Raw genomic sequence first — 72,089 nt, 5'->3', positions numbered from 1 at the left:
CACATATTTTTGCTGTTTATGCAAAAAAAGGCAAAAGGGGGCTGCAATTACAAATATTACATCAACTTTTACACATATTTATCATTTCTGGTACATATATTAACAAATCCACTTTTTGTTGCATTGATCAAATCTAGGGAGATCTTCCTAGGTTTCTAATGAAGGGTATGATTTCAAGGATTTCATTTCAAGGAAAGCCATGGTTCCGATATCTTCCAGTAAACATTACTTGTATTGCGTATAATATGAGTAATCTCCTCTATTTTGCTTATTTATTCTACTAGGTTTATCCATTTCACGTATCTTGGAGGATAGCTACAGTGATATCATACTGATGTGCCTTCCTAGGATATTCAAGCCATATCTGAATCTGCCATCATTAACTCCATCTGAATTGACATATATAGATGATTTCTGAAGCTAAGCTTGCACTATGGTGATATAATAGCAAGAGGTTTGGGCTCTGCTTTCTTTCTCCTGATTTTGCTAGTTCATATACAAGGAATTGGAGTAAAGAAAATATATTTGTATTTCTTTTGCTGCACGCCAATCTGTTTCTGTACAACAGTAAACATGGACTTGACCATGTTAGACTATGGCAGTAATTTCCAAACTATACTTGAATTTTAAAAAAATGAAACCTAGCTCTCCCAATTGGTGGTTTCTATTAATCTAAATAACAAGCAGTAAAGAGGTGCAGGTATGGGAACCCATTATCTGGGAACCCATTATTCAGAAAGCTTCACCCTATTTTTATCCATAAAGTATTGGCAAAAATGTATGATTTTTTTTTATAAATACCCCCTTGAGTATACCTTTCCCACAGAATTTAAAATTACAGATGTACTCCAGTATTTATTTTCATAATTGGTAAAATTATTTCTTTCAGGACTATAGCTTGCAAGTCCTTTTAGCATGGCCTATTCAATCACACCATTGTTACTCATACAGTTTCTTTTACATTCATCCCGACAAAGGATACAGAAAGCTATAGTTTGGCAACAGAAAAGTAATAAGTGAGAGCTGTCACAAATTGTCATAACATAGTAAATATAGAATTAGATTAAAAAAAGAGGCACACGTTGACACAAGCTGATCCAGAGGACAGCAAGTAAAACTTCAAACTACCAAGCATTCAATTCATTCCTGACCTCAAAATAGTAATCCTATTGCTCTATGGTTCAATTACTTCTGATTATTTAAGAGCTCTTTTATTGCTTTTCCTGCTAGAATGGCATCATCAATGAATCACTCAGTATTTCCATAACCTGACTGCCCTCATAGTAAAGAATCCCAAACTGTACAAGTTGTGAATCCTCCTGAGCTGTTCTGAACTGAAAAAATGTTTATAGCAAATTGTTATTTTGACATGAAAAGTGTATGTTATGGCAGTCTTAACCATAAAGAATATTTCTGATTAATTTAGTCTTAGAAAGCATAATTTATTTTTAGGGTCATGTTAATGACCTGCTTCCTCAAAACACTATATTATTCATAGTGGAAAAATGGGATTGTTATTGTGTTTATTATCATTGTGTGGACAAATGGGATTATTATAGTTTATATTTATGTTGCCCTTAAATATTATGCAGTGATTTACAGTTTTTTCTTCATTCACCTAGCCCCTGCTCCCTGTGGTTTCATGAGGAGCTAGTTAACTTTTCAGTATACAGGTATGGGATCCGTTATCCAGAAACCCAATATAAACTTTGAATTATGGAAAGCCTGTCTCCCACAGACTCCATTTTAATCAAATAATTAAGATTTTTAAAACTGATTTCCCTTTTCTCTCTAAATATAAAACAGTGCTTTGTATTTGATCTCAACTACGATATAATTAATCCTTACTGGATGTAAAATAATCCTATTGGGTTTAATTAATGTTTTATTGATTTCTTAGTAGACGATCCAAATTATGGAAAAAACCCTTATCCGGAATACCCTTGATCCCAAACATTCTGGATAACGGGTCTTATACCTGTATTTTTATATCTGTCATTAAATTAATATATTATTCATTATTTTCAAAATGATGAATGTAACATTTTGCAAACGTATTTTTAATCAAACTATATGAATAATGATTCAATTCCTACACTTTGCAGAAAAAACAGCTTTACGTCTTTAGGTGTAAAAGTATACCTACCATCTTTGTACAGTTTATTTCCAGCCAGATATTCTCCAGGCTGTTCAGGTTAAGGTGGCCATACACAGGCAGTATTCAGCTACTGATTCGGGTCCTTCAGGTAAATTCTGCAGCTAATCTGGCCTTGTATGGAAACCCTCAGAGGGCCTGCCCAACCAAAAACAAGGCTTTGACTGGGTCATTTGCTCAGTTGAGCCATCCATGTGCCTGGCCAAAGTGGTGTAATCTGATAATTTGGTCGCTTAGGGGATGTGGGCTACATCACTGTGCCGGTATAGTCCGAGTCCAGTTGCGTTTTTTTGTAGGTACGCACCGAATCCAGGATTCAGTTTGGTATTCTGCCAAGATTCAGCCTGTTTCAGCAGCATTCGACCGAATCCATGCATCTGGGTGAACCAAATCTGAATCCTTAATATCATGTGACTTTTTGTCACAAAAACATGGAAGTTGAAAAATTTTCAAAAGCTTATATTGCCCTCTGTATTGCAATCAACTGCCAAATGAACTTGTAAAAATCTGCCTGGAATAGGTAAATGAGTCCTATTTTGGTTTAAATGGAGATGTGAGTGGGCTGTCATCTTTTTCTCCTTCTGTTGCTTCTTGCTCACTTTTGAAGAACAGGTTCAGCTTTTGTCCACTAAAGGAGACATATCATGTAAAATTTAAGGGGCAGATTTATCAAAAGTTGTAACATTTAACAAAAAAATACAAATTTTTTGTATTCGGACCAGTTGCACTTTGATGAATGTGCCCCATAGTATGAATCAGTTAATTATACTCCTCTAAACATAGAAGGATTGTGCTTAAAAAAGTTGTGTTTTGGACTGATTTATTGAGAAATTTCCCCAACACCCTACTAGTCCTGTCCATCAGTTCCACTTCCTGCTGGCTGGATGTGCAGGGGTGCCGGCAGCACTCAGCATACTGCACTGTAGGATAGGAACCAATCAGCAGCTGTACAGAAAATACAGATGGCAAATTATGTGCCTGTTGTAGGTCCTTAAAGATTTGAAGTGGAGCTTTAAGAATCAGAAGTTTCTTTTATATAGCATATTTTGGAGAGAGTTTTTAACAAATATACAAGCTGCAGTGCACATTTCAGTTTTCTAAATGTTTCTTAATCAATACATACCCCTAGTGAAAACTATACAGCTAATGCTGTACTTTAACTTTCTTTCACTTACACGCCCTGTGGTACCTTGCTGGGTTGAACCTTTGGGTGTATTATGTACTGTGTTTTTTTACAGCTAACCTGTTATTTAATTGTCACTACTTGAAGATATTTTGGATGCAGTGGTATGTCACATAGGACTTGCTCTGGTGCACCAGCCCAGCCACAGAGGCCCCTTAGCAACGTGTGCCATGTGTCTTTGTTGTCCAACATGAGGCCTAAGGGCTGGAGGAGGCCTTCTAGAGATGTTTATATTCCCCACTGTGCTGAAACTTCCATAGACTATCTTACTTTACATATTGTCTTTCTCACAAACATGTATTATTGTTAACCACCTGAATACACTAGATGGCATCCAGACCATCAAGCTGGCCATACAGTTGGCAAACAAGTAGAATTTGCCTGTTTGCTATCTAGTCAAAATTGCACTGTTCTGATTATACTGTTCTTCCCCTCAAGATAAAAGTCAAAGTCATCTGGGCCCTGTTTGAAAGGAACACATCCATGACTCACTGTGGTCCTTGTCCAATGGGATTTTTTATCTGGAATGGTCAATATCAAGGCCCATTAAACTGTGCAAAAGTGTAACGTTGGCCCATGTATGACCAACATTATCTGTCCTGATCTATTACAGATGTACTGGTGTTTAATTATTATCTATAATTATGTTATGACTGTAAGATGGTCTTTGAAATTTAGAATAGGCCCTAACATTTCAGCTTCACTGAAGCTCAAACAACCCCTCACAAATGTGCCAGGTATGGCAGCCCCAGCAATCCATGACATCCATATTTCCAGGCCAGGCCCATGGCACACCCTAAACAGCATGGCAAAACATAGGGTAAGTACTCAGCACTGCATAGTAGTTGGGCAGTTGTGAAGTACAGCTCCTGAGAGCAACCTGGCAACTGCTGTGCGCTGGTTCAGAAAATCGTGAAAAACCATTAATCATCACGAGAGAAATACTGTCTACGATTAGCATTATTCTCCTTGTTGAAAAGATGGGGGGGTTTGTGGAGCACTTTACTGGAATCTATACTACAGCATCGGTGAGTTCATTTAATCCTCTTTAATTCACTGGATCATAAATGTGCCCCGTACTATTACTAAGCATTTCTAGGCTGTGCTACTACTGTTAGGTATCCTCCCCACCCCCCACTTAATATCCAGCGGCTTTAGGGACAGTCGGTGGCAAGCTTTTCTCGGTGGGGGGCCGGGCAGGTGCCGAGGCGGGGCCTCTCACAGTCTGGGAGGGAAAAGAGCTCTCTGGGACGGTATTAGCCGGGATAAGCACGGAGAGACCTCCCCTGTGGGCGTGGCCTCCCCGCCCCTTCCAATCCTCTTGTCCCGGGAGCTGCCTCCGATCTCAGGAGTCGCCAGAGACCGAATGGAGACAGAAGCGCCCCAGCCCGGACTGTCGCCCCCGGACTCCGCGCACGATCCCTGGTAATTGGCACCAAGCAGCTCCATTGGTATCAAACCCCTCTCCCTGGCAACAGCGGTTCCTATGGCCGAGGCAGGAGGGGGAGGTACCCGAGCATCCCAGGCTGCTCCAAGTGACTAAATCCTAAGTGTGAGGCTGATGGGGCAAGTTTAAAGACAGCCCTCATTGTTACATGGGCAGTGAGGAGAGAATTGAGCCAGCAGTGCATTGTTACCTGGGGGCATGAGGGGCGTACGTGTGGATGTGGGGGGAAGCTGATAGTGTACGTGTGTCTCCCTGAGAGGGAAGGGATTGCGGCTCCTGGAGTCACTACTCGTGGCAAACTTTGTGTGGTACTGTACATGGGGCTGCAGCCTGGCCCCTTTCAGCCACACGTTATGGCATCATCCCTGCTTTGCTTTCATGTTGCAAATAAACTTCACTGTTCTGGCTGCAATTCTCTTTATCTCTCTTAACCAAATATTACCTGTCAATGCCTACTTAGCAGATATTTGTATTGTATTCTCCTCTCATGTGATATTTAACAATTAACAGATTATGTGTCGCAAGTATTTATGGGTCGTTACTCACTAGGTGCACAAATGCCATGCATTAGGCGCGTTGCCATGTTATATGGTATGGAGATACAAATCTGATCACTTCTTGGTGCTGTTATTCAGGATGGTTTACACATTGTCTGTTTATCTAGTGGCCAGTATGCTGCTTCATTCATTGTGTTTTCAATATAGTATTTTGTTTTCCATTCTCTTTGCCATGTTAGTAATTGTTATCTAGTTCTACATTTTTGCTTACTTACAAAATTAGGCCTCATGCTGCTATTCAACTACAGCTCCCAGTATCCTTTGGCAACTCCGTGTGTGCTATTGCCTGTTGTTGACTTCCAGCATCTAGTGACTAGGGGAAATCTGTTAGGGAGGCTAAACTCTAAATTGCTGAAAGGTCACACACTGTACATCCCTTTTTTAGTTACTACATGTTGGGCAAACTTAGTTTAAACTGTTCCTTGTGGACATTAGGCAACATTTTCAGTGCAGCAGTATTTTAAAATCATCGTAGTCCTGAAGGACCTGGAAATTCATGCTGTTAAAAAAAATAAAAATGGGGTGCTTCCTTAGAAGTAACTTACAAAAACGAGCTGTGCTGTATGCACAGGCATTGTTTTAATCAGTCTAACCTCAGATATCAACTATTTGTCTAGAACTTTTTTCATCATTATTATTTTTTATGTTGATTTACATCAGGTGTTTCTTAATGCAATATGGGTCCCTTCTGTGTGTTGGGAGCTTATGTCTAGTGAACTCAGCACATCTGTCTGTCTTTTTTTCAGTGTATCAACTGTTTAGCCAAAGGTTCAGTCATATATGTTTGCTTATATAGTAGTATAAATGGGCTAATTTTGCATATAATCTACCTGTTTATCAAATCCTGACATCAAAGCCTATATTTCCTAATTCACAATTAGTACAGATAGCTGTACAAAATGGCAGCCTACATCTTGGAATAACCATATATATATACAAACACACACACACATATATATATATATATTTATGTTTAAAGAATCCAACATTTCTAATTAAATGCATTTACAGGAAATGCATTTGTAGCTAAAGGATAAGTAGTTAGGAAACGTGTCGCTCAAAGGACCAGTTTATTAGTATTATTACAAGGGTATTACTAACTTTTTTCAAGTGATGTGTATGGTTTTGAAACAGAGCAAGCAAACAATGATGTAGCACTTCCTGTATTGACATATTTTTTGTAAAATGTATTTAATACATAGTATATTTAGTACAAGTTGGCAGTGTGTCTGGTGATTACTAAAGGTTAACTGTGTATGTATTGTTCCATCTTTTCATTTCTTGCTATTGTTGCTTTTGCAGCAAAATGTTCATTGGGGGACTGAGCTGGCAGACGACACAAGGTGAGCAAACTCTTGTTATTCTATAACTCACCTCAAATTTATTCTTTAATATTTATAATGTATTAATTTTCTATTTTTGAGAATGATTTATAGATTTTGTATAAATTATTTGTGATTCACTACTTCCTTTTTTTTTGTAGAGGGCCTGCGGGAGTACTTCAGTCATTTTGGGGATGTAAAAGAGTGTCTTGTCATGAGAGATCCATTGACCAAAAGATCAAGGTGAGAACTACTTTTGATTCCGATCAAGTTTGAAAACACATGGCCCTTTCTGTACCACTCATCCTGTTCGTTTTTCTATAGGGGATTCGGATTTGTAACTTTCATGGACCAAGCGGGAGTGGACAAAGTTTTGGCTCAATCACGACATGAGCTGGACTCAAAGACGGTAAGAGATGAATTTATTTGTAATTAGTAGGCTATTCCATCAGGTACATAACTATGTTCTGTTGGGAACATGAAAATCATATTTGGCCTTGTTATTCTTGGGACAGAAGTCAAAAGTCGAAAATAGAGTAGTTTCCAAGCATGCATTTGTGAGTAAGTGGGCACGCTAGGTCCTAATGCTGCCTATCTAGACAAAAGCATTGCACATGTAGATTACTTTAAATTATTTGAAAAACAGAATATTTTACCATTTGTCATATAACATTGTCTTCAAACTAACTAACTGATAAATTTAGTCAATAAAAATATATAGTTGTAATTGGTAATTTACCCAAATTAATTATAAACGCTTTTGGGAAGATTCAATAGTTGTTGATTTGTATAAAATAGATTCAATAGTTGTAGATTTGTATAAAAATGCCTAAAGAAATGGGCTAGTGGAATAAATGATAGTGTTATTGGGCTGCTTTATTGGTTGTAAATAAGTTGTTGTGTCAGCCAAAATCTTAAATAAAATTAGGGAGTATGTATAGGATACTGGGTTGTATTGGCGTGGCTGTGGCATGGCTTCCAGTAGTGATGCCGATATTTTTATAACTTTATAAAGACCTCAAATGCATGCCATTTTACCCCATTTTAGTCTTATATTGTTTGATTTGTTTTAAGTAGGAATACATCTAAGATTAATATTTCACAACAGCAGGAAGGTTAGAAGAGAGTTTTAAATTCATCTAATTTTATCTTGATTTAACAGTGTAAATGATACACTGTATTTAATATCTGCCCAAATCTGTTTGTATTCAGAATTCCAGACTGTTACAAGGACTTTAAGCTCCTGATAAATGGTAAATCCCAGTATCCTCAGCCAGTCATGTCTAGCGATTATATACTGTAAGACCTTGTGGTTTTGCACATACATGTCTTCTCCCATTTAACTTAGCATATAATACATGTTTTTGGATACTATACAATAAAGTAACATTTCAAAACATATCAAATAACTCTGGTAAAATAATTATGAGATACATGTGAAAGCTGCTGGTGCCTCATCGTTGTAGGCAAATGTCATACTAAGCCTCAATTGTTAATATTGATGTATAAATGCAAATTTTTGTTAGAAATGTTGAGTTGTATATTTAAATAATGGTATGCTATGGAGAAAAAGGTAGTGGCTTTTTTAGCTGATGTAATGATTCCCTTGTCAGTTCCATGTAGCCTTAAGCAAATCAATGTCCCTCAGGATACACTCACCTAAACTGTATTGGAAGTTCTACAGAAAAGATAAGAACTGTTTGATGTACTCGGCACAACCTGCCTATATTTTGCAGTGCTTTATAAGAAAATATACACACACATTACAAAAAGGATGCAATGTACAGCGAAGGTTTATTTTCCTTTACATTTTCTTATAATTGATATTCGTATTTTTAGTTTTGAAAAGAATTCAAAACGTTTTTGGAATAGCTTCATAGTAGCAGAGGGCAAGTTCAGTAGATGTGATTAGATTGAAAATACTGCAGTTGTTACACTGTTACAGATATAAACAGTCAAATATAGAGATTGCGAAAGGTTAATCTGTTAATTCACCGAGCAACAGCCAGGCAGTAAATGGAAGTGGCAGTTCATGAACAGATGATGAGCTGGTGTATGGCAGTCCCTGGCATGGACCTGCAGTTAAAGGAGAGCCACAGATTGGATTTGGGCGCTCTTAAGATACTGGTGTTCAGTCTGTGGCCCTCAAGCTGTGTTTAAAATACATTTGTATTTGCAGCTGCACAGAAATGTTGGCCAGTTGTGGGTTACTATTTTGTTTTTTACATTTTTTTGTGTGTGTTTTTTTGTTTGAAAAGTGCAAACTGTGAGCATGGTTTTAGGTTAATCCATTAAGCGCCTCAGGCATGTGCATCACTAGCACCATCAGCACAGCATGGAATCCAGAGGGCTAGGAAAACTGGAATCAAATCCAGTTGTTTCCATCAGTTTTTTGTGTTATCCTGATTAGCCTTGGGGAATTATATATGTGTAAACTAACAAGCTAAAGCATGCAGTTGTGGAAGGCATTAAGAATAGTGGTGAATCTTAATAGGCTCCCATCATCATAGGCCACCAGAGTTACAGTTTAACAATAACCGAGGCCCACACCTTTGACATCCCCTGTGGTAGTTACCCAGTAAATCGCTCTTTGTAATCTCATTGTTTGCTGGGTCAGCACTCATTTTAAAACACTTAACTATGAGCTTATAAACCATCCGGTAAAACGCCAGACTTTTCTTTCATTTTATGGCTGTGTCCTGGTCGGTGGCCTTTTATTTGTCAGACTTAGCTCCGAGGCTCTTGAGACTGAGTCCCTGCAGGTGTGGGGGAGGGGAAGAGCGCTGAACAGGCTGCTCTCTCCTGGTCCTTGTGGATGCTAAGTTGCTTTTGTTGCCAGGGAGGGGAGAAGTGTGTTTTTCATACAAAGAGCATTTGAATGCTGTAGGGACCTACAGGCAGATTGAAAGAGCACTTTTTTTTTCTACTTTTGTTCATATTAATGGGAGGAGAGGGGGGGTTAAATACTCTCTGATGTGGAGCAATTGGTTGGTTGGGTTACAGAGATGTGGATGGAGCTCTCTCTTATGGGATGTACTAGATAGTCTGGGTGAGTTCTTCGTTGGTATGAAACATCGAAAGGTGGGTTGCTGCTTGGATGTGATTTTGCATGATTGGACAAATTTGCTGTCTGAACGCTGTTTGCTCGTGAGCCTGGCATTGCTTGCCCATTTATATGGGTCCGATTGGGTTTGTCTGCGCTGTTTATATCAGAGCTGTGGATGCTCAATCTTTTGACTGCTTGAGTTGTTGAGAGTGATTGTGGCATGCTTGCTTAGATTGTGGTATGCTTTTATCACTGTTTATATTTATCAAAGAGAACTGCCAAATTACATATTAGGATTATACAGTCTTTTCGTAACATCTCATCTGTGTCTGACAATCGTTATTCTTGCTTCGTGGCTTGGTCATTCGCTACCACAGGTGCTTGTGCTGCGTTTCTCTGTGCCATTTACTAGCAACAATAGTGACAGTGTTTCGTAATGTGAAATTGGTGCTTTTTCCCTGGCTCAAAGCTGAGCTGCAGGTTTCTGTGTTAATAGCATCTTCCTGGCCTTTGCTGACATAGCAGAGAGGAATGCATGACAAAGGGGTATTGTTGAGATAACCTATCTCCCGTTTTCATTTCTTTTCTCTGATGCCCAGAAGCACAAACCTTTCCTAGTTTCTTTCTGTTCAGGGCAGGTTCCAGAGTTAGACAGTGTATGAACCTTATATATTTCACCTGTGATACCTCCACTTAGCTTGAATTTTATTTGTGTAAACTTCTTTTTTCAGTGTGAGGTACATTTATTAAATACAGTAACATTATAATGAAGAACTTCTAAATAGGACTTAGGGTCTCTATTCAACATTAAGTTCACTGTCTAAACTAGTCAGCGGAAGGACTTTTCTGGCTTCCATACTAAGACTTTTTATAAAAATTGTCTTTATGTTCTTATACAGCTTATAGAAAATAGCCACACCCAGAAGTATTGCCTGATTATAAAATGCAGAACGATGGATGTTTCTTCATTGTAGTTTGATCCAAGGATGCACTCAAGTCAAACTGTTTTTTTTTGCTTCATATTTTTGTGGTTCTAAAAGATTTAATTTTGCCAACATAAGATAAATACATTTGGTCCTTTCAGCAGTTCTTAGCCTAAAATGCCTGAATTCTATAAACTGTGGTTCAGTAATAACTTGGGGGCAACAAGGCTTTAGGGTGCAGGGAGTTGCATTATTACAAGAGACAAAGGACTGCTGCATGAGAATGGTAAAAGTTTTAGTTCTAAAACAACTAAATGGCTAAAAAGTTAGCATATTATTGAAGTTGTAGTTCAGCACCTGGGCAGCTACAAGTTTGGCTGATAGTGGCAGTCTTGCAGCAGTTGTTGGGCTGCAGGTCTGAAGATTCTGGAAATTCTAGTTTAGGAATGAACAATCACTAGTTCTCTGGAAGATTTAGCTAGCAACATCACTTTCCTGGTTCTACAGCAGTAGAGGGTTGCAGTCTTAAGGTTGCACTACAAAAGTTGAAGTTACATGTTTTAGGAAGGATGGAAGCTGTAATTTAATAACTACTGCAGCTTCAAGGATGTTGCGAGTTGTATAAAACAGTGTGAACACTTTTTTATTGTTTGACTTGTGATTGATGCCCTTATATTGTGAGGCTTTCCATCTGCTTGAATTAATGTTGAGCAAGAAGATCATGGAGTATCTGCAAGCCAGCAGTTTGGACCTGTCTCTAGACACTCCGATTTCTTTATTTGTATTACCTTTTGGTAATCACACAATACAGATTTGGTTGTTCACCCTAGCTACTACAATCAAATTTGTATATAAATTGCACAGATCTAATCATCTGGGAGTTGGGCCAAACAATAAGACTACAGGGAGCCCCAAGCAGTAGGGTCAGCTGATGACTGCATACACATTCATATGTCATCATCAAGTGGTTGACTTAGATCAGTGATCCCCAACCAGTAGCTCGTGAGCAACACATTGCTCGCCAACCCCTTGGATGTTGCTCTCAGTGCCCCCAAACCAGGTAGTTATTTTTGAATTCCTGACTTGGGGGCAAGTTTTGGTTGAGTATAAACAAGAATTACTACCAATAAAGCCCCCTGTAAGCTGATAGTGGGCATAGAGGCTGCCTAATAGCCAATCTTAGCCCTTATTTGGCTCCTCCATGAACTGCTTGTGTTGCTCTCCAGGTCTTTTTACATTTGACTGTGGCTCACGAGTAAGAAAGGTTGGGGACCCCTGACTATAGTACACTATGCAGTCTGCCTGCACTCGGCCACCTTTATATTCCTGTATAATAATAAAATACTTCTAGAGGCCTTTATATTAAATTACAGATTGACGTAATTTTTAGGGACTACTTGTGCAACATGTGTGTTGTTGCGCAAGTTTTCATTTTCTGTAAGTCTGTACCCATATCACAATATTTTTTGTGTCAAAAAATGTTTAATTTCCCAAAATGTTCATTTGTATAAAACTTTCTGGATTTACACTCAGTTCCTTGCCTCAGCATTTGTAGCACTGACTTTGACATGTAGCTGATATTATGTCTTTCAGATTGACCCAAAAGTAGCATTTCCTCGGAGAGCTCAACCCAAGGTGAGAAAATGGTTCTAAACTTTTCAAATTTGTAGATTGAATAGAAAAAATGTTCTTAAAAGTAAGCAATATGTGCCCAAAAGACTTGGAAATATTATATAGCTGTTGAAAAAAAAGAAAACAGATTAAGACCAGCAGCTAATGGGTGAATCAGAAATTGGCCTTGAAGGCACCCACAAAACTGGGTTAATTCCTTTAAGTAGTTTGTTGACAGAAGGTGTCCCTGGTGCAAGGAAGATTAGTATCTTGGTAATCAGGGGCTGATTGTAGGAACCTTGTATAAGGCTTATTTTCATTAGCTAATATTAATGGCCCTGTTTCTTACTTGGTACCACTTTTTTTTTGTTAGTTATATATTCTGCTCTCCTGCTAGCTTCACTAAGAGTTAGAAATCTCACTAATATAATGCTGCAAATGTATTACAGATGGTAACACGGACAAAGAAGATTTTTGTAGGGGGCTTGTCAGTTAACACAACAGTTGAAGATGTGAAACAATATTTTGAGCAGTTTGGGAAGGTAAGTGTGATAACTGTATTAATAGGGCAAAATATATAATCTCACAGTGTACAGACAACATTAGGAATAAGGGAGAGGCAGCTCATTAGATTATGCTTTATAGTGAAGAAAAGAAGCAGTCTAGGCCTGTTGCTCTGTTGCTGAAGTCTCAGGGACACATCTCGCCATCAGGTTGGACACATTTTTACAGAACCTTAATTAGAAAAACATGTTTGAAGTGACCAGAATTACTAATGCTGCCACATAAGTCCAGTACTGGAGATTTTTTAGGAATGGCTCTTTTAGGGGATAAGAATATAACCAGAACTATAAGTCTGCCACATGAAGTTTACTGCTAATCAGATTAGTACAGGGTTTACCAACCTTCCCATGGCACCTGAGGGTGAACCTTTCTCAAATAAGACCCCTCATAAAGATTTCTCGTTATAAGGCGATTAGATCCCCATTTAATTAGGAGGTTGGACAGATCACTGGATGACTCGGATTTCTTTTCCAAGCGGCTGCAGATTATCTGCCACATTTAGGGGAGGGGGATTCAGACACTAAACCGAGATGACAGGAGCACACTATACTGCATATAAGCATGGTAGACAATGTGTCACCTGCACAGGCTCAGCAGATTCATTTCAGTAAATGGATTATCTGTTAAACCTATAAGAAAACCTTCTGTTTGTTTCAAATACTAAAAAAATATATATTTATGTATATATTTATATGTGTACTGTCTCTGTATATTCTTATTTATGCTGTCTCACGTTACTCTTTGTTACTCTCTCTCTTTCTCTCTTTCCCTCTCACTTTCCCCCTTGATATCTGGTGGGGCCTTCACCCCTCCCCCCAATCTTTTCAGTTGCACACAAAGGCTTTTGCCTCTGTCCCTCTCCCCTGCGGCTCAGGACATACTAAGCTGCAGTCATAGTAACAGGACAGGGCTCCCAGAGCTGCTGATTCTCCAGGGAACCAAACGGTTTTGTTTGAAAAGCAAAAAAAAACTCTTTGACCCAAAGAGCAAATATATATCTCAGAAAGCCTGCCGTGGAACTGTCAGGCACTGTAAAAATGCAGAACACAGATAACTGTGATTAGTGTGACACCCCTCACGCATCGTTTTAATTTTTATTTCCCCATTTTTTACCACTTTCTGGACTTTTACCCATTTGTACACACTATACATGCAGTATACATGCATTCTCCTAGATGCAAAAACAAAAAGAAAAAGAATCGCTCTAAGGGAAACCCTAAAGCGAAACAAAAATTCCTCAGAAACAATATAAATAAATAATAAACAAATAAATGAAAAAATGAAAACAATATAATAAACTAACAAACTATAAGTACCACGTGGTTCGATGAGGTCCGGGTGTTTAAACCCCGGGCCTGCCGCTCAAGTTTTAGAGTCTATCTCTTATGTAGTTTAAAGTCTGAGAAACAGCATGCTCACCAAAGTCCGGCAATGGTCCGGGTGCTCACAGCCCCGAACCCGCAGCTGAGGAGGAATAACTTCAAAGTGGAAGGAAGGACATCGAGCACACTTCGGACACAAGGAATCCGTTAAAATTCTGTACTTTATTTCATCATGTTTAAAAACAAAAGTGTGCCTTTTGTGCACACTTTTGTTTTTAAACATGATGAAATAAAGTACAGAATTTTAACGGATTCCTTGTGTCCGAAGTGTGCTCGATGTCCTTCCTTCCACATTCTCCTAGATGCTGCACAATAAATACTCCTATACGTGAACCTTAAAGTTTTCCCACACTATTTGGTCCTTTACCCCAACCCCCTCCTGAGTTCACTACTCAGCTCCCTGTAACCAAGGAACATATAGAAAGAGTGGAACTCCTTATGGCTTATCCTTTCCTTCCGACATTTTGAGAGCATTGAATTGAAGCAGTATAGAAAACATGTTTTAAGAACAAACAAAGTAAAATGCTAATGAATCTGCCTGAATAAGGTCCATCATCTTCAATTATTTTCTGTTAAACAGTACTTCTAAGTACGGCATGTGCTCGAGTGCCCATTAAACTTAGTAATGAAATACTCTTTCTTTTTCACTCTTCACTTTCACTCTACTATCATGGCAATGACCAGTAATATGTAAAAGCATTGACAGGTATTTTTCCCACAAAACCCTTCACACCTATCTTATCTTGTGTTTTGAACAGGTGGACGATGCCATGTTAATGTTTGATAAAACAACAAACAGGCACAGAGGTGGGTATATAAATCCAGAGAATACAGCAGAGAGAGAGAAATTAGAGAGCTTTACAGTCCCTATACTTATATATTGCTAAATTGGCAGCCTTCTTGGTATAAAATAACAGCCCATAACTCCCCCCTTGTTTCAGGTAACTTGGCCAGATTCCAGCTATATCTGGAAAATGTGATAATAAGCTTGATAATTAGGTTTCACCTTTCTATTCAATTGTATGTATTATGAATGTTTAAAACCCTTTTTTCAGCTTCCTCCTTAATCCACCATCCATTAATGCTCATGGTTCCAGCCTGAAAGTGGCAGTTCTGCATTCTTCTTTGTTCTTTTAGCACTTGCATTTGTACAAAACCCTGCAATGGCATTTAGACAAAATGTATGCTTTGCACCTCTGGATTCTCACAGCACTGATTTTCCATTACAGTGATGCTTGCTTGGCTTAACCTTCACCTCCTTATTCTTAGCTTTGTTGTCTAATGCAGGGTTCGGGTTTGTGACCTTTGAAGGAGAGGATATTGTGGAGAAAGTTTGTGATATTCACTTTCATGAGATCAACAATAAAATGGTGAGGGCAAATGTAAATTACCTCATACTGTTTATGCATGCACAAAGACTTCTTAGGGGATGTATGGATGCTTGTCATGAGGCACAAGCATACTGCACAGAGTAAAAGGCCAATATTCTAATTTCCAATAGATGGACTGCTCCTGCCATTGAGAATGTGCATGGGGCTCATTTTCTAAAGCAACTCAGCTGCGTGGATGCCAAAATTGAGATGTTTGGTATCTGCAGTGCTTGCCCTGGCACAGGCTAATCCTTAGCAAAATGGTGCTGTTAACAAATATATTGGACACCGTATTGATATTTCTTATTTTGCTTAAAAATATATATAAATAAAATATATTGCTATCTTATGCAGTTTGCTCCAAGCTTTATCTATCACATCGGTCTACATCATCATGTCATCATGGCTTTAGTAAATGCTGATCCTTGCAGTCCAGCTGCCACTGGAGGACTAGGGGTTGGAAAAAACTTGGGTAGATGTAAGGAAGAAATTCAGTTTGGTCTCTCTTTAAGGCACCTGTCCTGTAATAGGTTAAATGCCCAATAGCTGCCCTCTGTGCACTCTAACAGTGTGGAGCAAAATGTGATTTACACTTACATTGATGCTTATTACTACAACAACTGCTTGTGAATCAGTGCAAAAATGGTTAACAGCAAGCACAACTCCTCACTGTAAAGAAACAGTACTTCACACTATTAGCAAATAAACCCTGCTTTCCAGCAGGGCAAAGGAATAAAACAGGCATCTATAGGTGTAATGGCTTTTTTTCACAGTGCTGTTTATACTGCTTGACAAATACAGGCATAAGTAAAAATGTGATACTGCTTAACATTGCTTAAGACAAGGGTTAATTTTTCTCACTGTATTGCTGCATGAACTGCATAACCACATGTGTATAAATAAAAGCTTTTATTATCAGAAAGAGTATAGACACAGAAGCTGAGCAACATTTTGAGTTTGTAGGAGTCATTTACCCAACTAGGGTTAATTTTTCTCACTGTATTCCTGCATAAACTGCACAACCACCTGTGTATAAATAAAAGCTTTTATTATCAGAGAGAGTATAGACACAGAAGCTGAGCAACATTTTGAGTTTATAGGAGACATTTACCCAAAAATATTTTAAGTTAAATAAGCAAAATTACTATTTTTGTAGGCTAAATAATTTTATTACTTCTTTTTTAGGCACTAAAAATTACATATTATATAATTTACAGATTATGTAGCATACCCCATAGAAAACAAGAAAACTAGTTGGCTAGAAGTCACCCATACATTATAGGCCCAGTCACATGTAAAATGACATGTAGTGAATCCCTGCAGTTTCCTCCACGTTTTAGAATATTAGGATATATTGTTGGTGCCCATGGTCCCATGTTTGTCCTACATTACTTAAAATTGCAATTTCTATTTAGGATAACCCAGTGGCACATACTACTAAAAAAAGTATTTTTTTATGAAAATGGTTAATCAAGATGAAGTAGGGTTTTAAATATGAGCTTGTTTATGCAATATATTTTTATAGAGACCTACATTGTTTGGGGGTATAGTTTTCCTTTAATGTGCCCAGTAGGTATAGGGAATGGGGCAGGCTATGTCTAATAGGAACCTGGCTAATGGGCTTAGGACAGGGGGCCATTGTTGTTCTCCCATCATACAAGCCATATGCTTCTGTCTTGATTATTATTATATAATGTACATTAGTTTTGTGGCAAGAATATGTTCCTGTGTCTACATGGGATTCCTCCAGGTTCTCCCAGCCACCCCCAAAAATATACAGGCATGTTTATTGGCTTCTGACTAAGGCTAATGCCACACCATGCATATGGCGTATATTTTCGGCAAGCCGAAAAAAGCTTGCCGAAAATATGCGCCATAAGTTCCTACCTGTGCCTGCACCCAGTCGAATGGAATACGCTCGGGTACAGGCACATGTAGCTGATATCCGCATTAAATGCAAGACTTTGCATTCTCTCACGTTTTTATGCGGATGTCGGCTACATGTGCCTGTACCCGAGCATATTCCATTCATTTGGGTGCATTTTCGGCAAGCGTTTTTCGGCTTGCAGAAAATATACACCATACACATGGTGTGGTATTAGCCTAAATTGACCGTAGTGTGTGTGAGTGTAATAGGGACCTTAGACTGTAAGTTCCTCTGGGGGATGGACTGATGTGTACGGTGTATTGGTCTTGATTTTATCTATCTTGGATTCCAGAAATTAATCTGAAATGGCCCATACATTGACCCATGGCTTTCTGGAATTTGTAGTGTTGCTTGACAGACCATACTTAAGTATATTATGTATTGGGCCCAAAGCTGAGCTGTATGACAGGATCCAGAGCAAGCTGAGCATGAACTGTGCCTTAATAGAAGGGAAATATAGGGAGCTACTTGGGTTTCTTTGGAGGCACTGATCTCAGTTGAAGCTGAAAACATGGTGCAGCATCTCTAGCCTAATTTAGCATTTTTTATTTGAATGTATTTTGCATTTTGATTGCAGCAACCTTTCCTTTTGATTTGGCAGTTAGGGTTATAGCAAAAAAAAAAAAAAATGTAGTATTTTGGTTCTTTATAACTGACTCATATTTTTAGAGTGTTGGGCCAGTATTATGACAGGTGATGGCCCAGGATGGCAGGGTCTGGAGTTGGCATCTGGATGAGGTATTGGGAGGGGGTAGACTTGACAAATCACAGATAAATGTACTAGGTTAGATGTGGGAATTGGGTTAATTAAATCTTTTCTTTTCTGCAGGTTGAGTGTAAGAAGGCACAACCCAAGGAGGTGATGTCACCAACAGGATCTGTGAGAGGCCGATCTCGGGTCATGCCCTATGGAATGGACGCCTTCATGCTGGGCATAGGCATGCTAGGTAACCTTGAATTTGCTTTAGGGTAGAATTGGATAGTTTGTGCACTGTCTATTTTTTCTGAGCACAGATTTCCCTCTGCTGGTTAAAACTGTTTTTTCCCTTTTCATATGAGGGTCATTTTTCTTTTCTAGTAATTTAGTCATTTCCTTCACAGGCAGACATAATGTTTTAGATTTATATAATTAATTGATTTATTATGGGGAAGATTTATATGGTTAACATATTATTGTTTATGATCTATCCTATGTGATGTTTTGCAGAACTCTGTACATGGAGATTTGACTAGGCTGGATGTTGCTGTTCCTTCCTTACCTGAACAATTTAGGATTTCTCTATAAATAAATAAATTACACAATAAATAAGGAGTCCAAGAGATTACTATCTGATTAAAGCATGATTTAAAGCATCATCTCTGCTAAGACATTATTGCTTTTATAGATGATATATATATGTGTTGAATTATTGTTTTGGACTGCAGCTTTTTTTGTTTCCTTTAAATCATACAAACTTTTTCCAACTTTTTTTTAATTTCCAGGATACCCGGGATTTCAGGCTGCTACATATGCCAGTCGCAGCTACACAGGCATTGCACCTGGGTATACTTATCAGTTCCCAGGTAAGTTTGTGGCTCTTATGTCCATATGCTCCATGTTTTGCATGCATTGTGAGAGCTGCAGCTCTTGTTTGATTATTTGATCTTAATTTTTTTTATAAAAGAAACATCAATGTTGGGTTCAGTGTTGGGTTTGGGATGTCAGTGGTATTTTATTATCCTTTCATTTTTAATGTGGGGTGGCAATGATCAGGTCCTCCCTGCTAGGTCACTGACAGATGCCCCTGTGGGCTGGGCATCCAGCTATTCCTAAGCTGTTTCACATTTCGTTTTAGAGTTTCGTGTAGAGAGAACCCCTCTCCCGGGCGCCCCAGTCCTCCCAGAACTCACAGGTCAGTCCCATTAATTTCATAAGCCTCATAAAGGAGGAGATCATAACTGGATAAGTTGGGCGAAAATACTCGCCTTTCCCTCTAGGGAACAGATTTCAAGGGACTGCATCTGTCAGATCTCTGCTGATCAGAGTGGGTAACTGGATGTTGGAATCTTCTTTCTGTGCTTGGAGAGAAACTTTGCACCCACCTGTCATATCTCTGCATTATTTTATACACCAAATAGTATTTTGTTCATGTGGTTTTCTTGAGATGGGTGCAATTAATAACAGATATTTCCTTCTGCCTTTTGTGATGGGGAATACTTGGTGGTGCACAAGAGCTTCTATGCTGAAAAGTATTATTGTGAAGGGGATAAGTAGTAAGCAAAGGTACTCAGTGCTATCAAGAAAATATGTCAGTATAATTTGATGATACATGCAGCCTGGGAAATGTGTTTTATTTCACATGTGCTTTATTTTACAAGTATTTATGTATATATTTTAAATGACCTCATACAGTTGGGCTTTAGAAAATGTGCATAAACACTATCTAAACTTCCATAAATAAATATAAATGCTTTTTTCACAGACATACCTCATTCCACAGATTAAAATGAATGTGTGATAGCCTGTCTGTACTGCAGAAACAAGCTCCCCCCCCCCCCCCCCTTTAGGCTCACAGAGTAGCGCAATGCCTCCCTCACTTTATCCCATTGTGAGGAGATGGATTTGAAGTCCCTCTGCTTTCCAGAGAATCTGTGCACCACTAAGAAAAGCAAAGACACAAGTTCTTACATCACTTAACAATGGGACAAAGTGTGGGAGGTGTTGGATTACTCTACATGTTGGGTATCTACAAGTTCAGATAATATCTATGTACCTTTTCTACATAAGCTTTACTAAATGAGCTTATGTCAACAAGTGGGGGTATGTTGTCGCTTTAAGTGCTGTGCTGATTTTCCTTTGTTTCTTTCCCATACTCCTCCATCTCTGTTAAATATTGCACCCCTGTATAAATGGCAAATAATATAGGTTGCCATTCTATGCAGTCAGACGGCAGCAAACAGTTAAGAAGTATAAACATATATATAGTAATTCAGAGCATTCTTGATTCTTACATAAATTTAAAAACATCTGTAGACATCTGTGGTCCCAGCATTTTAGCCTTCATCAGGTACACAAACCACAGAGGGTTTTAGTTTTATTCTGCCTGTTAAGGTTATTTTATGGCATCAATGTATAACAAAATGTATCATTTAGAGAAGTAGGCTTATCCTACAAATGACTGACACCTCCCAGAACCTGTAAACAGTTGAGCAACAGAAGCGGAATTGCAGTTTAGACAGAGCACATAATTCTGAGATTATTTTTACTTGTGAATATAGGTTCAGCTGTTAATTCTGTGGGTTACATCCCACTGACTGATAGGGAGTGAAGTCAGACGTCCACAGGCGGCCTCTGTTGGATGTAATTATGTATAACTTCTACGTTCTGTCTGTGTGTCATGAGACTTATTCACATTACACCAGGCGAGTAACTACAGAGGAAGCAGAGGGCCCAAGAGTGCAGAGGGACCATTGAGGCCCAAATAATGAGAAACTTCAGTATATATTGGGAGTATTGTTTAACTTAGCGATGTTTTGAGGCCCTAAATTTAATTTTCTCTGGGGCCTAGTAATATCTACTGACACCACTGCATTTAGAGACTTAAGTCCAGCTGTAGTCAGACTGACATTATTGTCAATCCACCTTTTCTGATCAATATAACAGTCTTTCATAGACCAATCTGATTCAGTTGATCACACAAATGTAGGATTATTTTCAAGGATTTTCATTTAACGTAAAGTGGAAATGATTCTACATAACAGGTAAAACTTCTGTAAATAAATATCAGCAAATGCCTAGGTTTCATTTCACACTTTCAAAAGCCAGTGACTGATCATTATCATCCACTGTATGGAAATAAATAGCATGGCAGTGGCACTTTGCTGGTATATGAGTGCCCTGGTCAACTATGCCATTTGCCATATTACTTATAAATCTGTATGTGTCTCCCATAGGTACCAGTTATGTTCTGCATTAAATTAGAAGATCCTGACAGAAACTTACTAATGTTGACTTCTACAACACTGTTTGCCATTTGTATACATCAGTGGACTTTGTCAAATATATTAAAGTGTAAATTTTTGTTGTATCTTCAGATACAACAGATTTATCAATATGTGAGATTAGAGTTTACTGCAGAAAAATTCACTCATTTTCTATTCATTCTTATGGGATTTTTAGAAGTGTATTTATGAATAGTTCACCATTTGATAAATACACTTTTAGAAAGCCCTTAGAAACAAATAGAAAGTGGGTGAATTTTTCTGTGGTGAGCTAATCTCATATTTTGATACATCTGCGCCTGTAGGGACTTGGGAGACTGTATGGACCTTGGAGGTATATTGTGACTGAAGTTGCAGAATAGGTCAGAATTGTGCTATATACCAAATGCTGTCTGTGAGATAAACCAGTAGGTTTACCATTGGAGTGTATTTTCTATTTCCAGAGTGGAATACCATAATGCTAAAAATAATATTCTTGTACAGCTATGTGTTCATGTTAATTATTTTATGAACTGTGAATTGTCAGTTATTTGTAACAGTTCGGGCAACTTTGCAGATAGATAATTTAGTTGTCATTAGTTTAATGGCATAGTCAGCTGCCCAGATATGTTATTACCCTAACAATTTCACATATAAAAAGTATGGATAATACATTTACATGCATTAACAGCATGACTGAATACATGGTATAACTTTTAATACTCAGGGACACTAAAGACATGATTTACTGCTTACTTTCACTTTACTTTTTTCGTATAGCCTTGAAAACAAAAAAAATATTTTGGAAAGCAAACATCTGTTCATTTGCTTATATTATAACACTACTGGAGGTCTGTGTAAGGCAGCCAAGTGACCAGGCAACCAATGAACAATATGGTCTTATTAAGCTAATTAACTAATACTTTTATATAAAGGTGGCCATACACGGTAAGATTGGCTGATTTGGTTCTAGCGCCAAACAATCCGATTGCAATGAAGGGAATAGGAAAAGTCGGAGCCAGAACTGCATTGGCACATTGATCCAATGAAAAATCAAGCCTATCCGTTCGACATCTGGCCAGTTTTCGGGAGGCCTGCACTATACACAGGCAGATCAGCTCCCATGTATAAATAAAGATACCTTGCCCTCTATATAGTTCCACTGGACTTATACCAAGGAAAAATTAAAAAATTGTATATTGCCATTTTAAGGACCCACTTTAAGTAAAGGCAAGATTGTGGGGATATTATTTGATAACTTCTGTTGCTACTATCTCCACATTTACATCTGATTTTGTTTTCCAGCAATCCCCCTGACTGCATATGGTCCCGTAGCGGCAGCAGCTGCAGCAGTGGTGAGAGGTAACAATAGTCTGATTAATAATAGATTGTGGGTAGTGCTTTATGTGTTGCAGAGTAAATGCATGTAGTGAGAGATTAGTAATGCTTGAGATACAAGGGCAAGAGTAGTCTTGGAAATGATGCATGCTGTTTGCTACCAAATTTAGCATATATTATACCCTACTTTCCCAACACCTCATATTCTTTATCTCCAGAAAACATGAGGGTAGCTGTTTCAAACAAGTGTTTCCTCAATAGTAATACTTTCTCAATATTCAGAATTCTCTGGTTTATCCCTATGTGTATTTGATAGTAGCATTCACTGCCTAGGGCCATGAGAGATCAATTGCCAACAACATCCTGAACTTGTAAATGAAGCTTGTGTGAAGAAGAATTCCCACTATATTATATATTTTACACAAGTAAAATTAAGTTAACTTTGCAGTGACAAATCGTACAGGAAGGTTTGGTACTGTTAGTTGTCCATGGGAAAGAGGCTGGGTGTAGGGGGCGCTCTGTAAGATCTGTTCTCTTACTTTGTAAACAAGGCTCCACTCCAACCCGCACAGGGGGGTTTCTTGGAACAAGCAGCCCAGGGCCAATGGCAGAACTTTATGGAGCAGCCAATCAAGAATCAGCAGTTAGCAGCTATATCAGTGCCGCAAGCCCAGCTCCCAGCACAGGCTTTGGACACAGCCTTGGGGTAAGTGAGTCTGGATATCATCAATACTCATGTTTTTTGACTATGCAGTAAATAGGTGAAGATATGGACACTTGTTTTTCCTCTTTACTAAATGATACATCTGAACTTGCCTTACTTTTTGATTAACAAAAAATGTGTTTTTAGGGTCCTCTGATTGCCACTGCTTTTACCAACGGCTACCACTGAAACAGCAAGTCACTGCAGAGGTATGGTGTATAATCCATTATGTCTTTATAGTTGCCTGGCTGGGATATGCAGGAAAATTTAAAGGGGTAGTTTTACAAAGGCAATTCCGAATTGGCAGAGCTTGGAGTCACATTTGTAGCTGTGGTGTTTTGCCTAATTGTGTTGCTATTTTCAGTCACACAGCTATATTTATAAAAATAAAAATATTTTTCCCGTCAGGGAACATTGTTATTACTAGGACACAAGGCAGATTAACATCAACCATATACCACAGGGTACCCGCTTACTGCCAAGTTAACAAGTTAATATGCTTTTTTATAAGCTGTTGCTCCAGCATGCAGACTAAGTGATGTAAAATACCTGCCTTTACAGTTCACCCTGCTGGCATTGCAGCACAAAGAGGAGCAAAAAGCACCCACTCTTCTTTTGCACAGACTTCATTTACTATAATTTACACGGCGGTGCAAATAATAATATGACAATATAAGTTATAAAGTATAAACGGCTAGATCCTATGTTAGAGGAATTTTTACAAGTAATAGTAAATATAATTTTTCTAAGGGTCTGAGCAGATGCCTAATGTTATAGTGAACAAAATATTGCTCTTAAAAGTCTTAAGACTACATTATCTAAAATTTGAAAAGTAATGTAGGAACATGATCTTGAGAACTGTTTTTTAATGGGAGCTTGTGGTTTACAATTGGCTACACTGTGATGCATTAGATGCCTCCAGGGAGCTGCTATGGGATCAGAAACCAAACCTAGTGGTTGCATGTGTTCTTTGTGCTGTTACCTAGAGCCAAGACTTGAGAGGCTGTATTTATTAAATGTGAAGTCATTAGCTTTTCTGGTTTGCATTTTCTACCCAAAAGTTAGTTAATTTTGCATAGTATTACTTACCTGGGGTTACTCTTGGAAACATATCTAGCTGACACAGGGTCCCTAAATGGCTATAAATACATGGACAGGCTTTGTATATAGCACCAATATGGTTATAGTGAAAATGTGCTGGAATAGAATTGTGCCATAGATTTGGATTAAATTGTGGGAAAGTGTATGAGGAAGATTGTGGATTCAATGGTGAGAATGTGCACAATATTAAAAAAAAATTGTCTTAGATTGTTAGTTTGTCATTTATTTTTGCTAGATTTTATAAATGCTAAGCAAAAGGCTAGATATTTTTGCAGAACAAGGACTTCTATGCAAATTACACTGTATGGCCAATAGTATCTGAACTCCTGTCTTTTCAGCATCTTATTCCACAAAATTAAAGCACAAACAGAACAAAAGTCAGTTCCAATGTGGGGTTGGGATGATAGCAGACTGACTGGTTTTAGTGCAGGCAGTGGATCATGGGGGCAGTTTCCATATGAGGAGGTAGCTGGAATGAACAGCTTCCAGGTGGATTGCTAACATAAGGCTGATGCCACACCAGGCGTAGGGCTGATTTTTTCGGCAAGCGGAAAAACGCTTGCCGAAAATTCAGCCCTACGCCTGCTACTTGTGCCTGCACCCGAATGAATGGGATACGCTCGGGTGCAGGCACATGTAGCCGATATACGCACGAAAACGCGAGACTTTGCATTCTCTCGCGTTTTCGTGCGTATATCGGCTACATGTGCCTGCACCCGAGCGTATCCCATTCATTCGGGTGCAGGCACAAGTAGCAGGCGTAGGGCTGAATTTTCGGCAAGCGTTTTTCCGCTTGCCGAAAAAATCAGCCCTACGCCTGGTGTGGCATCAGCCTAAGTCTCTGGTTTGACATGTAGTTGCTTTGGTTATACAACCACAGAACCTATATACTACATATAGTGTCCTTAGCTCTTATTTTCAAAGCCTTTATGTTTGCTGATGAGCCCATTGGTTTTCACCCATATCTGCCCACAATTAAAAAAAGGTCAATGCTTTTACCCATTGTGCTAGCTGTGGATGTCTGTACAAAGTTCCAAGGGAGAGACAAAGACCTATGTGTATTGATTTCAATACCTGGCTTCAAGATACAAAAAGAAATTGTACAGGTAGTTTGAGGTGGACAGATGTACGGTGCTCTTGTCACTCTTGTGGGAAGGAGATGGTTATGGGGTCATTAATCAATAAATCTGTCAATAAGACTTGTACAACATTTATTACATACATTCAAAATTAGCCTTGCTTTTCATATACTTTTAAGGAGACAGTCTGAACACATGGACATGAAATGTGTTTAGACCAGAGATTGAGAACTGTTATACTTAAAAGGCCAATATGGGTGTGAAGCAATAAGGAAGGCAGATGTTATAAAGATCACCATCTCTGGCTTAAACGTTATTCCTTTGCGATATTCTACATCATGCACAATTGTTAGCTTGTTAAATTGTGACAGTATTATGTAGAATTTATCAAGATTAACTAGCAATGTCCCTGTAAAAATAACTTTAGACCCTGTAGTAATCAGCTGTTCTAGTGTAGCTTACAAAAATGTTACCAAAAAAAAAAACCAAAAACGTATTTTAGAAAAAAAAGATTATGAAAAAATGGATTTTTCTTTAATCACAATTTATATACAACCTGGATGAGAGTGGACCAGAAGTGGGTAATGTAAGTGAACATATAAGATATCATTTGTTGTTAGTACTTCCATCCTTTTACTTATAGATTCATAGGGTTTATGGCAGATACAAACCAAGCGGTACACATTGCGTGCATTACTCCTACCTGATACATTAGCTTCAGATCCTCTTTTTCTCCTTAGAGTGTGATATTTGGCTTATACGTACTCTAGCAAAGATGTTCTTGTAAGCTCTGTAGATAAGTGTCCGAAGTTTAGGCAACTGAGTGTTATGTGACTGACGTGACCCTGTGTTTCTTCCCGTAGGCTTGAGTCTGGAAGCATCTCTTGCACGATTCTGTTCCTCCCCTCTCTGAATATCCGATGGCTGTACCTCACCTTGTGTTCCTGCACAGTAACTGGTGCCTCCTGCACAACCTTCACCTAGGAACTTCTTATTTATTTCTTTTTTTTCTGTTTCTTTTTTTTAATTCTTCTTTATTATTAGATTTGTGTTTTGTCCAAATTAGAAATCAGGGAGACATTTCCGAAATCTTCATGGTATTTTGTTTTGGTAAGATGCAGAGAATCCTTGGTACGAAATGATTCTGAAAAGAGGGGAGATTGTATTTCCACCTGTCTGGAAATGTGTTTTTTTTTTTTTATTCTTTTCTTCTTTCTATTTTTTTTATATTTTTATGTAAATTTCGGCTCTTAAAAACATGTAAAACTGAAATTTGGAGACAACAGTGCACAAGAACAAGACAAATGTATATTTTGCTAAATGAAAAAAACTATTTGTAGAACAGAAATTATTTTAATTTTCTCAAAGCTGGTTTGAAGTTTTTTTTTCTGTGTAAAATATGTAAATATTGCAGACTGATTGTTCTGCCACCGGAAGGTCTCTTTGGCCCAGATTATCTTTTGGCTACTTGGGCCTGTGTTTTAGCAATATTTTCCTAAAGCCTGAATGGATTGTCAGGTCTTTTATACATTTTATTATGATGGATGTCAGTCCACAGGAATATGATGAGTTACTCTCATGCAGGGGAATGCAGGTGCCATGCTGCAAAACTTCTTACTCTTTAGCCTCTGATAATGAACTCTTTAAGTTTCACTTGTCCTTTGCTCTTGGATATAAAGAGGGCTTTACGGTGGGCTAATCTCAAAGCATCAGATAGAGCTCTCTGGGGACAAGACTCCTGTCAGCTACAAAGCTGCTGTAAAATGCTGTTACACACTGACTTACTTAGGGATCCCCAGTAAAGTAAGTGTATGCCCAGTCCATATGGATGAACTGTCCGCCTTTCGATCTGCTCTGCACTCTTTATAGTTTGGAATGCTATAAATTAAATGCAGATCCAGTTCCTCTGTATGATCAGTGTGTAAGTCCATTTCTGTCTCCCTTTGTTTGTTATGTGGAATCCTTCCCAGAATAAAATCATGTGGAAATCCCACCCACCCCCAAAACTGTCTCACTTGCAATAAGGAAGGTGCTACAGTTTAAAGAGTTTATTATCACTGGGCCAAATACGATACTGTACTGCAAATTCAAAGCAATAATCTTTGTTACTGCAACTGGACTTTTTTTTTAAAGATAGTTCAAAATAAACTATGAATTTTATTCATTTGTATTGGCTTGTTATTTTTCTTTTCACTCTTCTTTTATGTTTATTGTGTGGAAATCAAATTCTTTAAATTTACAATAAGAAAGGTGTCATGTAGACAGTAGCAAGCAAGGGGCCCCCTGCACGGTATTAGCTACTTCATGGAAGTACTTAGGCTGATCATTTATCAGTGATGCTTTTCTTATGTAAAATAACATAAATAAAATGGATAATCTCATATTACTTCACAGTGAGTAACCCACGGGTCCTTCTGCATTTTCAGCTGATAATGTTGTTTCTTGTTGTTGGTCACTTACCCTAATAGTCCCTTGTGGGGAACTCTGTTTTCTCCAGAAAATCCACAGGCAATTTAAACATTTCTTGTGTTTAACACCCCTTCTGTTTGCTCTTGTTATAAAAACATTAGCAAGATTAATTAACTCACATCAATTAATCTCGGTAATTGCCCTATCAAATAAACAACATCATGTCTGCTTGTTTGCTGACAATTTAATATTAACCCTCACCAAACCCCTTACATCTACCAATGTTCCCTCTAATTTTTTCTTGGCTGTGTATGCCAAAAAATTAGTGTGCACTTTTTAAAACCATGTGAACACTTTAAAAAACTGGTGTGCACAGCACAAAATTATGTGTTTTAATGTAATGATTCCTTGGGAGTACAGAGACACAGTTTTACTCCAAGCAGAGTCTTCTGCAGTTCACATGGGGCTACCAAAATAGCTAATCACAGCTCTTATTTGGCATCTCCAACTTTTTCATGCTTTTGTGGCTTACCAACACTTTTTACATCTGAATGTGACTTAAGTGAAAAAGATTGAGATCCTTGACTTAGATGGAACAGTGATCTCTACCCCATTTAATGATTTTGCCAATTAGACCAAATGAATAAATTCATAGAGTTCTGAAAGAAACCCCACCATCATATAGAAAAAAACCTGATGTGGAGATAGAAGTTTTACCACATACAGACAAAGCAACACTGGCAAACAAGAAAATGTTCATGATTTTGCTTTCCTGGTCACTGGGGATGCAGTTACAGGGGAACAAGGGTTGTTATGGGGTCTAGTGTCCACTAAGTTCCATAATTATATTTAAGAAAAGGAAACCTGTAATGAAATGGCGTGAGGTCATAATCCTTCATGCAGTGGGGAAGGGATATGGGTGCATATAGGTGCATAGACTTTAGAAATTAAAGTTTTGGGAACAATAATGAGAGGTCTTGCACCAAAGTTTTTCTGTGGCTAAGGGACCCTACATATGCTCCTCGTTCTTTCCTGCCTGTCATTAGCGGCAAAAACTTTAAGTACAATATCCACCTTGCTCTCACATTGGCTTTCATGATAGAGACCCTGATGGCAGTTGCAGCATCAGTTTTTTGTAGCACTACCAAAACTTAACTCAAACTCCACTCCTTGTGTCACAGTGCCTATACAGTGCACCTATAACCAAAACTGTTTACTGATCAACAACATTTTTTGGCTGGCATGGATTCTGCATTTCGCAAGACTGCTGAAAATATTTCCAGCAACAAAAAAAAAGTGAGGAAAAAGTCACAGTCGCAACAAAAAAGTTGCGGCCCGTCAAAAAAAAAGTTCAGGTCGCTGCAAATAAGTAGTTCCTGGGTCAAAATAATTGCAGTGATGTCAAAACAAGTTGCACTTGTCAAATAAGTCATACAGATACAGAAAAGGCAAATGCGCTAAACCAGTTCTTTTCTGCAGTATATACAATAGAGGAGCCTGAGTGACAAGACCCACCCAATAGCTCCAATGTTGGCTCAGCTCAATCTAGTCAGTGGCTGAAGCAGGATATGATACATAAAGGGTTACTCAAAATTAATAAGAACAAGGCACCATGGTCAGATGGAATACACCCTCGGGTACTGAGAGAGGGTCAGTTTTACAGTGGCCTCTGTTTCTAATATTCTCACACTTGCTTTCATCTGGTATGGTACCTATGGTTCATCTGGTATGGTACCAGATCAACTAGCAGTTAGGCAGTTATATATAGGCATTAAGGTTGAACTTGATGGACATGTGTCTTTTTTCAACCTAACTTACTCTGTTACTAAGGTATCTTGGTACTACACCATTCTATGGCAGGCTAACCCAGACCCCCTGGCCAAGGTGTGATATCCCTAATTGAACAGAAGAAATGTGGATTGATACTTTGAAGCAAATTCCAGACCTGACAATAACAATTGGGGACAGGTCCATACAAATGAAATTTCTTAATTGGGTTTACCTTATGCCATATATATAGGCTTTCCAAGATGTTCCCTCACATCTCAGACACCTGTATAAAATGTGAACAAGACACTGGGTCATACATGCATGTGTTCTGGAGTTGTCCAGCTGTGTAGGACGTTTGGAGAGGAATTGTTAACTATATCTCAGATGCCTTAAGCTTTGGATCTCAAGATATAGGCAATCATTTATGCATTAAATAAACCCAATAGGCTAGTTTTGCCACCTATATATGCAGCTTAAGTGGGATCAGGTTGAAGCTGCTGCTTTATTTTATAGAGTAAAAGGAAATAACTTTCTGGATAACGCGTTTCCGGATAACGGATACTATACCTGTTTTATCATTTTATATTAATATTATAATATATTAATAAGTATATGTTCATATTAATGTATTATAATACATTAATATGTATGATATATTATACATAATATTACATATTAATATATTTATGTATATACATATTATTCACTTATTTATATAGTAAATAATAATAATATATGTACTGTGTACACAGCACTGTACAGCAGAACAATACAACAGTAGAACTGACAGAGGTCAATACAATAATAAATACAAAGTACAGTTGCATGTAAGATTAAGTGTTAAGTAAAAACAGAAGAATTTAAAATTTTGATTGGTTAGACCACAAAAGAATTTTCCACCACATTCAATCTTAAATGAGCTTAGGCCCAGAGAAGGCACGGTGTTTCTGGATCAGGTTTATGTATGGTTTCTTCTTTGCATGGTAGAGTTGAAAATTGCATTTGTTGGCGCAGTGAGGACTGTGTTCACAGACAGTGGTTTTGGGAATATTCCTGAGCCCATGCACTGATTTCCACTACAGAATTGGGTCTCCTTTTAATGCAGTGCCGCCAAAGGGCCCAAAGATCACAGCCATCCAATATTGGCTTTCAGCCTTGTCCCTCATGTACTGAGATTTCTGCCGATTCTCTGAATCTTTTAATGATATTATGTACTGTAGATGATAAATACCCAAATTCTTTGGAATTTAACATTGAGTAATATTATTCTTAAATTGCTACAATAATTGTCCCCCTGAGCAGTGTTTCCCAGAGCTTGGTACCCCACCCCAATCTTTACTTCTGAGAGACCCTACTCCTCTGGGATCCACTCTTTTTAGCATTACACAGATGTTCCAGTCTTTTGTCACCCCATCCTAATTTTTTGGAAAGAGTTGCTGCTACCAAATTCAGAAGCATCTATTTTTGAAAGAGTAATAACATTTTCTTAGTATTAACACATAATAGGGCCAATTCACTAAAGTGCGTTAAAACGTGCGCTATTTATAGCATGCGTTAAAAATTTTATTGCGTCTAATTTTTTGCATCAGTGCACGATTCACTAAAGGATACTTGCGTTAATTTAGACGAGATGTTGCTTGCGTTATTTAAGTCACGAAGACTATTTTCGTGCGGTATTTAACGGAATCAACCTATCACGCACAAATAGTTGCCGGGTGCGAAAAAACGCACGCCATATTAGCCATACACGACATTACTTTCGTAAAACTACTTTTATGAAAATGACCATTTCCCTGCAAACTGGAGGATGCATCACTCTAGGGCCAACACAGACTTGAATAAATCACGCTGCAAAATCCATATTGTGTTGCCAAAAGCTCATTAACTGTACTTTTCTATAATTACCGCCTGCCTCAAGTAGGTTTTATTTTTCGCACAGACAAATGGGATATTTAGCGCGTCTAAGGGGCACATTTACTAATCCACGAATGGATCGAAAGCGTCCGAATGCGTTTTTTCGTAATGATCGGTATTTTGTGATTTTTTCGTCGCCGACGCGACTTTTTCGTAAATTGTCGCGACTTTTTCATGCCCTTTACGACTTGCACAAATTGTCGCGACTTTTTCGTAGCCGCCGCGAAAAAATCGGAAAGGTTTGCCTGCCGTTTACTAGCGCTCAATACGAAAAAGTCGCGACAATTTGCCCAAGTCGTAACGGCTACAAAAAAGTCACGACAATTCGCGCAAGTCGTAACGGCGACGAAAAAAACGCAAAAAATACGGAAAAGTAGCAAAATGTTCATTTCCAATTCGATTTTTTCTCATTCGGATTCGTGGATTATTAAATCAGCCCCTAAGTGTTTGTGAATCATGCGTTAGTATTATTTCTGCATGCTAATTAACGCGATGCGGTAAAATGAACGCATGTGGTTGCGCGGAAATTAACGCACGCGATATGCGACTTAACGCATGTGATAACACTTTAGCGAATCGTGCATTTTTTTCATGTCAATTTAACGCAAAAAAAACGTTTGATAAAACTTATCGCACTTTAGTGAACCAACCCTAATATGTTATCTTTGTGTTATTTGAAATTACATATAGGGTTGAAATGATTTGCAAATCATCCCATCCTCTTTTTATTGACATTTTACCCAGTGTCCCAACTTTTTTGAAAAACAGGTTTGTAATCATGCGTACATAGGATAAATGGAATTGTAGTCAGCAAATACACCATGGGATGAAGGAGGGGCAGTTCTAAAGGTTTTGATCTCCCCTGCTGAGTTGGAATCGTTTGGGTGACAAGCTACAATTTGTTCCAAGAATCACTACCCTAAAGTATAATATATTTGAATGCGTACAAAATCTAAGCTTGTTTCGTACGATATTCGGTGCTTGTATGGCAAGTCGGCGAGTCGACCGATATCGCAGGAACCTGCTGATATCAGTCGACTCGCCGATCGGCCAGGTTAAAAGATTTTGATTGGGCGCCATAGAAGGCGCCTGACCAAAATCTGCCTTCAGCGCTGAATCGCCAGAAGGAGGTAGAAATCCTATTGTTTCTACCTCCTTATCTGCCGTTTCAGCCCTGAACGGTTTGTGGCTGATTGTATGATCGCCACGTGTGTGGCCACCTTAAGCTGTGCAATTACGCTCACACAATACTTTATAGCACACATAGAAATCTGTAAAGGTGGCCATACACGTAGCAATTTCGATGGTCGCACGAAAGATCGTTCCCACACTCCACTGAAGTTCAGGGCTGAATCGTGAGCTATGGAGGTAAAAACAATAGGAATTCTACCTCCTTCTGCCGATTCAGCCCTGAACGTAGATTTTGCTCCGGCACCTTCAGTGGCGCCAGATCAAAATCTTTTAACCTGGCCAATCAATGAGTCGACCAATATCTGCAGCCTTTTGCAATATCGGTCGCCTTGTCGAGCTGCCATACATCCACCGAATAGCATACAAAACGAGGTTTCATACAATATTATCGGTGCGTATGGCCAGCTTCAAAAAGATTTTGTATCAGTTAGTGAAGGTGGTGTCCGGTGGGCAATCGTGGATGTTGTTTGTCAGTAGTGGTCCTCACAGTGGTGTTTCTCACTTCCCTGACTTTTACACACATTTTTAAATTGCAGAGGATGATGATTTTTGCAGACACAGCCTAAAAGAAATTAGAGAGAACATTGCACAAAACCATTCATGATTTTTCTGTGTGGTTTTTTTTTTTGGTGTCTTTGTGTAACACAGGGTGAATTGGTTGGTCTTTGGTGACACCTGCTGGTTATTTTTAATACTGCTTTACACAAGCATTTAAAGGGCTAGTAACGCCAATAAAATACAGTAACATCACAAAATAAAAGGGTTTTACAGTGAAGACACGGAGCTATAGTAGCAGCTACTTGTCACAGCTACAAAAGTAGACAATGCTGATCATTTACTGATAATTGTCTCTATGTGTGTTTTAGCAGAGGCAATTCTCAGTACTGTCTATAGCAGGGTATTTTTGGAGTTTTGAAACCATGACAAGTAGTTTCTACCAAGTACATCCATGTGTTTTTGCCCTTAAAGTGATAGAAACATCATAAAAGGTGTGTGTTTGCTTCAGAAACTCTACTATAGTTTATATAACTAATGGAATACTGTTAAGGAAAAACATGTGTTTCAAAATGCATCAGTTAATAGAGCTTCTCTGGCAGAATCCTGCATTGAAATACATTTTTCAAACTGCAAACAGATTTTTTTTTTTATAATTAATATAATTAATTTTAAAATGTTACATGGGGCTAGCCATATTCTTCATTTCCCAGGGTGTCACAGCCAAGTCACACTTTACTGCTGCGCTGTAAGTTGGAGTGATAAAGGGAGGGGCCCTTTCCCCCCCAGCAGAACAATGGGAAGGGAGCAAGATATCAGCCCCCTGACCGCTGCATTGCTAAAAGTAGTGATATGGGAATAGCAGTCAATAGTAAGAAATCCAAGTCTGGCTTGGGACTCCAGTTATACTTAGCAGGAGAAACAATAGGTTATCTGAAAGCAGTTCTAATGTTCAGACTCAGGCACAATGCACTAAGTTGGCGCCTCCACACTGATATTACAGCTAAAAAAAATACATTTGTTGGTTCAAGAATAAAATTTTAAATGGTTGAGTGAATTATTTGCTATGTGAACAGTGTAATTTAGAAATAAAAAATATTCCATAAAAATTATGACTGAATCCCTTTAAGCTGCTGTGTAGGCATGGGGAAGTTGGAAAAAAGGACAAAAGGCACAGGTTACACAGCAGATATCAGATAACGGGTATAGGCAAAGTCGGTTTGGGGACCGCATCAACGAGTCGATGCGGTCCCTGATCCAACTAAATTTTTTAACCTGCCCGATCAATATCTGCCCAATTTCATGCCAGATATCGGTCAGGCAGGCCCGTCGGGAATGCCCATACATGGGCCGATTAGCTGCCAAATCGGTCTAAGAGACTGATATCGGCAGCTAGAATCGGCCCGTGTACGTCCACCTTAAATCCATGCCATGGTATTCTACAGACCTTATAATTTATCTGCTATGTAATCTGTGTCGTTGAGCCTTATTTAAACTCAAATAGCTACTCCTATAAATACACAGCAGCTCAGTTATATAAAATATTGTAGTGTTTCACACCAGTGTTACCAGTGCTGACCAACAGTACATTATATTTTAATTACTTTAAAACACTTTCATTTTTTGATGTTACTATTCATTTAGATATATTCAAGGGGGTAATTCACCTTTATGTTAGTTGTTATATCTTATTCTTAGGAACTTTTCAGTTAGTCTTCATTTCTTATACATCCTGAGTCATTTGTATTTATATGGTGCCTCTTTCCAGCTTTCAAATGGGGGGGGGGTCACTGACCCCATCAGCTAAAAGTGATTGGCCTGTGAGGCTATACCTTCATTTATCACTCATAATTACTTTTATTTTTACTATACCATACTTTTCTTTATTATTACTTTGTATTACTTATCTTTCTATTTATACCCTCTCTTATTTGTATTCCAGTCACTCATTCAACCCACTGCCTGGTTTCCAGAATACACTTCACCCTAGAAAAGAGATAGCTGTTGAAATTCCAAACTGAAGAACTGCTAAACAAAAAGCTAAAAAAAAAGAAACACACAACACAAAAAACAAAATGAAGACCAATTGCAAATTTATTCAGTATTTCACTGACTACATCATTAAAAGTGAATCTAAGGCTGATGCCAGACATGGCGTAGGGCTGATATTTTCGGCAAGCGGAAAAACGCTTGCCGAAAATTCAGCCCTACGCCTGCTACTTGTGCCTGCACCTGAATGAATGGGATACGCTCGGGGGCAAGTACATGTAGCCGATATACGCATGATAACGCGAGACTTTGCATTCTCTCGCGTTTTCATGCGTATATCGGCTACATGTGCCTGCACCTGAGCGTATCTCATTCATTCGGGTGCAGGCACAAGTAGCAGGTGTAGGGCTGAATTTTCGCCAAACGTTTTTCCGCTTGCCGAAAATATCAGCCCTATGCCACGTCTGGCATCAGCCTAAAGATGAACTACCCATTTAAACCTGTCTGGTGCTCTTACAAATATGTTGCTCCAAGTTCTTTTAACTTGTGCTGGACAACAAGTGCTGGACTATTTGCAAGCATCCCCCCCCATTTCTATTACTGCTGGCAGACCGTTAATAAATCATAGAGAGCCCCAACATAACCAACTCCTTGTCTCAGGTGCTCCAATTCCCAGATATTGTCCATCTGACTTTTCATTATCTTTACCTATTCAACAACACATTCCAGTTACCAATCAGGATCAGCGATCATGTTTTATACATTCCTTATTTGTCTTTCCCATTTTTCTCCCCTCCCTTAATCCATTACATTTTACCTGTTTCGTTTTATCCCATATTTTTTTATTACACATTATTTATCCATCCTGATCTTCCACTTCTAACATTCCATCTAAGCTGTACTGTTGCACACTGCATACAAGTTACAGCAGCGCACAGAAGGACTAATTTCCAAATAGACCTAAAATAGAGATTGCAGAAAGATGTTTCATTGGTCACAACTTGCAGTGAGCGCCAAAGTGCTCCTCTAATGAACTACATGCAAGCGCACACTTGCACCCTAATGCAGAGGGAACTGTGCCATGATGACAATTATACAGGTATAAAATTATCCAGAATGCTCGGGGCCTAAGGATCAGCACGCCTGTAGTTTACTAGAAATTATTTAAACATTTTGCCACCAATATGGATTCATGTAGCTTAGTTGGGATCAAGTAAAAGGTACTGTTTTATTATTATAGAGAAAAAGGAAATCATTTTTGAAAATGATTTTCTTAGAATAAACTTTATGTCTTCACATAATTTGGAGCTTTCTTAATATTAGGTTTTCCAATAAGGAGTCACATACCATAATTTTATTAAAATTGCTGCATTGAGGGTAAAAAAAAACATTTTGCAGTTAGTGCTGTGTTTATAAATAAGCCCTGAACAACTATGGTGTCTGCCAACACAAAAGGGCTTATTCATCAGTTTGTGAACTTGAGTGTTTATTCTAATTTGAATAAACTCACATTTAAAAAAAAAACCAAAAAAAAACCGGAATGCTTGCTTATTTATTAATATGGAAAACTTGTTTGAATAAAAAACTCAAATACCTTTACAGTCCTCATGTTTATTGGGTTCTATAAGGCTGGTTATGAGTCTATATTATATTGTCAGGTGACATTTCTTAGTCACTTTTGATAGGGAATACTACAGAAGTGGCATTTGTTTTAGTCAGGTTTTTATTTGATTTTATCTATTTATTTATTTGTATTGTAAGGTGTTTAAAGTCTCCACAACTAGTCACCGGGGTAATGCATCCCTCTATATAATTTCTTAACAGTGAGGAGATCCGCTCTCTCTTTTTAAGTAAGTGCCATCTTAACAGTACTGCGTTAGCGAGGAGATCCGTTCTCTTTCTGAGTAAGCTCCGATGTGCGCACGTATATGTATTCCAATGGACAGTGCCGGCAGCGGTGTTCAAGGCACCCATAGTAATGGCAGCGGTGTTTAAGGCACCCATAGTAACACCAAGCGTTACTATGGTAACACATCGCTCTGCACAACCATTAAGTAGTTTAGCTCTCACGAGAGACTATGTCGACAGCGATGTATAAGGCACCCATAGTAGCGCTAAGCATTGCTATGGTAATGCATCGTTCCGCACTATATCGTAACCTCCTTGTAATAAGGAGAAGGTTTTGTGCACACCTAAAGTATTTGCGAAGGCGTGCACCCATATACACTTCAGTCGACAGTGTCGGCAATGTTATATAAAGCATTTCACAAAGCCTTTCCTTTTTATTGTTGGCGCTATATATTTTTCCTGCACACTTCCATTGGTGCGTATCAGAGTTTTAGGATACTCCCTTTTTAACATACTGTTATACATCCATAGGCAGACGTACAATGATGTCATAAACAGCAGACAAAAGTTTTACATGTGGCATTGATCCCACATAATATGGCTATATAAGGATTACTTCTGGGGTTATGTGACCATTTGATTTACTGCCACTTATGTTCCTGAGGAAGTGTACCGCCAGTACACGAAACGCGTTGGGCTTTCTGAGTACCTGTATTTCTTCTATATCCTGTAAGTTATATTGCTTTTATCAGTTTTCTATAATAAATAATATTGCACCATTTGCTGCTCTTCTCTTTGTGCCTTATTGAGGATACAGCTACAAATCTGCAACAGGATACTTCTGATCCATTTGGTTACAATCTGCACTTGGATACAGTTGCAATCTACATCTGGATACTTTTTTCATTCAGCTACAATCTGCACTTGAATACATCCTATTTATTTGGCTTGCTGATACTGCCATCTGGTAAGCAGTTCATATTACTGCACTTTGGTGTTTATAAAAGTTGGTTGAGTACTATTTCACTTATATGGAGAGAAGGTTTTACTTTATATAAGCGTAATTGCACTATTATACAGTGGCTTGCAAAAGTATTCGGCCCCCTTGAACTTTTGCACATTTTGTCACATTACAGCCACAAACATGAATCAATTTTATTGGAATTCCACGTGAAAGACCAATACAAAGTGGTGTACACGTGAGAAGTGGAACGAAAATCATACTTGATTCCAAATATTTTTTACAAATAAATAACTGCAAAGTGGGGTGTGCATAATTATTCAGCCCCCTGAGTCAATACTTTGTAGAACCACCTTTTGCTGCAATTCCAGCTGCCAGGCTTTAGGGTATGTCTCTACCAGCTTTGCACATCTACAGACTGAAATCCTTGCCCATTCTTCTTTGCAAAACAGCTCCAGCTCAGTCAGATTAGATGGACAGCGTTTGTGAACAGCAGTTTTCAGATCTTGCCACAGATTCTCGATTGGATTTAGATCTGGACTTTGACTGGGCCATTCTAACACATGGATATGTTTTGTTTTAAACCATTCCATTGTTGCCCTGGCTTTATGTTTAGGGTCGTTGTCCAGCTGGAAGGTGAACCTCCGCCCCAGTCTCAAGTCTTTTGCAGACTCCAAGAGGTTTTCTTCCCAGATTGCCCTGTATTTGGCTCCATCCATCTTCCCATCAACTCTGACCAGCTTCCCTGTCCCTGCTGAAGAGAAGCCCCCCCAGAGCATGATGCTGCCACCACCATATTTGACAGTGGGGATGGTGTGTTCAGAGTGATGTGCAGTGTTAGTTTTCCACCACACATAGCATTTTGCATTGTGGCCAAAAAGTTCCATTTTGGTCTCATCTGACCAGAGCACCTTCTTCCACATGTTTGCTGTGTCCCCCACATGGCTTGTGGCAAACTGCAAACGGGACTTCTTATGGTTTTCTGTTAACAATGGCTTTCTTCTTGCCGTAAAGGCCAACTTTGTGCAGTGCACGACTAATAGTTGTCCTATGGACAGATTCCCCCACCTGAGCTGTAGATCTATGCAGCTCCCCCAGAGTCACCATGGGCCTCTTGGCTGCATTTCTGATCAGCGCTCTCCTTGTTCGGCCTGTGAGTTTAGGTGGACGGCCTTGTCTTGGTAGGTTTACAGTTGTGCCATACTCCTTCCATTTCTGAATGATCGCTTGAACAGTGCTCCGTGGGATGTTCAAGGCTTTGGAAATCTTTTTGTAGCCTAAGCCTGCTTCAAATTTCTCAATAACTTTATCCCTGACCTGTCTGGTGTGTTCTTTGGACTTCATGGTGTTGTTGCCCCCAATATTCTCAGAGACAACCTCTGAGGCCGTCACAGAGCAGCTGTATTTGTACTGACATTAGATTACACACAGGTGCACTCTATTTAGTCATTAGCACTCATCAGGCAATGTCTATGGGCAACTGACTGCACTCAGACCAAAGGGGGCTGAATAATTACGCACACCCCACTTTGCAGTTATTTATTTGTAAAAAATGTTTGGAATCATGAATGATTTTCGTTCCACTTCTCACATGTACACCACTTTGTATTGGTCTTTCACGTGGAATTCCAATAAAATTGATTCATGTTTGTGGCTGTAATGTGACAAAATGTGGAAAAGTTCAAGGGGGCCGAATACTTTTGCAAGCCACTGTATGTTTTTTATTTTTCATATGTGCGCTCCGGCTACTAAAATCTGTGAACGTTTTGGGAGCCAGTCAAAGGGGTTGATCAAAGGTGGAGCTGCAAGGCTAAACGCACACAATTTGTTACATTGACTGTACACTACACAAAATTTCATCACATCTTAAGCGCTGAGGATTCGGCATTGTATATATACCTCACTACAGAATCATACCTTGAATTTTTGAATTCACAGAAAAAAACTCGAACAACTCAAAAATCTTGAATTGAAAATATGACTTGACTTCCCATTGACTTCATGAACTCACAAACTTTTAGTTGCTTAAGTTTTATATTCGTGTTTTCAAGTGTTTTGCACTTAATAAATAATAGACATTCGAGTTTTTGAACCATAGCTCAAATTTTACTGCAAAAAAAATTGTAAAAAAAAAAACCCATAATGTAGCATTAATTCAGCCTCATCCATACTGCTCAATGATTGGCATCATTAGGGGATACAAGAGGTACTCCTGTTAAGGGAGACACAGAGGTGCAAATTGCAGGCTATAAAGGGGTGGGGCTTCTGGGAGTGAGTGGAGTTGGTGAAGACCATGGGCAGGGTGTGTCTGGGTTTTTTTTTCTCTATAGGGTCCCATTTAGGGTTGCCACCATTTCTGGAACACCAGCCTTCTTATTTTTATATCTTTCTTCCCTATTAATGATATTAAGCATAATCTTTACTAGCCAGGCTTGCAAATTACTGGCCAGGTGGCAACCCTAGCCCTATTCTACATGTTTGCAGGGTCCCTAGGCCTATCCTCAAAACCTGCCCCTGTACTGCTCAAACTCAACCCCATAAGTCCCTTCCCCCCCCCCCCCACACTAATTCCCAGTGGCCTGCACCCACCCCAAGCCACTCACTTAGGGTTGCCACCTCTGCGGGCTTGTATCTCTGGGCAGGGGTTGGTCGGTGACATCACAGGGGGTGGGGAGGAGTGGGCAGTGATATCACAGGGGTGGAGAAAGGGGCAGTATATGGCATCACGGGTTGAGTCTATGATTCGGCGATTGCCTGGTTTTCCAAATTAGGAGCATGGGGGGGGGCGGTGCAGATTTCAAACTTTGCCTTGTTCTCCCAGCCCTGGTGCTGCATCCATGCACTTACATTTTATCTTAAAAAGAAAAAGTATTTGTTCCAGTGGTCTTGGCTGCTCCACAATGTTTCCATTGCTGTGAACTTTATCTTTTGCAGCAAAGCCTTTTATTTATTGTTCTTTGTGTTTATCATTTCAATGTCTGCTGCTTTTGTGCTGCTATTGTGACCAGGCTGTATTTTCTATACAGACACCCAAGGGTGCTAGCTCTAGGCTGCACAGTGGTATTGGTGGTGTGAGGGGTTGTGTCTCCTTTAGTTACCTTGTGCCACTTACTCTTTCATCCACCCCCTGTGTGCAGTTTCTACTCAAGCACCCACTGTGTGACATTTTATTCACATTGAAGCTTTGCCCTCATATGCCCTTTTCCTTTATCTGCCCTTATCTCATGTTTTAGCAAACATATGTGCTGTTCTCTCCTACTTTCAACCATGTGCCACTTTAGCTCCAACATTTTCCAACCTGGTATGTGCCATTCTTTTTCCATCCCAAGATTGTCTCTGTGGGTATCTCTGTGGGTATCTTAAGAGTTAAGGTGATCATGTTACACTTAAGGTCCCCATACGCGGGCCAATTATAGCTGCCGATATCGGTCCCTTGGACCGATTCGGTAGCTTATCTGCCCGTGTAGGGGCAGAAACGAGGGGCCTGGCCGACCGATATCTGGCCTGAAATTGGCCAGATATCAATCGGCCAGGTTAGAAAATTCAGTCGGATCGGGGACCGCATCGGCTCGTTGATGCGGTCCCAGAACCGACTGCCCCTTGCCGCCAATATAATTTGATCGTTTGGCCCCAGGGCCAAATGATCGAATGATTTTTTTTTTTTAACTACACGCTCCCCGATATCGCCCACCCGTAAGTGGGGATATCGGGTGCAGATCCGCTGGCTTGGCAAAGTATCTGATCTTCCACAGTTATTAAGAACCATCTAGTGTAATCTACTACTGAAAGATCATCCAAGTAACACAGACAAGACATGCCCAGTGGTGTAGGTGCTCACTGCTGCTTTCATAATTCTTGAGAAAGCATATGCCACTAGAGATGCAAAATACTATGACATACCATCGGTAGAGAAATGTACTCCAAAAGATGCTTGGCAGCTCCCTGTGGGAGGAGTAACCTAGGGACCTAATGGCAAGTGTCCTCTAAGTTTATTTATATTGCTTATTGGCCAGCATAAAGAATAGTTGGAAGATCTATTAATCCTTTTATTTTGAAGTGCATACATACATAGTCACATAACAGGTCCAATAACCAACAGCTTGCCTGAGTGCAGGTAAAAATGATAAATATATTTATGTCTATATTCAGCGCTGAATGTGACCTGTCCAACTGACCCATCTCCTCTTCACGGGATCTCCTGAAGAGATCTTCCTTCTTTTGAGAGCATTTAATAAGACGTCTTTTCTTTTTGGATGAGGGGGATACAATACAGATACTTGTACAGGTAATATCTGTAAAGAAAGGCAAAGTCCCTTTAACTGTCCTGAATACCAGGGATCTGATGTTATGTTTAACCAAAGCATTGCCTTCCCTGATTTCCTTTATAGAGAAGGTTTGAATGGCAGGATGGAGGTTTTGTTGTGTTGGTAGGCATAGTAGCCCTGTTTAATATTGATTATGTATTATGGACTCTTTTGAAAACATCCATATTTATGACAGTGAGGCCAAACATGCAGGAGGAAGTAACATTAAAGAGATACTGACACCAGAAATGAAACCATTTTTCCATCCATCATAACATTGTCTTTGCATGAGTTTTATAATTTTTCCATGATAGTATTTGCCCAATGCTTTACATTACCTGTCTGATCCCCCATGTTCCACTATAAGGGGACTGCCATATTTGTGCAGCAGGAGTCCATTAGCATTAGAAACTATAACTGACTGAGAAGGGGCAGTCAGCTTGGCAAAACAGGTTCAGGCTTAGGAACTTCAACAAATTACTCATGAAAGCAGCCCTGGCAGTGAAAATCGATCAACATAACTTTTAATTTCATATATACTAGCCGGTGATTCCCTTTTCACCCTCTAGAAAAGGTGAACTATCACTAACAGTTTCTCTTACTTTGTAGCACTGACCTATCTCTCATATCAGGAAAGGGAATGGAGCTGTGTGCAAGAAAGGCCTATTAATATGTACTTGGCAGTGCATGGTGGCTTCAAATAGTTTGCAGCATGTGTGCAAACTTTTTGGCAATATAGTGACTATAAAGGAGCACACACCCCAGTCTAGGTCCCCCTCCCCCTGGACTCCCCCGCCACTAATCAATAAGGTCATCCATTCCTTTTTAGTTCTACCCTATATAGTCCTACCAAGGCCATCTCCTCATGTTATGAGCCCCAGCGTGGGAGCGACCCTATGAGCTCAAGGCCCTTATTCTCCTATTTATCACTAGAAAAGAGAGGAAACGTGTACTTGGCAGCAAACTTCTCACGGATTGTCCTAACCTTGAAAACCAAAGGTCATATTTTCAGTATTTAAAGGATCAGCCCCAGCATTCAAGCCTTAGTCTCTGCCACAATGATTCTAAGGGTCCTTGCTCTGCTGTTGGCAGGTAAATCTTGTCTGGCTAAGGAATTTTTATTTGCTTCTGCTCTTTGAAATACAAACATTATTTACTCCAAGCATACGTGTAAGAGAATTGTAGAGTAAGGGAAAGTTCAGCTTTTAAAGCCTTTGGGCTTTACAACACAGATGTTTATATTATTTGTGTATGTGTGTCAGAGGTAGCCAAGTACTATAGTGCTTGTTATTGAAGAAGAGATTGTACATTTTGGTTCCCAAGACTAGTTGTAATTTGAAGTTGTATCATTCCACTGTAAATGTAGTGTTTCTCACACAGATACACACAGTGCAGTCTTCAAGGGGTTGAAAGACAGATGAGTGCTGTGAACCCCTGTGCAAAGTTGGTCTGAACAGGCAGATGTTTGTGGTAGGGAGGAATGGTGATACCAAGCTTAGCAAAGGAGACAGCAGCAATAGTCACACTTTATATTAACATTGGCTAATATGAGTCCCTGTACTGTATAGTTTAAATATATCTGGAGGGTGACTGAAAATACTGTATAGCCCTGAAGTTCTTATTTAAATGGTGCACTGTGGATATATATGAATAGATATTATGCAAGGTTTGGTTAAATAAAATGAGGAGAGAAACAAATCCGTGAGAGTAACCACCTGGGCAAACAGTCTGTGAAGGATAAGTAAATGCATTGGATTTACTGATATACCTCTTTTGGTTGGGTTTCAAGAACTCTTGCGTCTCAGTAGGCAGCACTTCTGCCTTGGAGTACTGGGTTCTTCAGTTCAGTTCTGACCAGGGCACTATCTGTATGTTGTGAGGGTGGGTTTCCTTATGGTACTCTAGTTTCCTGCCACACTCCAAAAACATAAAGGCTGGCTTATTGGCTCCTGATAAAATTGACCCTAATGTGTGAATGGGGTTCAGGACTGTAAACTCCCTGGGTAATCTCTGCAAAGCTCTGCATCAAATGTGTCAGCGCTATATAGATAGCAGACAATTATAATAAAAATAAACCACACCACAGCAGCAATTAATACAGCTCTTACATGGCTTTAACAATTCCATTGCCTTCCATCATACAGTGTCTTTTGCCTCGGCTGCCATTAATACTCGGAACTTATGGCAGTTCCGCAACATAATCAAATGCGTCATTCCATCCAGTGATCCTTACTTTGACTACAACGACTATGGATGTTACTGTGGAATAGGAGGCAGCGGGACTCCTGTGGATGCACTTGACCGGTAACGTGGGCAAAAGCCCATATGACTGTTGTATAGATTTTTGCACTAACTTCCAATATTTTATCAGCCCAGTAGGTAAAAAAGTTCTTGTTGTTGGCATTATTAACAGCATTGTAAACTCTATTGTAAGCTCTTCCTACTGTGTCTCACACCACATTCCTTATTTATTGCATTTATTATAACATCTGTGTGTAATTGTGTATATTGTAAGATTGTACAGCACTGTGTATGCTTGTAGCACTTTATAAATAAAGTTATATATACATACATACATACATTCAAAGAAAGATAACAAGGATAACAACCCTGCTAATATCTAGAGGCTAAAATTAAAGAGGAAAATAAATTTAGACTGAACCTGTACTATGATGTAGACTTTAACTTTTTAATATAATTTGCAAATGGTCTTCTTTTCTTAGTTAATTTTTTTGGTTTTAAGATCCTTTGACTTTATATACATGAAATGTTATATGCTATCTATAGTCAGGGTGAGTGATGCCCAGCAACCAGAAAGTAGATTTTTAACACTAACATTTTAATTATTTATCTTCTATTTAGGTTTTCTGCTATTCTTTAGCAGGTGATGTGGGACCCTAGCAAACAGATTAAGGTTTTAGTTGCAAACTGGAATTTAAATACAGACAGAATACCTAAATAATGAACATAAAATGCCAATGGATATTTGTTACCCAGTTAACTTAAAAAGGATCAGACTTATCAAGATAATAATAGTAGTAATAGTAATAATAAATATAAGTTTTTGTTTAAACCTTTTTAAACATATTAGTATTTTCATAATGGTGCCACACTGCATATTCCTCTTGGTGCCACTGCCTACTAACAGTGGGAGGGGACTTTAGCATTGTAAACTTCACTGGGCACGGAATGATGTATAATCTCTGTAAAGTGCTGCAGAATATATCAGTCCTATATAAATATTTTAAAAGAATAATAATTATGCCAACAGTTTTGATAATGATACCAGTAACTTGGCTTCCCCATTGTCTAACTGAATTTGGTTCAGTGTGCAGCAAGAAAAGTTGTTTGTTAATTCACAGGAAAGTAGCATTTGTTAAAAAAGGGATCTGCCACTTTTAGTAGGTTATGAAAAATGGAGATACTGCCTATGTTCACTGATTCTCTTCCTTGTATCTAAAACCACGTTTGTCTTTTGTTTGCTTTGCAGATGCTGCCAAACCCATGACAAATGCTACTCAGACTCAAAAGGACACTGTAATGGCATTCTTGACAGCCCCTACATTGAGCTCTATGCATACACTTGTTCTGGAACAAGTGTCACTTGCTCATGTCAGTACTCTGCATTTGTATATGTGCCATTAGTTCACTGTTTAGAATAATATCCATTTGTATTGTCGCCACACAAGCTCATTTTTTTTCAGTGCGTGCCACGGAACCTGCATGAAGCCAGGGCATTGGAATATTTTGTAGAAAATCAATTCTTTCTTTGCACTGGGGAAAGAGTGAAAAGTTGTCCTTAAGTGGGAAAATATCAAAAGGTTATTTGAGTCAGTATACTATTGGCTGGCGTATGGGCCAAAAATAAATAAACCCATAATCTGTATCTGGTCAAGGCTCAGCCAGGTATCAACAGCATTGGCTGTCAGTAAAATAGTAGATAACAATACACACATACATAACTTCATATACATTTAGTAGTTCAAGCATTCTGTCTGTGCCTTTATTTCTAACCATGACTCCCTTTTTTGTTCTGCAGCTAGTAACAACGCCTGTGAAAAGTTTATCTGTGATTGCGACAGAAATGCTGCCATTTGCTTCTCTAGAGCTGGATATAATTCAGCCTACAAAAACCTGGACAAGAAGAAATTCTGCTAATGCCACAGCCATGGCTATGCTGACTTTATTCATACACAGGACATGGAAGGGGCGTAGGCTTGCATAGTTTTATGAACTATAATAAACTCTCCTAAAGCTGCTTTATGATTGCTTGTATTGGGGTGATTAGCTACACATGGACTAGGTGAGTAGATCACAGTGTATTCAGTGGGCACCATCTAAATGGAAATTTTAATTTTACTGGATCCAGATGGAGTCTGTAATTACTAAGGTATAACCCTGTGACCATGAAAGAATCATTTCTACATGAAAGTCATGCAAGCATTTTTTTCTACTATCAAAATAATGTACTGGGTATGTCAGCAACAAAATTACTAGATGAACACCCCACCCAGGAATTACTTACAGTAAAAGAACCTCTAGGCACCAAACAGCAAATTGCAAATCTCATACAATATTATTTCTCAGAACCACTGACAGAGAAAAAGGTTTTTCTGGTTTACTACAACCAAAATCTTATTCTGAAAGATGAGGAAGGATAGAAGAAATGGACACAATTAGCTCAAACAGAATTTTGCATGTAATACTGCATTGCCACCATTTTTTGATACTGGTAAGATTGTGTTCCTGTAGAGTTCTATAAATTCTGAAGAAGAGGTAGTCAATTTGAACCCATTAACCCATTGTAGAACAGTCATAACCTCTAACTAAAATATAATGCACCAGGGGCATGGGATTTTTTGATAATATCCATCTTGTATTATTTTATTTATCCGTGTCATAAAGGATGTTACAATTAAGTGAGGGGCTGCTTTCATTTAATGTGATTCCTGTATGGGAGGAAAATCTCATCAATATGTACCCCATTTAGTGCGACTTTTTTGCATCCATGGAGGATCAACAAGACCCTAAAACATGTGCTTATCTAAATAACCAGTATTCATGAAATTATCCTATATCCTATCTTGATCCTATTTGTTTTAAGGACCATCATAAATATTACTAAAATCTCCTTTAGAAATGATAGGGTGCTAAATAGAAAACAAAAAAAACAGTCATTCTACAAACAGATAGGAAAACGATGCTTACAACAACTGAAATATTTTATTGATTGGTATGTAACTCTTTACTGAATATTTTCTAAGATGTAGAATTTATCAAGAAATTTTGCTACTAACCCAGGAAACCAATCTCTAAGCAAAACAATCGGCTTAATGCCCCAGTAAGGATAAAAAAGTTCCGGACGTCTCAGGACTGCTGCTTTGACCACTTCCCGTGCACAGTCTTCCTTTGATGAAGCTGTCATGGTCACCTTATTACCAACCTTCTTAACTGCATTTTCTAGAAAATAAATGCATGCAAATTTATATATCTTTTTTAAGTAAAAGTCTATCTCCACAACAAGCTAAAAGACTTAGGGCAGGAGATATCCAATCTTGGGCTGTCCAACTGTTGAAACACAACATATACTGTAAGTGTAGGCTAGACATCTCCGCTTTCAGGTTCCCCAGGTTACCCTAAATGGTACCAGTGCTGTTTTAACCATGAAGCAAGGTGAGATGCCATCCCTAGTAGCTTTAAGAGCTATTTTTAACTCGAAATTCATCACTTATTGTTATGAGAGACTATCTCTATCACTATCCTCTATGCATTATCTCTGTACTAGTGATGTTGAGCCCTTTGACCAACTGTGAGTGCTTGAGGTAAGCATGGGGTGTGGGGAGGTGGGGCAGCATTAGGTCTGCTACTTTAGGGCAAAGTCAGACTTCTCTCCACCTATGTTTTGTAGACAGCTGGAGAGAAGCAGATCTTCTCTCATCAGCAGCATCATGTAGCTGCAATGACAGGCACAGCTTTGGCCTGACTGCAGTTACAGTTACAGTTACACACAGTGGAGATTGGCCTGAAAATGCTTGCTGTTGTGTTTTTCAGGCTGATCTCCACTCTACGGCAGAGAGAACCTGACCATATTCTAGGTCTGACTTTGCCCTTAGGCACAATTGCACCTTTAATGCTCATGCACAAGACAATGGCTTATTTCTACGGCACCCTGGCACTACCTTGACTACACATCTGAATCACACATTGGCTAGGCTGGCAGTCCAGGGGACACCCACTTTTTATGCACCATCACCCTCTTTGAATGTCTGGCTGCTGAACTCAGGCAGTACTATATTCAGAGGAGGTTCAGCATTTGCACTCCATTATAGGAATGTAAAGCACTGCACCTAGGTTGCAAGGTAAAAATTTTTATTTGCTCATTGTCTGCAGTTTTGTAAATGAGCCCTACTAACTAGCCTTCCCTGAAAAAGCCTGTTACCTTCCCTGTGTGCCTGTTACCTTGGTCATTACACTATGTGCATATTTTTATGTTTTCACTGCAGCTCAGTTCTCAGCAGTATTTTCGATATATGGTAGACATTAAAGAGGTAGTTCACCTTAAAATCAACTTTCTGTATGATGTAGAAAACCTTATTATTTTTATTTTTTTCAATTTCTAAAACATTAACATCTTTTGTTCTGCAACTCTCAGGCTTGGAATTTTAACTACTATTGGGTTGCTAGGGCTTAGTTAACACATCAACCAGGCAGGGAAAAAAAGGTAATCCTGGGTCAGTGACATGGACAACGAGACAGCATTCAGAGTTGCAGGCTGTGCATGGACCAACTAGTAATGATAACCCTAGCAGAATATATATATACTAAAAGATAATAGCTAAACATCCTTGTTAAATACCTATTGAAATAGACAGCAAACATAGTAGGCCACACCTTAAAGAGTAAGGATTTTAACCTGCTAGAAGTCATAGCTCAGCCCTTGTCCACTATAAAATGGAAAAAAGTAGAAAATGTTCATATAGTTACATAGTTACATAGGGTTGAATCAAGTTCAACCCATCCAAGTAAACCCAGCACACCTAACCCACACCTACCAATCTATACACTCACATACATAAACTATATATACAACCACTAGTACTAACTGTAGATATTAGTATCACAATAGCCTTGGATATTCTGATTGTTCAAGAACTCATCTAGGGCCCTCTTAAAGGCATTAAGGCATATAATATTGTAACCCCTATAAAGCTTTTCATAAAACCTGTCTTTTAAATTTAATGAGTGAGAAACTGAGTTCTTGCAATGTGTCTGTAATTCCACTCTGGGAAGGAAGCCTGCATTAATACCTGTATCAATGTATCCAAGAATGGCAACTGTCACAGACATATTGTTTTTCTGAAGGTCAAATTCTCTGCGGAGAGAGCTGTAGAACCCTTCCAGAGCAAATTTGGATGCACAATAGCTGGTAGTAAAGGGAGCCCCAATGCGACCTAATTGAAACAATACACAACATTTAAGATATTTAAAATGTAATATATTCCATTAAAAAAATCAACACAGACTATTAAACTGCAACTCCACAAGCTTTTGTAGTGGGCATAAGCAGATGGTCACATTATTTGGCTACATTATAAACAAAGGGGGTGGATTAACACTTAGGCATACCTAGGCTATAGCCTAGGGGCCCATATGATGATACAGGTACCTAGGCACATGCATTTAATGTCGAATAAGGCCCTTACCAATGAAGCCCCTCCCTTTATCTCAGCTATAATCCCAAAATACACTCCTTCACATAACCTATGTTCTGCCTCTGACTTTTGCCTCACTTCACTTCATCCCATTCCTGACTGCAAGACTTTTCCCAAGCTTCTGCCTCTCTGCCTCAACCCATCAGACTGCCCCCTTCCTTCCAAACTTTCAAATGCTTCCTAAAGACCCATCTGTTTAGGGAAGCATATTCAATGTAACTGATCAGATATTTATATATCTATCATAAATCATCAGTATCCACATTCCTGTTGTTTCAATGTACCCTTAGGGCAGGGGTACATGGGGAGATTAGTCGTGCCCATCGGCCATTGCCGGTGGGATGGCATACGTGTCACTGCGATGTCCCGCAGTCGCCTGAAGTTTCCTCTGAAGACAACTTTGGGCGACTGTAGGACATCGCAGCGACACGTATGCCATCCCATCGGCGATTTACATTATAGCTGGTGGGATGGCATTGCGGGGAGACTAGTCGCCCGTGACAACAGAGATTTGTAGCAGCGCGACTAATCTCCCTGTGTACCCCTGCCCTCGACCCCTGTAGATTGTAAGCGCTTGTGAGCAGGGCCCTCTGATCCTATTGTATACCCTTGTTTGTTTAACTTTTTAAGATCCCTGTTTGTTTGTTTATTTTTTTTTTTTGTTTATTTGAAGTGCTGTGTAATTTGTTGACGCTATATAAATAAATAATGATGATGATGATAAAAGGGCTAATGCACAGATATGCCAGTAGAAATTACCACTCATTGAGGACATGACGACAATGCTTCCTTGTGATTCCTGCAGGGCCCTCAGTGCTGTTGAGGTAAGCTGGACATAGCTGAGGAAGTTTATAGTGATAGACCCCACAACTGGGTCCATGTCACCTTTGAAAAATCCAAATGATGCAGATCCTCCAATATGATTCAGAACCAAGTAATCCAAGCCCCCTGGTGAAAATAATAATGATAAGACTAAGATTTTAGTGGATGATTATATGGACACTCCCACAGGAATAGCAAACTCCGCCTATTAACCAAAAGGCAACACTGATCAAGAGGCAAGGAAGAACATTTTTAAAAATAAAAATCCATATAAATATAAAAGTAAATAGTTTCCTGATAATATAGACATTTGACCGGACAGTGCAATCACAGAAGAGTGTGTGTGTCTGTGTGTGTGCCAATAAAAAAATCTGTGGGAGACAGGGTTAGGCGGTTGTCTTCATACCTACAAATAAAGATACCAAATGACAAACCTGAAGAGGAAGGGTAATTTATCCATAAATAAACTTGCATAATACTTGATCCAGTTCTGGCACATATAATTCAGTGTCAACCACTGTAACCTGCAGTACTTATATCCTCCTATTTGTGTCTGTAATTTACTTAGCCACTTAGATTGTAAGCGTCACATGCAATATCAAATTGATACAGTTGTTAGGCCCTCAGACTGACCAATTGGATCACATTGATGAGATGCAGCCCATCAGGGCGAGGACCGCATCAACGTGCCAATGCGCTCCTTGCCCCAACAGGATTTTTAAACCTGCCTGATCAACATCTTACTAATTTTCGCCCAGATATCGGTTGGGCAGGCCCTTCTGAGGGCCCCATACACGGGCTGATAAGCTGCCAAGCTACCACCGGCAGCTTTCATTGGCCTGTGTATGCACTTCATTTTTAAAGTAACTGTGCTTTGTATTTATTTGTATAAATGATTGTATTGACCCCTGTTTATTCTGAAATTTTATTTTTCTGCTGTACAGTGCTGTGTACATAAGTAGCAATATATCAACTAGAAAGGGAAGTTTGAGAACAAATTTCATGTTGGTTTGAAAAACGTGAAGCAGTTCCAATTTCCCTATTTAAATCAATGGGTGAAATTTGATTGGCTGTTGTTGGCCCCTCCCACTTTGGGTCATCCAACAAATGTCGCTGTTTCATTTGGGGTGACCCCATGATTATGTTATTCAAGTTTGAGGGGTGTAACTTCAAAGCTGTAAGAGTGGCAACAATTTGAAAATCTTTCCTGTCAAAGTCAATGGGAAAATTGCGGTGTTTCGAGCAGCGCCACAATCGCTTAGAAAAGCACAAGCAGCCTGCTCTGCTATAGGGTGAAGAAGTGAGAAGAGTTTGGGTGTTGTACCCCTAAAACTGTAGGAGGAGTAGCATTTAGAAAATGGGGGTGCTAAGAATAAGAAGAAGAATAAGAGGAAAAGGTGGAAGAATAAGCTGAAGTCAAAGAACAGTATGTTGGGTTTTTCTACCCAACATAATAAAAATGTACATACATAAATTCCCTGTTTAAGAATATTGCTTGTAGATGTTTTTAAAAAATATTTATGAAGAAAATTTTAGTCTGCCTTAAATAAATATACCTTGCTCTATTTATTGTGAAGTGAGTGTACATTCCTAATTGTTGCCCCTTCTCTTATCTATGAATAAGAGAAAGAATAAAGTATGTTTGTCAGACCGCATACATGCAATGATGTCCATGTGATAACATTTGGCATCAGACTTTATGGGCACAAGCCCTCTTTAAAAAACAAAATGGGTCAGCAAACCTTACCTTATAATGAATGTATTTATATGTATGCTGTGTGCTCCAAAGACATCTAGGACAGACATAAGTGTAAACCTTACTCTTACCCTAACTGGCCTAGCTAGCCTCCCCTCCTACAGTTTGGAAATCAGTGCCCTACCTAGAATCAAGTGCTCCTATAAATGTTTAAAGTAATGTAACAAGAATTATGTGTAGTGATGTGATACTGTTTGCTAGCAAGCTAATCTATATAAAAAATGCATATATCCAGGACCGTGTTATTAACATCTCTTCACCAGGCTTAGCATAGTAAATATGTTACTACTACAATGTATTACCATTGTTGTGTGAGGGAAGAAGATGAACCCATTTGAAGAACGTCTTAAAACAATAAGCCAGCCGAACATAAAGTAATCATTATCTGCCTGACAGTGTAAACTCTCTGACTCCTAAAATAATGTTGAAAGCAAGCAGTAAGGTTAACAACCCACAGAGTGGTTCAGTCGTCCGCAATATATCTCTATCTTTTTTTAGGGTGAGGGCACACAGGAAAGAGATGTAAAACTTTGGGTGACTTTGGAAAATGAAGCGCCACATATGTTTTCCCACTGATGATTCACTTTATTGCTGGTGGGAAAGCATTCTGGGGAGATATATAGCCCAGATTTAACTGCTGGCAGGGCCGGAACTAGAAGAGGCACCTGCCTAGGATGCAACGGTGGGGGGCGCTAAGGCAGGTACCTCTTCTTTTACCTACCTCTAGTTCCGGACCCTTTCCCTCCACTGCAGCGGCCTCGGCAACCCCACCGCCCTGTGTGCACACATTGTGCGCTCGTTTGCACATGCGCACGTGCACAGGGGTGGGGGGGGGGGGTGCTGGTTGGGGTGGGCCAGGCACTGACTGCGGGTAACACATCTCCCCATGTGCCACCATACCCAATAATCAAACACTGCATCCAGAGGCAGTTACATGTACACACAACACAATGAACACATTGAAAAATATTATTGAATGTATATTTAAAAGTTACTTACAATTCTATTTTCTTTTATTATGCAAAAAACAGCTTTTGGGTGAATGCCCCCTTAAAACAGAAGTGGCCTTTTCTTACCAAGCTTCTTCACTGTTTCTTGTGCTACGTACTGCGCTGATGTCAAGTTTCCCATATCAGAGGCCACATAGTCTGCAGAGGCAGCTCCTAACTTCAAACATTGGTTTGCCACCTTGAAAACAATCATTATGATTTACTTACAAAGTGCCAAAAAAGTGGTGTATAATAATATTATAAAAAGCAGTGGTGTGATTGAATGTTGGAAAGAATGGGTAGAGTCAGGCAACAGAGGGGAATTGCAAAGACAGGTAGAACCTCACAAGAAGCATTTCAGAAGGGAATGTAATGAGGCAATGAGAGGAGAAGAAATGCAAAGGTCAAAAGCAGAGTAAATCACTGTATTTTAAGTTCAGAGCTGAGATGTATGAAGGAGCTTTGCTATTAATGTAACTGAATATCAATGTTATTTTTATCATTTTAAAAATCTAAATCTAATTTAAAAAGGAAATTGGGAGTGAAGGGATTTGGAGCAGCTGATATGGGACAGTATTATAAGGAGATAGGATTAGAGGGAGAATTTAGTGCTAGGGCACACATAGCTTATGGTCCACTTTCCTCCACCCACGTTTTGTACACAGGCAAAGCAGATCCACTTTCATGCACTTATCCCTGTAGCTTTATTGACATGCCCACCTCTGTCTGTCTGGAGCTACACGGAGCAGTAATTTTCCCCAAAACATGAAAGCATTAATTTTTTGGGCCAATCTCCACTCTGTGTAGCTCCGCACAGGCTTACACAAGTCAAATCTGGTACAAAAGGGAACAATCTATAATGTGTGCCCTGACCCTCAGGCAAGACTGGAGGTTGGTAGATTGGAATGCTTGTAGGGAGTAAGTTGCAGGTGACAGGAATCTAAATGGGAGTAAAAGAGAGCAGCAGGAAAAAACACGTCAAGGCAGCAAACCTTTGTGGCTAAATGAATGGTGATATTGTTTTAAAGTCTGTGCCTTCCTGGAGGAGATAGCAGAATGCAATTCCCACTTATTGGGGATCACTGCTTTAAACTACAAAACTGTAAATAAGAAGCATGTAGCTTAAGAACCATTTGAGCCATGACTCTGCCCTTGAGCTCAGTAGTGATGGGATAAGGGTCTCCCCAAAGATCTAAAAGGTAGAATCAGAATACAATAGTGCTGAGGTGAATGCATAGCCAAAATAGGAATGGGTGAGGCCACAAGTCTACAAGTCTAGTCTATATGCCAGTGGGATGTAAGCACACATTACTTACTTCCTGCAAACGCTGATGTCTTCTAGCTGTAAGCATTATGTGTGCACCCATCTGGGCAAATTCATAAGCAATCTGCTCTCCGATCCCAGTGCTGGATCCTGTTATTAGTACACGCTTCCCACGAACTAATTCTGCAGGTGTAAAATACATGTGGGCTCACTGGTAGACAAATACGTTAGAAGTGTTAGAATGGAAGCAAAACTGAGTGTATATTGACACTAAAGGTATTTGCGATCATACATGTGCCTAGGAACTTGCACTGAGCAAATATCTAAGAAGGGTTTTCATAAAAATACACACAGTTGTGGATGGTGCACATGTAAAGACATTTTTTACCCTCCCAATTAGATTGTAAGCGCTACAGGGCAGGGACCTCTATTCTCTTGTTTCTTTGATTCTTAACTTATTGCAACTGCACCTTGTATTTATTTGTATTTATTGTTCTACTTTGTATTTATCTTTTATTATTTTAATAACCCCCTTTTGTATTAATCTATTCTACTGTATAGCGCTGCGTACATAAGTAGCACTTTATAAATAGAAATATACATACATACATACATATTTTAATGGCACCTGAGACTATAATTTAGTGCTTATTGCAAGCCACCATCCTGTCACTTCACAAACAATACTCAAAATTTTGGACCAAAGAATGTATACTTATCCAGCCATTCAGGAGAGTAACAATAGATACACCAAACATAACCACTACTGGCTCAAGAGGGTGTGTCAAAGGAAGGGGGCCCACCAGTTGGGCATAGAAAATCTAAAATTGCAGTGGTAGTTCCACTCCAAGTTAAACCCTTTAAAAAAGCACTTTGCTTTCTGCATTCACTGTGCAGGGCCAAGAAAACATATACTGAAACATCAATTGCAAACTTAACCCTCTATATAGTCTGCAGATCAGTATGCAAACTCCTTGTGGTTATGAGTGAAAAAAAAAATCCCTCTTACCTGGGTTCATGGACTCAGATCTATAGAAGTAATTAACAGTGTACCCAACAAACAGAGACAGAAGCACCAATTTTACCCCAGCCATGCTGACTAGCAGAAGAATAGCAAATGCACACACTAGCTGTTCAGCCCAGGGTAAAGTCTGGCCGGCACATACCAGCTCATGCCCATCCTAATGCTCCTCCTCCCACCTTTGCAGTGTAGGAATTTACAGAGCAATCAGGTCAGTTCCAGGTTTACAATTTACAGAAAGGTGACACTGAACATTCCACTTAAACTGGTATTGTGAATGCTGTGTGCTCTTTTGCGTCAGTATTTATGAATTGTGTGCTCTTGATGAAAGATACCAAAAAATTGGAAAGAGAAGAAATAAGAGAGAAGCAGAAAAGGCTAGAGGTTAAATAATAAGGGGTGACATCAGAAAATGCAACAGGACAGAAAAAGACCAATGAACATGTTAAACCCTAAAGTGAAAGAGGACACACACAAATACTTTAATTAGAGAGAAAAATAACATTCATTTTTAGCCATTGCACTTTTAGGTGCAGATCATCAGGTTTTTTTTCCCATAATGCAGTGGCTTTTCCCAGAATTCCAGCATCATTGTTTGTGGCATCTATTCCATCTTTGAATTATCCAACAAAATGCATGTTAATTGACTTGCTCATTTCTGTGAAGTAGACACATATTTTTGTGGTCCACTGACCTCTTTAGACCTCTTTCAGCACCTGAATATGCAGTATAGTGAATAATTGACACACAGTTAGACAGCTCTGGTCTAGGGCAATCAAAGTTAATTGCTGATCAATGGGTTAAGCCACAAGATATGCCTGAGGCAAGATACCAATAGCAACCACCCCCCACCATGCGTACACATATGCTCAGTTGTATGCACCATAGAGTCAGAAAGTGACAAACGGAGAGTAAATGGAAGTAGTGTGAATGGCAAATATGCATCCACCAATCTTCCAGGACTAGGGGTAGGCAGACAGAATAGGTATGTGCCTAGTGACCCCCTCCCCCCCCACATTGCACCCTAGGAATGTGCCTTCTCTGTCTATCGTTAGTTCTGGCCCTGTGGGTTATTGTCCTAGTGCAAATTTGTACTTATTTGTGAGTGCTGGAGTGTCAGTATGTTTTTATTTGACTTTTTTTAAATGAAAGATATGCACGTCAAAACAAATATGTAACATTATTACATTATTAGAATCTTATAGTACTGTATTTAAGTCTTGTGTAATGCTGTATAAAATTAATTTTCTGTTATGTTAGTTCTACAGTTTCAAAACCTTCAGTTTACATAATATCCAAGGGCTATGAACTCAAGTTCATAAAGGTGAAATTTCCTGATTCAGATTACAGAGTGCAGCACAGCCTCAGACATTTACATCACAGCCTTTCAGCAGTCATAAACTTTGGCTTCTGTGTCCCACCCTAGTCAGCTCCTTCTCAGCGCACATCAGCTGTTGTATAGCACATTTACATTATCAAACATCAGTATTAAGCAGTGGTATTTTACTACCAGGGCAAGTGAGATTCTTGCCTCAGGGGCAGCAAAAAGCTATCTAGGGGTACTGTACCTTTAAGAGTTTAACTTCTACTTTTAAGCCAAGAGTTCAACTCTATTAGTGAGAGCACAATAACTTATTGTTGTTGTTTATCAGGTGATTAAATTAAAGCGACAATGCTATAGTCTAAAGGCTCTGGCACACGGGGAGATTAGTCGCCCGTGACAAATCTCCCTGTTTGCGGGCGACTAATCTCCCCAAAATGACATCCCACCGGTGAAAATGTAAATAGCCGGTGGGATGGCATACGCGGCGGCGCAATTTCCTTGAAGTCGCGGAAGTTGCCTCTCCCCGTGTGCCAGAGCCCTAAAACACTGCTGTCCAACTTCCAAGGCCAGAATTTTTCTGGCCTACATGGTGGAGGACCTATAATGTTTTGGCCACTGTTTTGGCCACTTCCTTATTTAAGTCACACCCATATTAACACCAATATAGAAGATCCATAGGACATATTGTGTGAAAAACAATATTGTGCCAATGAATTGCACTCATCTAAATATAGAAGGAATGTGTAGTGTTTCTCTAAAACTGACAAAAGAGGGGAAGAAAAAAACACTGAAAACCACAGAGGCTCTTGAGGGGGCCACGGAGTTGAATTTCCTCAGAAACCTCCCTGCTGCCTGCAACTATACTGTCAGCTCCCTGTGCTCTTGGGTGTGGGTGGGAAGGAGGGGGTGGTGGTAATGTGATGTGGAGGAGAGCTCCAGAAAGTCTTTGCAGGAGGGCTCAGGAAAGTGAAGTTATGTCATTGGACTGGATATGATAAAAAGGCGTCTGCTAAACTCTTGCTAAGTCTTTGGGCAATAAATATCCCCTGAAAGGAGACATTTGGACAACAAGCTCTTGTCATAATAAGCCCTGTCAAATATATCTGTAATATATGAAATAATAGGTGAATGTTACTACAAGTTTAGTCACCTATGGCAACCAATAAGCAGGTAGCATTTTCTGGCCACCTGTAAAGAATCTAGTACTATGGATACAGTACCGTGTAATATACACTCACCAAAAGGATTATTAGGAACACCTGTTCAATTTCTCATTAATGCAATTATCTAATCAACCAATCACATGGCAATAGCTTCAATGCATTTAGGGGTGTGGTCCCTTAGTGCCAATTGGGCATCATTTAAATGTCAAGGCCTACCTGAGCATTGTTTCTGACCATGTCCATCCCTTTATGACCACCATGTACCCATCCTCTGATGGCTACTTCCAGCAGGATAATGCACCATGTCACAAACCTCGAATCATTTCAAATTGGTTTCTTGAACATGACAATGAGTTCACTGTACTAAAATGGCCCCCACAGTCACCAGCTCTCAACCCAATAGAGAATCTTTGGGATGTGGTGGAATGGGAGCTTCGTGCCCTGGATGTGCATCCCACAAATCTCCATCAACTGCAAGATGCTATCCTATCAATATGGGCCAACATTTCTAAAGAATGCTTTCAGCACCTTGTTGAATCAATGACATGTAGAATTAAGGCAGTTCTGAAGGCGAAAGGGGGTCAAACACCGTATTAGTATGGTGTTCCTAATAATCCTTTTGGGGTGTGTATAAATTATCCTTATTGGAGGCTAAACGTTCCTACTGGGTTTAATTCATGTTTCAATTTTTTTTTAGTAGACTTAAAATATGGAGATCCAAATTGCAGAAAGATCTCTTATGTGAAAACCCCCAGGTCTGGAGCATTGCATCTAAATGGCATGATTGCCTCACACTGCCCCTGTTGGTTAATTCAGTGAACAGTATGGAGATGCAGCAACTAGAGTTTTTATTAATTTATTTCAAAACAGGGATATATTGCTTTTATAGTACCACTATAATTTAATGTTAGGGGTCACTGCCATTAAATTCTGGGGCCATGGTGCCTTTAAATGCAGGGAGTGACTGTGCCTTTTCACATTAAAGGCGCTGTACCATATGATGCTGAAAGTCACATGCTGTTTCTAGAAATCTATGCACCATTATATGCAGTGACCACTGTAAAATTTAATAAGCATGTTTAAAAATGTGATATAAAATGAGCCCCAGTAGCTGCATATAATTTAGAACTAGAGCCAAAAACAAATTTAAGTCCTAAAACAGCACCAGTCGGCCCAAAGATGCGGGCTAATAGAGCCTGAACTCCAGTTAAGGAGAACAACATTTTTTTTAATAGCCAATGCCAGCACTAGGCCACCCACACTGGAGGGGAGTTTCCAGTGTGGGCAGCCATGTTGTATAGTGTGCATGTGCAAAAGCAAGCCTCCTGCTTGCTCATTATGTTCATGCATGTGCCCCAACATGGCTACCCACACTGGGAGATCCCTCCTGCTGTGGGCGACCTAGCGCTGGCTGGCGGAGGCTATTTTAAAAAACAGAAAAACAGTTGTTTCCCCAACCAGAGTGCAGGCTCTATTAGGGTGACATATGCCCTGTAAGTGCCATCCCTGTGCAATTGTGAGCAAACTATCCTGCAGATCTATGTTAGAGGCATGTCTGTACTGGCAATTTGCAAAGTCGGACAGATGCCAGAGGGATTGCACTTAGCTACCACAGACCCATGTGACCCATTTAGCCTCGCCAGCATATCTGCCTCTGTATAAGACCCACTGAAGGGCCTGTCCCAACTGATATCAGCAAAAATTGAGTGTAAAAACCTGTCAGGACAAGGACTGTGTTGGCTCTTTGGGTCAGCCCTACATTGCCGATCTCAAGGTAGGAAGATCAGGGGACAATCAACTCATTTAGTAACATCCCCAAACAGTTATATCATTACATGTATGCTCAGCTTTGGGACCTTCACATACTTTCAATGCCAAGGCCTATTTGGAAACTCAGTCCAGATATGCCTATAGGCTCTTGAGATGTACATCCAGTCCATGCTATTGTCTCATTATGGGGCGTATGCAATGGACATTTGGGGGAAAACTGAGGAGGCTATGTAAGAGTTTGATGCAGGGTAGCCTGATAAATCACTAGCGCCCAAAGGGCTTCTGTTTGGTTTGTTTTAGAATCTGTATCCTGTGTTCCAGATTTGTAGTTATAGAAGGTAAAACATAAGTACAAATGATGAATACAGACTGGGAGTGAGTCAGGCCGCTAGCTGCAGTAGGCAAGCGCAATTCAGCAGTAGTTACACTAAGCCTGCCTGTAGGGGCAGCAAAGACAAACCCAGCGCAATAACTACGTCTCTTTATATCCGCCGCACAAAACCTCCTTTTATTTGTATCTTCACTTTAAGTAGAATTGATTTAAATGATTAAAAATATAATTATATTAGAGGAAATTGGATTTTTTCCAGCCAGACCAGGACGGAGGTATGACCTCCAGCGCTTTCATTTCTTTTCTCATTGCGCTGTATGGCGCTGCCCTAGGGAACGTAACGTCAGAGCGGGAAAAAAGCAAGAGGACAAGGGTGCCTAGGAAGCAATCAGCACATGAAATTCGTCTTTCTAACACAAATATGGGATTCACCAATGTTAAAAATCCTTATACAAACTGCAGTAACAATGGGCAGGGGCACGGATGAAAGGACTGATGTGTTGCTCCGCCTACTGTAAGAAGCGGGCGAATTTGAAATCTGCATAAAAGTACCCAGAATGCATGCTGTTAGATCATGTGTGCTTTATACATGGGGGGGCGGGATTGGTCTACATGTTGCTTGGTCTGATATGTTTATGTGAAGCAAATCAATAAGTTGAACAAATGAGAGGAATGGGAGAGGGCGGAACTAATAGATATTTCAGAACCTTCATCTCTCTCTAATTTGCTCCACACGCTTACTGGACTGGGTGGCCCATTGACGATGACATCGGTAGCTTTGCGCAGTGGCAGTATCGTAGCCAATGAGGTTTATCCGAGGCGCGATTATTGCTAATTGAAAACTTTTCCCAATACCCCGCCGTGACGGCTTGAAATATAGCCGGCACTGGCAATTTTTGACAGTCTCTACGGAGACTGAATATTCTTGTGAAAAATAGACTAATGTTGTAAGTATTTGCGATTAATGTAGAGAAGTTGGTTGAACCAAAGCTGTATTTCTTTGGTTTGTGGGTATATATGCACCGGGTTTAAGAATTGTCCATGTTCAGCTTACTTGTGTAATTTTTACAGTGTCTCCTAGTGTAGTTAAGTTTTGCGTCAGTGCTGTATTTAAGTACACTCTGCCTATGGCTTCTTATGACAACCTGTTTAATATCTAGAAATGTAGAGCTTTTTGCTCTCTCTCTTTGTGGCATGAACATCCCCAGCTGCCAGATTAAGTTATATGTCCCCAGAAGGGGGTGTGGTTTTTAGTAAAAAAAAAAAAAAAGTTTTGGTAATTACATAAAATATGCCCCCTATAGCTGCTGTCCTAGGCAGAGCCCCCAGGTGCCCACATATATGGAAGCCATTTTAGGACATCCTTGCTAGAAATGAGAGTCCATGCAAGGTGGACAAGCAGGGTGGGCTGGTGTTTAAACTGCTAGGTTTATGCGCCAGAAGGCAGGGAAAGAGCAGGTAGCACAAACTTGCTACGGTGAGTTGCTATGGTGACTATATCTGGTGGTGCAGTCATTTTTGCACCTTTTCTTCTACGTGCCCTCTCTTTTGTAACATAGCATATGCAGAATTAAATACATGAATAAAGTAATTGCTCTATAGATACCTATATATGTGAGATAAATTACACTTCAGTATAATTTTTTTTTATAAAGGTGAAAGCCCTAAGAACATTTCAGCAACTGAAATAATCATTTTATTTAAAAACTAACAACAATGTTGCAGAGAACAGAAAGGGAGGATTTGGGATACCTTTGGGAGAGGGAAGGATGACTTAGGTAGGATGTCGGATACCTTAGGAAGGATCAGGGTCAGACTGGAGGGTGCAAGGCCCACTGGGGCTGCCACTGCAGGGGCCCTGCGCCCCAGAGGGGCCCCCACTATGTTGTTTCAATACACAGCAGAAATAAGCTCCCTGCTCCAAAACTCTCAGCATATCCATATATATACTTATATTTACTGTTCGTTCTGACAGGCATGTTCCTTTGACTATTTTCTCACATTTTAAATGAAGGTGGGAGGGGACAGTAAATCATTCCATAAGTGAGGCAGCCTCTTCTTTTATTGTTGAACAAGAATTTCAAAGGAGTGCCAGCCAGCTGTGCTGCCGCAGATCTGACAAATATAACCAGCCTATAGTAAAGTAGCACGGCAACACTGGTGTAACTACCACGAAGCAGACCCTGCACCCATGGGGGTGGGGGGTATCTGGGGATACAGGGGGCCTGGCAGGGATCTGTTTCCTTGGTTGTGACCTGCGATTTTGCTCCCAATGCTGGTCATCTGCAATTATGTGCAGAGTGGGCCTGGGCCTCCTTAGTTACACCCCTGCATGGCAGGTTTTTAATATGTGGGGTTTGCATTTGTAAAATACAGTGCTCCCTTTTGAATGATCACTTATATTGTAGGCTCAACTGTGCAAGCTCTTTCTTCCTCCATTATTTCTCAACATGAGGTCTATGTGCTACTCTTAGGGGCCTATATATCATACTGTGAAAAACTGTGCAAAACACAGTTTAAAATAAATAGTGAATTTATCAAGATATTACTTTTTTAATGCAATCCAAACACCGGATTTGACGCTGTTATTTTACATCACTTCAGACCTTGCCTAATTAATTAAAGTCAATGGGAAAGTAAATAAGCTTTAAGTAAGAAAAATGCAAAAAAACCCAGCAAGAGATAATTAATAGATTTTCCCATACCATTTTTAAACTTCTACTTTCATTTACACCAGATTTCCACCATTTTTTTTACACAGTGATGCCTGGTGATGCGTGGTGTATTTTTTCACTGTTTTTTACACAGCATGATAAATAGCCCCCTTAAGTGTCTGCGTTACAGGGGCTCTGTAACATGATGCTTTCCATGGATGCACACTAACTAGTTAGGATGTTGCTATTGGCTGCTCCACTCTGCCATCTGTTGGTTGATTCAGGGAATAGTGTGGAATTGCAATGGTTATGGATCAAAACCTGAGCTTTGTATTTAACCCTTTATGTACCAGCAAATTGCTTGTTTTTACAATGATAATCCCATATTGAAAAACCTGTAACCATGTATGTACATATATACATGTATATGAAATGTAAACCCTATGGCACTGGTATTCTACAAATTGAATGTCACAATGTAGAGTCTATGGTCTATAGTAAGAGAAGGGTTTGTCTTATTTTGTTTCATTTTCACTTTGGTTTTAAATTTTCTTTTTATAGTTTGTGTCAATAAATAAAAAAAAAAAACATACATTTACATTATGGTATAAATCTTGATTAAACTGAAACCTTGTGCCTAAAGGTGGCATACACAGGCCGATAAAAGCTGCCATCAGACTGTGTCAGAAGCTTACTGGCCCCTGTATGGGGTAGATATGGGGTAGTCTACCACAAGGTGGACATATTATTAAAACATCCGCTTAGCGACCTCGCCAATCAAGTAGATCTTTACATGTGTGGCCAGCTTTATCTACCACACCAGCAGCAGGCCAGCTAGAGATAATGAACACAGTGGACAGTGGAAGATCTGCAAATTTATTAGTCGGCCATATACACTGAGACCCTTTACGGTGGCTATACACAGCAAGATTTGCTGCCTTCTCCCAATATGCCTACATAAATGTGGCCGATATCAGGCTAATTTGATTGTTTTTGCCCTAGGGCCAAATGATAGGATTACAATGGCAGGCATAGGTGCCGTCAGAACAACGGCGGTCCTTGATCTGATGGAAAATTAATCCTGCCCAATAGAAATAGGGTAGGCTCGTCAGGGGTGCCTGTACACGGGCAGATAAGCTGTCGAATTGGTCTCAAGGACCCAAATCATACATAGGCAGAGAAGCTGCCTAATTGGTCAGAAGGGGCCAAATTAGCAGTCTAGATCTGCCCATGTCCGACCAGTTTAAGAAGTTGATATGGCCAGATATCATTTTGGGAGGTTTGGAATTTCCATTGTGCATGGACCACATTCCCACACATTGTACGTTGTTGTTCTCACCACACAGGTCTCTGAAGGCCCACAATATGATACTACCGTTGGCCAATTAGCTCTGTACCAGTACATGGGTAGCCAGACGTTTCCCCAGAATCTACTTACTATCACTTTATTAAAATGATAAAATAATTGGTTTAGCTCTTTTGAGCAGGGCCTGTTTTACCTCTTGTACTGGTTGTAATTTTGTATTTCATTTGTATGTTCAGTGTACGCAACCATTGATTGAAAGTGCTACTGAATATGCTTTTTCTTTATAAATATGTGTTAATGATAAAAATGACAGTGTATTATAATGTGTTTTGGGTCTGTGCAAGTAGTAATTACTGTATTTCAGCAGTAGCTGGAGACCTAAGGGCTCATTTACAATGGGTGGCTGAGCTCAGATGTGTGCCACCTGAAACTATACATTAAAGGTTACACATCCGTTCCACACATTGTTCCCTGCCTTGTAGAGTTTACAATGTTAGTGGGTGGGTAATGTACAGACACAAATAGGAGAATATTAAGTGCTGCAGGTTATAGTGGTTGACACTGCTATATAAGTGCTAGGTGTGAGTGCTCCAAAAGATAGTCTTTGAGCAGTGGCGTAACTAGTTGCTGCAGTGCCACCCACAAAAAGTACTTCATTGGGGTCCAGCATATGGCCACTCCTACCTGGCCCCCACCTGCCCACACTCCGTATACCTTGCACCCTGCCTGAAGAGTGGCTGTGGAGGAGGGATTTTTTTACAACCATAAAGGAAGCAAACACCATGGTCCAGACCCCCTGTCCCCCCATGGGGTCTGTTTCCTCTTTAGTTAAATTCCCCATATATGGGGCGATAGTAACTGACGAAACGGTCCAAGGGACCGATATTGGCAGCTACTAATCGGCCCGTGTATGGGCACTTCCGATGGGCCTGCCTGACCGATATCTGGCCTGAAATCGGGCAGGTTAGAAAATCAAGTCGGATTGGGGATTGCATCGGCTCGTTGATGCGGTCCCCGGACCGACTTTACCTATGCCCATCACTATAATTTGATCGTTTGGCCCCAGGCCCAAACGATCGAATTACCCTGGATTCTCCCGATATCGCCCACCCGTAGGTGGGAATATTGGGAGAAGATCCGCTCGTTTGGCGATGTCGCGGATCTTATGGTGTATGGGGACCTTTACTCCAGAGTCTTTGAGTTTACTTATCAAGAGACGGAAGTAGAATTCTCTCTGGGAGGAATTCAGGGATGGCATTCCAAATTTAAGGAGCTGGAAGGCAGAAAGGTTTAAGGCGGAAAACAGCAATAGTAGAGGTTGCTTTGAGAGAAATGAGGGATTGCCCAGGAACTTATGGAGACACAAGAGAAAAGATCAAGTGGGGTACAGGGGAATGAAGGGCTTTAAGGCTATGAGAAGCAGTTTTGCAAGTTATTCTTTGTTTAATGGGGAGCCATGAGCAGGGCTTCAGCATGGGGACGGGCCTGTACTCTCGTATAGTAGAGGAGGAGAATTCTGCCAGCAGTGTCTAATACAAACTGTAGGAAGAGATGGGGTGAGTTAGGGAGGACAGTTAGTAGCAGGTTACAGTAGTCTAGTCAGGTTAAGATGAGAGGTGAAAGAAATGGACAGATTGTGACAATATTACATAAGAATAAGTCACAGGTTTTGACAATGGTGTTAAGGAGAAGACCAAAAAGGGTCTGAGAAGGATAACAGAGCCAAGCGCAAATAGGGTGACAGGACGGTAATTAGCAAGACAGAACAGCTCAAGCATCTAACAAAATCTGCCTGACAGTCAAGAGAAGTAAAGGTTAACCCTCTGAAAGCATACCAGCTCTTTTATACATTAGTGACAGAACTTCAACAGGCTAAGAAAGGATGTAAGCCATTCAGCATGTTCCTCTGCTGGTCAAATTTAAGAATATAAAATATAAAACATTGCGCCACAATCGCTTTTGATGGAAACGTACTATGTCTGACAGTAAAGAGCAGCAAATGACAGCAGTAATACTAATCTAACAGCAACAGGATACGCAAAGAATGGTAAGCTCCTAATGGCAGGGAGAGCACTAGAATAGCTGGTCGGTCCGGGCACCTGGAGGCATTTACCCAACACTCAGAAATGGCGGAAAGGGGCGGAGCGACAGAACGAAAAAGCGCATGTGTCAAACGCAGAGATTGGAATTTTCAGTGAACGGCAGAACTATTCAGGGCTGGGCACACCCACAAATAATTTAGCTTTAGAGTCCCATGTCTCGGCGTTTATGATTATTCCGCCGCTGCTACTGGGTAAGTAAGGCTTGCAGCTGGGGAAAAGGACACTCTAGCAACTAAGGAGTACAACTTCAACCCCAAGACCAAATCGCTTGATAGCTCCGCCCCTTCAAAGCGTTATCTGCATAAAATACCCGTGATGCATTCCGCTGGAATCGAAACATTAAATACATATAAGAGTTCAGTATCCAGTGAAGTAAATGGATGAGATACAGGCTGGGCAACAATTAGGAACATGTAGCAGTGGAGCTTTGGATTGTATATGTCGCTTTCGCAAACGTCTCTCTCCAATTTGCTCCACACGCTTACTGGACTGGGTGGCCCATTGACGATGACATCGGTAGCTTTGCGCAGTGGCAGTATCGTAGCCAATGAGGTTTATCCGAGGCGCGATTATTGCTAATTGAAAACTTTTCCCAATACCCCGCCGTGACGGCTTGAAATATAGCCGGCACTGGCAATTTTTGACAGTCTCTACGGAGACTGAAAATCCTTGTTATAAAATTAGATAAAATTTCATGAGATTGGAATGTTTACTACATGATTTTTGCTAATGCTTCTGTGTTATGTTGCATGATGGTCATGACTTTATTCTCTTATCATTGAGAGAAAAGCTGACGGGCTATCACTGCTGCCTGCCTTGGGACTTAGGCATTGTGTTGCTGCAGCTTTGTGGGTGGTGGGGAGATATTCAAAATAAAGGTGGGGGGGCCTTGAAGTATTGTGTTTGATGTCATGACTTTGATTGATATGTATATCATTTTATAAATACACCATAATAATAACACACATAAATATAAAAAATGTTCTCTTTCCCTCAGAAATAGCCACAAACAGCTGTGTACAACTCTTATCCTCAGGGAGCCAGTTCTGTTGCTGTGGTCAGGTTAAGCTACATGGCAGCTCTAATGCATTTTTTAAAAGCAAAAACAGACCAGAAATGTTTTGGTCAGCAACTTAAGGTGGCCATACACGTGGCGATCTTAAGCCATATACTGTGTGTTTTTTGGGAGGGCAAATGAACAATGCATTGTGCAGTTTGGAAAGGAGGAGTTCTGAGCAGTTCAGGAATAATGGGGAAACCAACAGGAACTGTAATAATAAATCAGACAGGTCCAATCAGCAGCCGTCCTTGTGTTTTTCAAATATAACTCCCATAAGCCCCAAGGCAATGTTTAGATGCTGCTGAAATCTGGGATCTGTAATGCAGTCACACGTCATCTGTATTTCTATGTAGAACATGTTTTTTTCAAGTTTCCTCTGAGGCAGGCCAGTGATAACTACTCTGCTTAGCCCTAAAACCAGACGAAAATGAAAGACAAATTGCAATTAAATATAGGATTTTTTTTCCTTTCATGGTTTTAATGCAAATGAACCCTTTTTTGTGACTACAGAGCCACACCTGTGGCTGCCATCCATGCATGAGTGACACTGCCAGGGTGAGAATCTATAGATATATTATACACATTTTACTAGAGAAAGAGAACTCCTCAGGCTAGTACACAATGCTGTAAGATGTGCCCATGCACACCATTGCTCTACTCCCTAAAGAGGGGCTTTGCCTTGACATATAATCCAGCTTAAAACCCCAATAAAAATAGACAAGTGCTGTGTGGGGTAGAGCAATTACTGGAAATAGACTCTCTCCGCCTAAAATAAATAAAACAACTGATCGCTAAATTGGGAACTGCCAGACTGGACTCATCTTACTCTGCTTCTAAAACTGTCCAGCCTTCCTTCCCCTTTTCTTCTCTTTTCATCCTTCCCCCCCATAGATACCACTATGTGCACTCCAGCTGACACACAGCACACCACACTGAAGGAAAGCAGTGTTCTACATTATAAAACTAGCAACGCACTAATGAGCGTGCATGACAAAATAGTTCAGTGATGAGATACAAGATTGGTCAGTGTGCTGTGGCTTAATTGTGTTACAGAAACAGATAAGCAAAAAGATACAAATTATAGATACATACCTTGAATGTACAGTATATTCTTATAAACTGAGCATTGCCATCAGATTCAGTCCCTAAATAATTTATTTAGACTCCAGTTCAGTTCTTGATTAAAATAGTGATATCCATTTTCCCTATCAGTTGTTGCACATAATGCATCATGGGATCTGGAGGCATTCTTACTACAGTTCCCATAAACATTCCAGAGAGACAGCACATAGTAATTATAGCTGATGCTAATTGAAGCAGACAGGGGAAACTGCATCAATGAAGAAGTACAGATACAGTCAGATGTATCTTTATAATGATGGTAAATATTGGTTTGGTGACCTTTTTGATTAAAACTGGTCATATACAAAAATCTTTGTCTGATTTGGCCACCTACATTCTGGGCCAAATCAGGCTAAATCAAACTTTTGGCCAACAAATGGATAGTTATGGGTGCCTATGCAGGCCTGTCAGGAGAGGACCTCATTAATGCACTGATGCATTACTCGCCCAACAGGATTTTTAAAACCTGCCCGATGGATATCTGCCTGATATCTATTAGAAGGTAATTTGGTAGGCCCCATAAATTGGAAAATAAGTTGCCAACTCAGTCTGAAGGGGCCAAATCAGCAACTTAAATCTGCCAGTGTACAGTCAGCTTATGATCAAGTGTAGTATCAGTGGGAAGTTGATAATGTCCTCCTTAGAATGGAGACCAACTTTTTTTTTTTTTTTTTGAAAGCTCAGGGTTTCAAAAAACTTTTCAAGTCACCCTAAAAAGTGCACAGTGCAAAAAAACAGTGCGCACCGCAGGGTGCATTCAGTGAGTCCTCCCTGAAAAAGGATGGGCTCCCAAAAACATCTCTTCAAAAGGCTAAGGTGAGCCCCTTTATGCCCAACCCCCAGGCCAAAAAGCACTAAGGGGCAAGGTTCTTCCAAATCACCTTTCCCAAAGCCTAGGATAAGCATCTTTATCCCTCAAGCGAAAACGCACTATGGGGCAAGGGTCTTCAGATTACCCTTCACCCCAAGGCAAGGTGAGTCCCTTTCTTCAGTGGGTTCGCCAAAACCTTTCCTGAAGATCTAGAACCAAGGTATAGGTAGGACCGTAGCCTAATGGCCACACAGTCCTCCCCTAGGTCTCCAGGTAGAGTCCTTTTGGACTGAAGTGCACCCCAAATGATAAAACACAGATAAAAACATATGAAAAAGAGTTCAGGGTGACGAGACATAGTAAATAGTGCTTTAAACACCTCAAGCTTCCATGCCACCAGCCCTTTGGCCAGAGGATGAAGCTTCATAATCAACCCCATCTGGAGAGTCAGAGACCCCTCTTCTGATAAGAACAGATACTACACTTGATCTTAGCCAAAAGGCAGAAAAGCAATACCTGGGGTGCCTAAAGATCACTATGATCAGGACCCTGTGAAAGGATGCTACTATCAGACTTTTTTAGACAGTGCTGTACTTCTGCTCTTATGCCTGATGGAAACAAAATTTAGGTTGCATTACATTTTAATATTTGGAGATAAATGGGTGGGTGAGCCTCACAGAACTAGAACTCACAGCAATGGTGAAGCTAAAAGAAGCTAAACATTAAGCACATAATTAACATTTTGGTTTAAATACTGACTTATTTATTTTTGAATGTCTTGCTTTATATAAAGAACAAACATTTTTCCCATTAGAACTGACAGAAGTAACACAACACAATAACACAAGTAACACAACATAATACAAACATGGCTTGTGCCCCTATAACCCGAAGTCTGTCAGACAGGCCCATGATAAGTATTACTCATGTAAATTGGCAGCATATGGGCTGCTTCGTCTTTATGAGTTCAGTTTTTCATTTTACTGCATAAGCAAGCACTATTAATGTCATCTAACATTTTATAGCAAGTAAAGCATATTTATTTGAAAGGCAATCTGTGACTAATTTGATGATCTGGCTACAATGTGGTAAGGGCTATGTGGGCCAAATAATCTCGCTTTTTCTCTCTAATGCATTAATAGAATTTGCTTTTCCCCCACTCAGCAGCTTCACTATGTTGACTTCTCATAACGATATGTACAGCGCAATTACTTTGTTTTTTTTAGCATGGCATCCGTGCTCAATGCTGTGTAAATGTCCTCTATTTCATGGGCTACAGCATTTTATGTCAGGACTGGAAGGCATTGTAGGGACCAGCCTACAGTACAACTATTTTTGGAAGTGGTGGATGCTTTTTCAGGAAAATGAAATGTTTATTTGGTGCACAAAACAATCATACATAAAAAAAAGCATAAAAAATCAACCATACCAAAAGCACCTCAGTACTCCATGGTCCCTGAGGTCTTCCCGCGTTTTGCATTATTGGACACTTCCCCAGAGAGGGTAATTAAAGTTGTTTGTAGTTTGCATTTTCCACTGTATGGGGTGGTGACTAACTGTAATCTTTTTTAATTTATAAAATAATAAAAAAAAATAATTATATATAAAATATATTATTAAATAACAAACATTTCTTAATACCAGATACTAATCTGTAATGCGGCACAATCCAGAGATTAAATTGCCATAAACAATTAAATAACGGCGAAATAGGAGAGATGGATGCAAGAGATGTAAGGGGGTAGAGAATAGTGGAGTTCACTGGCCCAAAGCTTTATATACAGACAAAGATATATAGAGGGAAGGATGGGGAATAAGAGGGGTTTCAGTACTCATCTTCCTGGCTGGCACTGTGCTCAGAATTGCCCCTGGCCCTGGAAAAGGCCTACATGCCTTCATCCACCTGCCATGTTGGAGCAGTTTTTATTAATGTTTTATTAGTTATAAGCTGTAGGGACCCTGGCCAGCACTGTTTTATTATTTATAAGCTGTAGGGGGCCTTGCGACCAATGTTTTATTATTTATGAGCTATTCTTATCACATTTATACTTATTAAAATAAAGTTGAATATTTATGTTGTTGTTGTGTTATTTATTCATACTAATCAAAGTTAGTAGTGCAGATATAAGCAGGAGGCAGATTTCTATGTTCCATCAACCTTGGACTGGTTATTTTTTGACCAAGGGGTTAAACCAAATGGCTCTTATTTGTATTTTAAAAATGCAGAAAAATTCTAACACTAGGGGGCAGATTCATCAAGGTATGAGTTAGAATCCCGAAATGTGTAAAATTCGGATTGAAAACGATAATTTTAGATGATCGCAAATATCATG

At 39.6% G+C, this 72,089-nt stretch overlaps 3 protein-coding genes, 2 non-coding genes and 1 pseudogene across 8 annotated transcripts; 4 read left to right on the top strand and 2 right to left on the bottom strand.

The window, feature by feature from the left end:
- Positions 1-4,651: 4,651 nt before the first annotated feature.
- Positions 4,652-27,838, top strand: msi1 (musashi RNA binding protein 1). Of its 4 annotated transcripts, none has more exons than XM_012961432.3 (15): positions 4,654-4,763; positions 6,645-6,685; positions 6,826-6,907; positions 6,989-7,073; positions 12,227-12,268; positions 12,694-12,786; positions 14,949-14,997; positions 15,478-15,560; positions 18,317-18,434; positions 18,970-19,050; positions 19,323-19,379; positions 22,753-22,809; positions 23,337-23,491; positions 23,636-23,697; positions 26,532-27,838. In XM_012961432.3, the coding sequence occupies exons 1-14, from the start codon at positions 4,705-4,707 to the stop codon at positions 23,675-23,677; spliced, it is 1,044 nt and encodes a 347-aa protein (XP_012816886.1). In that variant the 5' UTR covers positions 4,654-4,704; the 3' UTR covers positions 23,678-23,697; positions 26,532-27,838.
- A 15,763-nt stretch (positions 27,839-43,601) lies between these two features.
- Positions 43,602-46,806, top strand: pla2g1b (phospholipase A2 group IB). The gene is made up of 4 exons (NM_001126968.1): positions 43,602-43,641; positions 44,694-44,853; positions 46,040-46,161; positions 46,589-46,806. Exons 1-4 carry the CDS (start codon positions 43,608-43,610, stop codon positions 46,705-46,707), a joined length of 435 nt encoding a protein of 144 aa, NP_001120440.1. The 5' UTR covers positions 43,602-43,607; the 3' UTR covers positions 46,708-46,806.
- Positions 46,807-47,753: 947 nt separating this feature from the next.
- On the bottom strand, positions 47,754-56,254 carry hsd11b1l.2 (hydroxysteroid (11-beta) dehydrogenase 1-like, gene 2). Its single transcript, XM_004910604.4, has 6 exons — positions 56,102-56,254; positions 55,145-55,275; positions 53,916-54,027; positions 51,021-51,209; positions 49,857-50,000; positions 47,754-48,009 (listed from the first exon to the last, which is right to left on the bottom strand). Exons 1-6 carry the CDS (start codon positions 56,184-56,186, stop codon positions 47,795-47,797), a joined length of 876 nt encoding a protein of 291 aa, XP_004910661.1. The 5' UTR covers positions 56,187-56,254; the 3' UTR covers positions 47,754-47,794.
- A 5,221-nt stretch (positions 56,255-61,475) lies between these two features.
- On the top strand, positions 61,476-61,616 carry LOC116408548. Its single transcript, XR_004221042.1, has one exon. It is a non-coding gene; the product is annotated as a U4 spliceosomal RNA (small nuclear RNA).
- Positions 61,617-67,281: 5,665 nt separating this feature from the next.
- Positions 67,282-67,422, top strand: LOC116408547. The gene has a single exon (XR_004221041.1). It is a non-coding gene; the product is annotated as a U4 spliceosomal RNA (small nuclear RNA).
- Positions 67,423-70,166: 2,744 nt separating this feature from the next.
- On the bottom strand, positions 70,167-70,270 carry LOC116408541 (annotated as a pseudogene).
- Between the last annotated feature and the right edge of the window lie 1,819 nt (positions 70,271-72,089).

The sequence above is a fragment of the Xenopus tropicalis genome, chromosome 1 (genome assembly GCF_000004195.4).
Source record: "Xenopus tropicalis strain Nigerian chromosome 1, UCB_Xtro_10.0, whole genome shotgun sequence".
Lineage (NCBI taxonomy): Eukaryota > Metazoa > Chordata > Amphibia > Anura > Pipidae > Xenopus > Xenopus tropicalis.
This window is presented reverse-complemented; position numbering and strand designations above follow the sequence as displayed.

Excerpts from the sequence above, each read along its gene's own strand:
- msi1 (XM_012961432.3), top strand. The coding sequence starts at position 4,705 with ATGGAGACAGAAGCGCCCCAGCCCGGACTGTCGCCCCCGGACTCCGCG. Across the intron at positions 22,810-23,336 it reads AGCTGCAGCAGTGGTGAGAG|GCTCCACTCCAACCCGCACA; the intron begins GTAACAATAGTC and ends TTTGTAAACAAG. Across the intron at positions 23,492-23,635 it reads GCTTTGGACACAGCCTTGGG|GGTCCTCTGATTGCCACTGC; the intron begins GTAAGTGAGTCT and ends ATGTGTTTTTAG.
- pla2g1b (NM_001126968.1), top strand. The coding sequence starts at position 43,608 with ATGATTCTAAGGGTCCTTGCTCTGCTGTTGGCAG. Across the intron at positions 43,642-44,693 it reads CCTTGCTCTGCTGTTGGCAG|TGTCTTTTGCCTCGGCTGCC; the intron begins GTAAATCTTGTC and ends TCCATCATACAG. Across the intron at positions 44,854-46,039 it reads CCTGTGGATGCACTTGACCG|ATGCTGCCAAACCCATGACA; the intron begins GTAACGTGGGCA and ends TTTGCTTTGCAG.
- hsd11b1l.2 (XM_004910604.4), bottom strand. The coding sequence starts at position 56,186 with ATGGCTGGGGTAAAATTGGTGCTTCTGTCTCTGTTTGTTGGGTACACT. Across the intron at positions 55,276-56,101 it reads ATCTGAGTCCATGAACCCAG|AATTAGTTCGTGGGAAGCGT; the intron begins GTAAGAGGGATT and ends TTACACCTGCAG. Across the intron at positions 51,210-53,915 it reads AGAAACAGTGAAGAAGCTTG|GGGGCTTGGATTACTTGGTT; the intron begins GTAAGAAAAGGC and ends TATTTTCACCAG.